This window comes from Atractosteus spatula, chromosome 8 (assembly GCF_055471065.1).
Source record: "Atractosteus spatula isolate fAtrSpa1 chromosome 8, fAtrSpa1.hap1, whole genome shotgun sequence".
Taxonomy (NCBI): Eukaryota; Metazoa; Chordata; class Actinopteri; order Semionotiformes; family Lepisosteidae; genus Atractosteus; species Atractosteus spatula.
This window is the reverse complement of record NC_142713.1, coordinates 48,992,843-49,053,790: the sequence shown is the minus strand read 5'-3', so window position 1 is coordinate 49,053,790 and position 60,948 is coordinate 48,992,843. Positions and strand designations below refer to the sequence as shown.

At 36.7% G+C, this 60,948-nt stretch overlaps 1 protein-coding gene across 1 annotated transcript; it reads right to left on the bottom strand.

Annotated features, from left to right (window-relative positions):
• Positions 1–1,953: 1,953 nt before the first annotated feature.
• On the bottom strand, positions 1,954–34,298 carry prkcq (protein kinase C, theta). The gene is made up of 19 exons (XM_088924013.1): positions 34,114–34,298; positions 26,283–26,464; positions 26,034–26,176; positions 22,332–22,531; positions 20,931–20,991; positions 19,365–19,527; positions 18,153–18,184; positions 17,971–18,056; positions 16,373–16,502; positions 16,121–16,230; positions 14,493–14,616; positions 12,972–13,126; positions 12,192–12,365; positions 11,518–11,609; positions 10,632–10,694; positions 10,084–10,222; positions 9,336–9,524; positions 4,079–4,207; positions 1,954–2,600 (listed from the first exon to the last, which is right to left on the bottom strand). The coding sequence occupies exons 3-19, from the start codon at positions 26,146–26,148 to the stop codon at positions 2,427–2,429; spliced, it is 2,136 nt and encodes a 711-aa protein (XP_088780139.1). The 5' UTR covers positions 26,149–26,176; positions 26,283–26,464; positions 34,114–34,298; the 3' UTR covers positions 1,954–2,426.
• Between the last annotated feature and the right edge of the window lie 26,650 nt (positions 34,299–60,948).

Here is a 60,948-nt window from a genome sequence, read left to right as displayed (position 1 = left end):
ATCAAGCAATAAACACCTAAATAGGATAACACATTTAACATGAATAATAAAGCTTAAATATGTTCTTTTACATTTCACAGAAAATACCTACTTAATCACAGATATGCATGGTAATATTTAACATTGCAAAACATTACAAAATACTACAACATTACAAAATAACAACAGTGAATACAATGATATTTAATGTTCATGCTTTCTTCTACCTCTTATAGTAGGACAACATTTACCACAAAAACACAATTGATTTTACTTTGAAACCTTAAAAAGATAGTAATCAATAAAACCCAGGCTGTGTCCATGTTCTTTTCTTTAGTAACTATATATCACAGTACTAAAGGGGTGTGTCAATTGACTGGCATTAGGTGTTCATTATCTGTTTGACTGTAACACTGACAATATGTGTACACAAGGAGATGATTTTGCATCATCTTGTAATATTTTCACAACTAAACTATATGTAACACTTTTATACAAAAGAGCATGATTTTATTTAGAATAATCTTTAGAATACAATAATCTAAATAAAGATGAATACATTTGAGTAAGCGTTCATATGGTATACTGACTACTTTCGGAACATGCGAGTATGGACCAATATACAGTAGCAACACAGCTATGGACAGATTGTGATAATATTTACACAGTCCATTTGGTGTTCAAAATATATTTGGATTGCTCTTTAATAATTTAGATTAATGTACATTTGTTCCTTTACAGTGTCCATGTTGCAGAACATTTCCCATGAGTGCTGCTTTGCTTTTCAGTAGGATTATTCAAACAGCATTATTCAAGGAACCTTCTATGCTACAATGAGGTATATTCCAAACATCCCCTAGAAAAAATATTTCTATCGAAATGTCCTAATTTTATAGATTGGAGCATTTCAGTAGAAACCTATAAATCACGTATACAGTAGTTATTTGTATAAGGGTTGATTTGTAAACATTCATCTCTTTGGTTGAATTTAACACCACTGTTCAAAGCTACCCTGAGCACAAGTTTGTGATTAATGGTGTTCTTGAACAGAGTTCAGGTGGAGGTCAAATTCTAGTCTTTCTCTTCCGCACAAGAATGTCTTTCACATTCAGGGCTGCTGGTATCTTACCTTCATTTTGTTTTTTCTTTCAGGTCTCCTAACGTCAGCAAGCCTTCCAGAAACTGCGAACAACTGTACCAGTTTTGTTCCCCTGCCCATTCCCTCTTCCTAATCTCGCATGCTCTTTCCTTTCCCCTTCTCTCTCAATTTCTGGCTGAGCATCCAGCCTATCATACCTACGGATCCAGTCTACATCTCGTTTCATCTCTTTACCCAGTCACTCATCCTTCTTTTCACTGTCTACCGCTCGAGCCTGTGGTCCTGACACCTACTCTTTACTGCGGGAGTAAGCACATGGCGTCAGTCTGCACCGTATACGGGCTTTGTCATTCATCATCCCCACACTATTCCTGGTGCCCAGGCCAAGGCAGCTACAGCAGTGGGATCCCCCAATTTATCCCCCCCCCCCTTTTGGCTGGCGTCAAAATGGTTAGTCAGCCCTTCCCCCTCCCAAATCCTTCAGCCACACACCATACTGTTATTCCTTCTCTTTTCGTGACTTCAGCTTCTGAAACGTTCTTATCTTCTGTATAAACTCAGCAAGATCCTGTTTTTGTGCCGAACTACTCCCCCGATTGCTGCAACATCTTCCACTGCCCACCACTGAGTTCCAAATTGAACTTGCAACGCATGCTGCTGTTACTAGCTGCCAGTGAAGCCACCTGCTGGCTGACTTGCATTTTGTCGCCTGCTGCATTTGTGCTTCTTATACACCACATATCTGAATCCTCTAGTTCAAATGAGTGCAAGCTTGGCTTATAATTGTTTTTCATTTGTTACATGCACCTTCTGCTTGGTTCAGGTGACACTGCTAAGACTTGATCTTGGCTTAGTGCTCAAAATCTGCATCTGTGTTTTTGGGAATCTTCTGGGGGGGGTCAGGACAATGTTGATCTCTGATCAGCACTGTCATTTTGTTAGGTAAGCGAGCTAAAGCCAAAGTACTAAGCACAGTCTCTTTATATTTGTCAGTTTGTTTGCCATTATAAGAATTTGACCGAACAAGTGAACAACTGAACAAGGCACAATTACACAGTACACAATAATCTTCATGCAAAATGCAACTATGTTGCCAGTTTATAAACACATATAAGCAACAATTACACAAATTACATTAAATATATCTAAAGACATAACACATCCTCGTTAATAAATTATTTTCTGTGACCATTATTCAAGAAACAAAAATCATATGAAGCATATTAGTAAGATTTCACAGACCGAGGTTAGCAATTAACAGTTGCTTCTGATTAAGGAAGTCACAAATAACACCCTAAACTCCTGTAAATGGAATATAATGAATTGCATTCATAACACATTCAATGTGTCAGTGAACAATTTCTACAGGCTTATTAAGCCTGTCCATTTTGGGGTTAACAAAGGAGAAATTGTTGAACATAGTTTGGTCCACACTGTTGATGAGGGCCCTGTCAGCACAAGAGAGTCTCGGTTTCTCATTTAAGAACTCCTTATCAAAATTGCTGCAGTCATTTGGAGATTTCTGAAAACAAAAAAAAATCCACATTCAGTTACATTTGCATACATATTCACCACAATATTCTGATGTATGTGAAGATCAAAGCACAAGAAAAGGAATATGCATAAACGGCAGAACTATTAGTTTAGACTCAGGAGTGGTGCTAAGGTTTCTAAAAAAATAGAAAATATGACTAATCATCAAGTGAATTTCAGTTACAGCTGCCGAATAGCCTAGTTCACTTAATCATTTCCATCCAAATTCAGACCATATGTAAACAGGTTACATAGCACTTTCCTCACTAGATAATATTTTATTTCCTTCAGCAAGAATTACGAACACTTCTTTCTTGAGCTTCACAAAAAGAGATCTATTGAGAACAACTCCTAGCCATTGATGGTGGTGGTACCTCAGGGTGGAAGTATAACCAAAGCCCCACATTTGTACTTATCAGACCACAATAAAGCACCATGGGGAGAAAACTTAGGGCCTTCTTTTTAATTCATTTTTTAAAAATGAACAAATCATCCTGCACTAACAAATGTTTCTTCCCAGGTGACATGGAGAGTGATTATTTAGGTGACCTTCAATTCTATAAGCAGATCCCCCTGCTGGGACATGAGCACTTCACAGAACCAACTTTAAATGGAATAAGAACAGCTTTGATTTATCCATTCTTTCAGAAGAAAGATCCCTGCCTGTGTCCTGCTGAGCAGGTTATGACCTTACCTTGCTAAATGTCGCAGACAGCTTATAAAAACCCAGAACTTTTTGTACAGAAATTTTGCTGATGTTTAAAATATTTGTATCTCATGAAAGACAAACATCAGAACAGAAAACACATTATGGAGCGTAATCTGTTGCTATTAGCCATCTGGTTTTATTTCACAAGCTGTGCTTTCTCATTATCTCATTATCAAGATTATTGGATTTTAAAAGGAGACATAATTGTGAAGTGATTTAAGATGCATCTAAAGTTTAGGAAAATTAAAAGCTTGATTCAATGCCTTTTTGATACATTTGTCCTCTTCTTGATTCATGAAACAGCAAGTAATTGAAGCGAAGAACAAGTTTATTCATGTAAATTATTAATTCACTGTTGTAAACATAGCTCCTGATCATTACTCTTTCAAATGTTTGCTGTTTTTTCTATTTTATTCTAGTGTCTTCTATGATCAAGCTGGAAAACCAGTGAAAAGCAGTAGACAAGAACACAAACAGATGCTTTAAGAGATGATTGAGAAACTGTTGCCATTCCTTTAAAATAATGATTTTAAAACTTACCAAACCATATATTTATAACTGTTTAAATTGAGGTAGTGTTATACTCTTTGCCATTAAACCTTAATCATCTAAGAAGCCTATGCACATTTAAAATGCAACAATACGGAACATGTTTAAACGTCTCATCTTCTTTCATTTCACTAACACTGACATGACGCAGAAGTTGAAGTCTCTTTCCTACTCTTTTCTTTTAATCTCCTGGAAGTGAGGACTCTTACCACAGTGGGTTTGAAGGGTGGCTCGACCTCTCTGTTCTCCAGCACGGTCCAGTTGATGTCTCTGAAGAAAACGTGCTGGCGGATATTTCCTTTCACTCCCAGTCTACGCTCCGGCTCTCTCACGAATAACTGCAATCACACCGGCACCTCAGGGTTACTGCACGATCATAGCTCTCCTTGCTTTACATATTTGCGCTTATTTTTATAAATCACACTATTCTTATTTATCCAAACCTCATAATAGACTACATGCAAGAAATCCTTTGTTAAAATCCACACAAGAATTTTTGCAGCAGTGCTTGGATGCCAAATGTAAAATCTGACAGGCTTAACACATTACATTTTCGACATGTACTACTGATAAAAATATACAGTAATGTCTGTTACACCAGGTAACTTCAGTTATGCCATTTATTACATTCTTAAGATGAGAAGAATATAATGAATGTATTATATGCAGAAGAATTAATCTTAAAGTTACAGATAGATTTTGCTCAGAAACATTTATTTGCATAGCATGAACAATGTAAAAGACATGATAAGGCTTTTATTGCATTTAGAAATGTATCTTACAACTGGCAGAGTAATAACAATGAAAGTTCATTTACACGAAACATTAAGTCATTATTCTTTTTTTACATATTTTGACTGTTGAATGGGTTCAATATACAAGAAAAACTTTCTAAAAAGTACTTCATTTCTTAGCAAGTTCAATGGGGAAAGATGCTCACTCACATTTCTGTATACTGAACTACTGAGGTTAGAAAAATGCATCCTTTGAGAGGAAAAATACTTATTCAACCATTTTCAATAACCACTTTGTCAAATTCAGGTTTTGATGAGCCTGGGTCTAACCAGACAGACAATGAGCACAAGGCAGGCAACAGTTTGCTTGAGACAGCAGTCCATTTCATACGGTAGGTACACTGTAGATGAGCTCACACACACATACAGGGGACAATTAAGAGACACCAGGTTTTAACCAAGGCAGCAGTTGTGGAGTGTGGAAAAAATAGAGCACCCAGAGAAAACACTCATGACCATACAGAAGGCATTCCAGGTTTATTGCTTCCAGGAGCCAAGAGCTGCAATAACTTCCATTATTACTGATTATTACTGATTAATTCGATATCCACATAATGTGAGAAAATCCCCAAAGTGAATAAACTCTAAATACTTCTTCTTAGTCTGATTAGACTTATGTTCAAGTCTACTGTTGATAATACATACTGAGCATCAAAACAAACATCAGTTTATGCACAACCTGTATACGGTAGTTTTATAGAAATACAGTATAGGGCTTTTTGGATTTTGAAAAGTCTTGTTGCAGTTGCTTGAAACAAATTCCTGAATTCATTATCTGGAAAATTACCAACTTTTTGTAGCATGATCACCAACATCTTATTGGACGGACATGACAAATTCATTATTGTCATCAACATTGATGATCCGCAGGTGCTTTACTATGCAGGTCAGATGCTAGTAGCGAGTGTGGGCACCACTGAAAGCAGTACGACTCATAAAACGGAGACATGCTTTGCATCAGTCCTGATTCTGCCTCAATCCTCTCCCAGGTCTCTGAGCCCCAAATACCACATCAGTCCAGGCAATCTCAGAAGTGTTTAATGTGTTGAGTAGGATTTCTGCTGACAAAAATTTCTCATCTCTTGAGAAAGCTGCCGTGACGTTTGTAGGATGAGGATATCTGTTATCCTACTGTAAAGTTTCATCAGGATGAGCCCCCACAATGGGCAGGAAATAAGGTCCCAGGATTTGGTCAATGTAGGATCATGCAGTCACACTACCATTCAATCACGACAAAAGGAGCTCTGTACTCACTAGACACTCCTGCTGACACCATCACACTTGGATCTTGCCACTGCTTGGTCTGTTCTCTAGAACAATTAGCAAATCAGTAGTTCTCAAACTTTTTGGACCAAGTACCACCCCTGATCAAACCAAAGCATCCAAGTACCACCTACAAGTCATCTTCTCATAGGAACCCCAGAAAATCTTAATGACCAACATGAGCACGCATGCTCGCACACACTCACATACACATATAATAAATATTATAATAAACGTTATTTGATATAGCGCCTTTAAAGGTGGCTTCTCAAAGCGCTTTACAGAATGATAAAAGGAACAACAACAACAATTAAAAATAAACAATAAAAAAGCACCATTTCAGCAGCTTTTTCTCCACACATAACACGTGTCAGCTCTTTTGCCAACGGTAAACAAAGTTACTTCACAAGTAGTGTGGGGCTTACCTGCTTTAGCAATCCGCAAGCTTGCATTTTTCCCCGTTTCCATTTCAGGAGTTTGTCTCAGAAGTTAAAAGAAGTTTTTATTTCATGCGCATGGGAGCGAAACACAGAATTGCTCGGTGTATTTTTCTCAAATTAACCTAGAACAGTTCTTAAATATTTTTCTGTTATCTATCACGCTTTCCTGTGCTCACAAGATTGTCAGCATTCGTAGTACGCATTTCTATGCTTTCCTGTGCTTACAACATTGGCATTGGTCCAAAATCACGCACATTCTCCTACCTCCCGATCTGCTGGAGATAACTTTTTTAAATACAATTGGTCACTTGTGTTCGTAGCATGCATTCCTATAAAATGGTATAGAATTACATTGTAGCTCTTGTGTCCACTCAAGTATAAGCGCACACTGTATCGTAGTATGTAGGCTGCGTATTCGATACAAACTAATTTTATTAAATTAGAAAATATTAAAACCTGTCCCAATTTTTAGTGCACACAACAAATTTCCGGGGTCATATGGCGTATCACCTGGCGGTGCTCCGCCAGGTGTACCAAAACTGGTACGCGTACCACAGTTTGAGAACCACTGATCTATGCAAAGCCTCAGTTCTTTAATAAAGAAGAGTTTACTCCAAAGCTCGCGAAATCTATCAGAAATCATTTAGTTCGGCCATCAACATACCAACAGAATGAAGGTGTTGACATAATAAGTGGTGAATATCAGTTGGTTTCTGTGTTTTTCTTTCTTAATTTTGACAGGGCATGATTCAACAGGTTAAATCATCTTATCACTTGTACCTAAGCACTCTGTCACTAATCAGGTGATTTAGTGCTTGATTACATTTGTTTCCTGATGTTCGTGTTTTAGTGTTGATTCTGAAGTGTGTTATTGCCTTTGGGGGATTTTAATACTTTATAGTCTTCCTTGTTTGAGATTAAAAAGATTCAGTTTTTCTAACCTTTCAGAGTTGGACTTTCATTTAACCAGAAATGAACTTGGTTTCTGTTCCTTGGACTGATTTGTGGGCATTTTTAACATGGCATCTCTATGCTTTCAACTATATCTCTGTACATTCTTTTTGCCTTATTTAATGTTTACTTATATTTTCTATAAAATGGAAAATAAATGTGTGAACAAAAACACCTAGTTTTTTTCTTAAATTGTTACTTCAAGCTCAGTGTTTTCCATTTCAGATTGGCCATTTATATTTTTGCTACTTCCATGCATTACTCTATACTCATCTACATTATAAATACCATCTTTGCAGATTATACAGTGTTTGCTAATCCTCCTAATTTGGTTTCATCTGCAAATTTGACTATTTTAATCACTATTCCAAAATCTATATCACTAATATAAATCAGGAAGATCAACTGTCCTATCCCCATGGTTTTCCACTGATTATTTTACCTTAGTTTGTGCATTCACCCCTTATCTGTGCTCTGTGTTTCTTGTCCCTTGAGCTTTTATTAATCCAAATACATGCATTTTCTTAAATGTCTGTCACCCGCCTTTTGAGAATTCATCTGTTAAAAGGAATATTATCAAAAGTTGTGACTATTATAAATTCTTAATTTGATAATGGTGCTTAATTTATAGGTTCAGTTATTAATGAGTGCTACATTTTTCACTCAAGGGTACTATATCAGTACTGTGTGAATATTGTCCTTCATTCTCTCTTGATCCCATATCTATCTTTTCCCTCTGATTTGTTTTAAATGTTAATTTCTTCACAGTTATTCAAAATCACTCTAGTGTATCACAGTGAGGAATGATTAATTGATCAAAATGAAGTCCAAAACATTTAAACAATATCCAAAATGTATATATTTAACTTATCCGAAAATATACATTTTAAATACATTTAGAGGTAAGTCAAAAATATAGTGGTACATTTTGATACTTATTCTATTATATCTTATTGTTAAATGTTTGAGAATTCTTGGTGCAAGAGAATTAACTATTATTCAAGACTGTATGGTAAACTATCTTCCATAACTATAGAGCTCATGAATGAAAATTCACCTAGGTGTTTTACAGAATGCAGAGCTTTTTAAATATACTTTATCTGTGTCTGAACAAACACTTTTTATGAGCTGTCAGTCAGTAACCTTAACTTCTTCTTTCTGAACCAAAAATAGGGAAGTAACAGAGAATGTAAATAAATGAAGCAAAAGAAATTATTAATATCTTATACAGATGTAATGCTTATTTATTTATTATTAGCTGATCTGCCTTTCTGCAACAGGTCTGCCTGTGTATATGAGAATGGTAATTCTCATGAGAAATCACACCTTCAGTGATGCTTGATCACATTGTGCAAATAAGAAACACCATTCTGACTGCAAGTAGCTAAAACATCCTGTTAGTCCCTATCCATCACAGACATTGTTTAGATACAACAATTTGATTGTCATATGGAGATTCCAAATGAGTAGATAATTGAAAAATGAATGGACAATTCCAAATATTAAGAAACATTGTATCATAAACTGTTATTGGATTAAAACCTTTCAGATTGTGTCACTGTAGAGAGGTGGCTTTTTTACATGTGATTTCTTATCATTTATAATGTAACAGTAACACCCAAAAGTTTTTTGGTGTCGGTGTTAAGAGACGACTTGATCAATTCAAGGGATAGTGATTAAAGAGCAGATTAGTGACAGGTAACAGTAATATACTGTATGGAGGTTCATATATGTTATATGTTATATTCATATATGTTAGAACAATTCACCCTAATTATTGATAATTTATATTTATATAGTCACTGATTAATAGTAGTACAAACAGTTTGAAATTAAACGAATTGAAGAACACAACTAATTCTTCATTTTAAGTGTTATAATTATAACAATGATGAACAGATGTCAAACAAGAGTATGGCTAGACATCTCTAATCCACTTCAGCTTTTCAGACAACAGACAAAAAAGTTCAAATAAAAAGGTTAAGATTTATATATCCCCAAAATTCTGTTGCCCTTACCTTGACAAGAATCTCTTTAGCGTCTTTTGGGAGCCATCTTGGATAGAAGGGGTCATCAGTGCGGATTGACTGGAAGAGCTCTTCTTCATCGTTGCCATGAAAAGGGGACTGACCGATGAGCATCTCATACAGCAGGACTCCAAAAGACCACCAATCAACTGAATTTCCATATTTCTGACCAAGCAAAATCTACAGAATAAAACACACACTGTGACATGTGCTTTCGTTCAGGCATACATATCACCCATATGTCCATTTTCCAACTGCTTTATCCAAAACAGGGTCACTGGGGATGCTGGCACCTATCCCAGCAAGCAATGGATGCAAGGCCCTGGTTGGGACATGATGGGTCACACCAAGGCCAATTTTCCACGAATCCAGTAAATCTACTTGTATGTCTTTGGACTGTGGGAAGAAATTGGAGCACCTGGAGGAAATCCACACAAACACAGGGAGAATATACAAACTCCACACAGATGGCACTCCAGGAATTGAAACCAGGACCCCAGGGCTGTATGGCAGCAATGCTAACCACTGTGCCACTTTGCTGCCTATATATATATACCATATTATTATTATCATTTGTATCAGCTGAATACAACTGTACATTATTTTAGAGGAAAGTCAGTTGGATTGTGGCTACAGTAATTTTAAAAAATATTTTTGTAGAGGTGATTTTAAATCATGTGTATTTTATCTTATCAGATGCATTATTTTACTAGATATAGATGTTTAATATTAAGCTCACCTCGGGGGCAATGTAGTCAGGAGTTCCGCAGAAAGTACAGGTCCTGGCATCCTCAAACATGTTCTCCTTACACATTCCAAAGTCTGCTATTTTTATGTGTCCATCTTTATCAAGTAGTACGTTATCCAACTTCAGGTCTCTTAAACACAAATGAGGAAAATTTGTTATTAAAATTATATCAATGAAATGAATTCATGAGGGTATACCGGCCTGTTCCCTTTACGTTAGAATCCAATCTCTGATCATTCAAGGTCCCTTAAACACTAGCGATCAGGAATATTTGGCATTACAATATATTAATGGAATAATTCATAAGCATACCCTAGTCTTTTCCATTCAAGTTACAATGCAATTTCTCATTATTTAAGGTCCCATAGCCACGAGCAGTCAGGGACATTTGTAATTCAAATATATTAATGAATTCATGATGGTACACTGGCCTTTTCTGTTCAAGTCAGAATCTCCGATCATTTAAAGCAGCTATCATTGTATGCTGTGTTCAATTTACTTTCTAATGAAAACATGCCTGGTGTAACTCTTTATTTTACCTGTATATGATGCCTTTAGAATGAAGGAACTGGAGACCACAAATAATTTCAGCAGCATAGAACCTGTAACAGATATAAATAATAGTTTTAAAGGGCAATGTCGATTAAACACAATCAACTATGACAGTTTTAATATTTATTAAACATTTATTAATTAACATTTTTTTCAGAATTTTGATTTCTCAAAGATATAAAACATCTTTACAATGTCTGAATTTTAACGTAACTTGAATATTAAGTTTGCATTTTAAAATAATGCATTATTTCTGACAGATCACCAACACAATCAGCTTAAATCTCCCACAGTTTTCCACTGTAAAATTTTTACACTCCATCCTGTTGGCTGCTATCAGCCTCATTAATCAACCTCCCAGAACATACAGTATGCTTGTACAGTACACCTGCACTCACACCTACACCTTTGTTTTTTAATATCATAGAGGTTAAAGAGTGAAACTTGTATTTGCATAGATATAAGTGTTTTTAGATAATGAAATTAAGGTTGAAGGAAGTATTGGTAACTGCAGACTGTAAATTATTCACATAGAGCTACATGTTTACATGTCATGCAACAGGACAGCAGTGTGGAGCAGTAGTTAGGGCTCTGGACTGTAACCAGCACAAGGTATTTCAGTAAAATGTATGAATGAATACAAATGTAAGTGCTCTACACAGCATCAGCTAAATACATTAATTTGTGCTAGTAATCTGAACAGGTGCTTTAATCGTTTATCCCAAGTAAATGTAACACGGAATATTAAACAACATAACAAAACTTATTACAGGACAAGAAAAATGGAAAGATTTTCTGTCCTACATTGTTAGCCACCTCAGCTTCCACTAAGATATGAGAAAAATTGATATATAAAACTGTAAAATGTCTTACACTGCTCTTGGCATTTCAAATTTATGGCAATTCTGTATGTGGAACATGAGATCGCCACCATTCAGGTATTCCATCACAAAGAAGAGGTTTTCCTATCAAAAGAAACCCACATTATCAGATCACAGCTGAGCTACCTCAGTGCAAATGATTAATAGTAAAATTCAGACACGTGAACACGATTGGAAGAACTGGTGACCTCATGTCTATCAAACCATCTATAAGACATCAGCAATAAATTATGGAATTAGTGTGCTAAGTCTGATCAATGGCAACAACGGAAAATCAGATTATTTCTTTATTAACATGTTGTAAGTACAAGCCCTTCATTTGTTTCAGTGGTATGGAGTTTGTCCCCAAAACTAATCTACAATTTAATTGCAGGAAAACACGACTATTGCTCTCTGCTGAAACTGCCCTGTAGAGAAATTCAATTAACTCATAAGGAAAAAAAACTTTGTCTTGTACTATGTTTTCGGTGCATAAACATTTCAAAAAATAAAAACAAAAGCTTGTGACTTATTTCACATTAAGCTTTTCTGAAAGTCATCCCCATTGCTGAGCACCACTAGAATCGGTGATGCCCATAACACAAATCAATATATAAAAATACTGGCTAACGATTATTTTGGCTCACTCCAGCCCTGCCAGTGGTGGTGATCCAGGGGTGAACTGACCTTGGTCTGGAAGGTGCAGTAGAGGTGTGTGAGAAAAGGATGCTCCCATGCCAGAGACAGTACCCTCCTTTCCACCATAGTGCACTCCACGTCATCATCCATCAGCACGACGTCCTTCTTCAGAGCTTTCACTGCAAAGAATTGATTTTTTGACTTAAGTTCTGCAAGAAACACCTGCAATGTCAAACAAGAGGGCTGTTAGTCTAAAATTTGAAAGCGAAAACTCCCTTTTTCTTATTTCCCTCAGATTAAAAAAACAGACCGGTTCCTTTCTAACTCTGAAAACTTCAAAGCAAAAGGACAAATGGCTTGCGTAAATATGGTAATGAAGTACGACATTGTACATACCCCGTACAAACGGGATTATACAGTACAAACAAGGTGCACAGGTCTATATAAAACTGGAGTTAGTGCTTGAACTGAAAACAAAGTCTTTGGGAACGATATACATATTTGTGGTATTTCATACATGTACTAAAGCCCTTTATAAAAATAATTAACACAATAGGAGTGTTTTTACATTATAAAATTCCATGCTCATCTATTATACATTAATGTGGAAACATTGCTCATTTTTGTCTTTAGATTATCATTGTGCACAAATATTAAACAGTCTGAATACCCTGTAAGGTTTGTAACATATCTAATATATGCCTTTAAAATGCAATTCAACAGCACTAAGAAGTCTAAAACCTGTTTTTTGGACTGCCATCTCTAATGCATATATGAATTGTCAATGGTCTTCTAAGCACAGACTGGCCATTTTTCTCCACTATTTACCTTTCCAAAGCTGCCCTTTCCCAGCATTTTATGTAGAATGAAATCATCAATGGTAAACTTGCGCATTTCTTTCCTTGCTACTGCATACGTGGGTTCAGGAATTTCTGGTTCTTGATGCTGTTCTTTGGGACATTCCCAGGCTATTCCCTGGAGATCTAAAAGAAGGGATATATTCAATACCAAGGTGTCATAGAAATCAGCATCTTTCAAATTCCCACAATAACAATCATCAGTAAAACATTAGTGGACATGATGTCCTTGATTCCAGTATAGCGTTAGGTTGGAAGACAATACATTTAAACATTAAACAACAGTCAGTGATGCATATTTGTTTGTAGCGTGAAAACAGGCAGTGATAAAAAAACAAATAAAAGAATATTGACAGTACACACAATAGCCACTTATGCTTCAACGTATTATATTCCCTTAAAATTCATAAAATCAAAATGATATACCTCTATGCATTTACAACTGAAATTCTCATTTGGAGCACATACTACTGGTTTGAATCTGGCCTGCAACCTTAGCAGAGAGTTCACAAGAGACAGCATACAACTGGCTGAGCACTATTAGGACTGGGTAGGTTTTAGCCAGCCAGGATATCCTCAGCATGACACGCATGGGTGACCTCTGTGACTTGCCAGAGTGGTAAAATTATATAACCTACTTGTGACAGCATGTTTCACAGATGAAATAGTATCGTTTGGACAAGCTGCAGTTGTTCCTTTCTCCACACTTTAACCTCTGCATCACTTTGGCCTAGATTTATCTTTAATGTCCATTAAACTATGCTCCAAAACTTCTCTGAGAATTTGAATCTGGCTTTATGTTCCTACTGATGAGATGTTTACATCTTGCAGTGCAGTCTTAGTAATTCTGCCATCTTAAAAATTTGATATCTTCACTCCCGTACTCTGGAGGTTGTTGGTGTTTTCCTTGATAGCTCTTATTATTTTTTAGGTCATCACCTACAAATGTTTTTTCTTGACCAACCTGTTCTGCAGTATATACCAAATTGCTCATTTTGGTGTGCCAAATTCTGTAAAGGGGTGCTGATGGTATTTTTCTTTTTTTCAGATTTTATATTACCTGCTTTTCTTTAACAGAAAGTTCATTGGTTTTCATTTAGACCTTTCTAAAGTCAAAGCAAGATGGTCTGATACCTAATAACAAACACCTGACCAACAATATAGGTTTGACATGGAAGACGGTCCACAAATTGAATGTTGTTCTTTTTAGTTTTGCTATAATACAACTATGTGTTCTCTGTTAAGGAAAACAATTTAGAAACACCTGACCATATCTCTGGATTAATAATCTTGAAATTTAAACCTGACTTTTCATTCTCCTTCGCAGTTACAAACATGCATCATTAATTGTGACTGTCTTCCCTTATAAGTTACAAAGAATAACAGCTACAAAAAGAACTGTGGTGTTCTTTTCTTTTTCATTCTCTTCACAGAACAATGTTGTTAATGTAGGCATCACAATTCACAATTCCACATGGCAGAGTTGTGTTACCTTTCCTTGTGGATACAGGCGCTGGTATGTGCTGAACACCAGATGGCTCTCTTATAACACCAGGCTGGCTGATGTCAACTGGCCCCTCCCTGCCAATGATCTCTGTGTCACGGCTGCATCGGGCCTTATGGATGAAAAAACTCATTTTGATAAAGTTCACCTCCTGTTGTGTGAGAGAATACCTCCTGATATTCCCCCCACTTCCAATCCCTCAGTGAAATTCGACTGTATCGCCAATGTTCAACTAAAAACACTAAGTACAGCAGGAATGGTGGCATTTTTCCAATACAGCAACTTAAAAATGTATCTATATTTTAAAAATAGTCAGATATGCTGTGTTGTTTTAAAATGAAGAAAAAACAATTATATATTATAAATTCTTCATTCAATGGTGGGCTTCCAAACCTTCAATGTCTGCTGACAAATGGCTGGCTTCCACAATATATACATTCTATACCATAAAAATGTACAAAACAGTGTCTCATCTTATGAGATGTGTTGACTCAATAAACTGCTTGAGACAAGATTCTGGGTTTTGTGGATATCTCCTTACAGTCTTTTCTGTGTAATGTTAAGCCGCAGCAGTGAAATTAAATTAAAATGACATCTATAGTAATTGCATGACACAACTGACAGCCTACTGGATGGAAAGATAACAGACAACATTTTCAGAAAAAGCGTGCCTTTTGATGCCTAAAAATCCATCACATGACAACAGTTGTTGATGATGATTTTGCCTGTAGGCTCTAAGAGATGAACAGCTGAGTGGGTGTGAAGTGGGTGTCGGTGTGGGTGAAGACTGCAGTTACTGCTTCATCTGAAAGAAGTGTCTGGAGGTGTTCGTGAAAAGTGATAGTACATATAATATATATATTGACATGTTACTTGTGTAGGCACCTCAATGAGTAATGTTTGTTATCAGGTGCTGTAGTTTGTACAATGTGGCCTGTTTCTCTTCTGCTGGTTAGAAACTAAGGCCCACGTAATTTCTCCTTATTTCTGTGTGATGAAATGCTTGAATACATGGCTTTGTCCAAACAATGGCATGTTCATCAAAAGTAGCCACACTCACTGCAACTGGAAGATTTATTTTTTTAATTCACATGAAAGGGAGAATGAAAAATAGTGAACAAAATAAAAAAACACTTCAGAAACGTGATGACAAAATATAGTACATACTCTGTGCAGAAACGATTTTTCAAAGTATCAAAGTTATTGTTTGGTATTCTTTTTGATACAGAAATATTTTAAAAGATTTATAGGATGAATTATGATTTATAAAAAGTCATGGCAGTTTTTTTTTCATTTTGAAAATGTGATTTCATTTCAAAAGCGCTTTTAACTTTGTTTTGTTTTTCTTTGAACTTTAAAGACTTTTTGAATGTGTAAAAAATCAAAATTTATACATTCATACTAATGACATACTGTAATTTTTACTGTAGTCAATTATAAGGACATACCCCTGGAAATGTTCTATAGAAATTTCAAACTGATTCAAAATTAAAACCACCCTTGAAAATAAAGTTTGTTCAGGTTAATGCATGCAGACTAGCATGTTTTTGTATCCTCAGAAAGAGACAGAAAAGGTAGAAAGTAGAAGAAATACTTAGTAAAATCTTAGCACTAACCTGCTGTGCACTTTCAATCATGGCCAGTGCTTCAGCCATTAACTTCTGATTTACTCCACAGAGGTTTGCAACTTTCTTCTGACATTTGTGATGAACGTTCATTCCACATTCTGTAGGGAGAAGACAAATGTTAACAGCCCACCACGGAATCTGAGGTACAAGGCTGATAAATGCTTGGCTGCTACATCCTAACAACAGAATTGTGAATGAGAAACCCTGCAGACAGCCTAGAAGGAAAAGTGAATGGCTCACCTTCACATTTCAGACCTTGCCTTGCAAGCCCCCATAGGAGTGTTCCACAGTGTTCACAAAATGTCGGGCTCTTGTAGTTATAGACTTTAAATCTGTGAGGCATGTCTATTTTAAACCTCTCCTTGTGGATCTAAAAAGGAGCAACAGTACAAGCGTTTAAACTGCAAGCCCAGGTGAAAGAACTCAGCATCTGCTATGCTTTCTCTCTTCATCCATCCATCTTCTAACAGCTTCTTCCAATTCAAAGTTGCAGGGGAGCCAAAGCCTATCCCAGCAAGCATTGGGAGCAAGGCAGGGTACACCCTGGACTGGACGCCAGTCCATCACAAGGTAGACACACAGACATGGAGACACTGATTTCCCAGAATCCAATTAATTTACGAGCATGTTTTTGGACTGTGAGAGAAAACTCCTGCAAACACGAGGAGAACATACACATTCCACACAGACACCACTGCAGGTCCGTGATTAAACCTACTGTAGGGCCTACCCCAGCACTGCAAGGCAGCGATATTAATCACTGCACCATTGAGCCACCCTGCTAAGCTTTCTTTGCTCTCCGTCTCAAACCTTATAAAATATTTCAAGTCATTGGCCAAGCTTAACCTCCAGAGCTTTTACAAAGTCACACTTCATATTTACATATAAAAAACAGTTAACTCTAGATCTGTTAAAAACTCTATTTTACACACACAGAGTGGCAGGTTCTCACAACCCAATTGTTGTTTAGCTTATACCCTACTAATAGTGTTACTTTTAAAATATCTGTGAGCTTCAGTGTAAGCCGCTTAATGAAAAAAAGCACAGAAAGAACTGATTAATTAATTTAATCAAACAGATTAATGAGCAGAAACGGTCAATGCAGCTTTTCTTATAAACTTTGTAACATTTACTATTTTGAACCAGGCCATACACAAGACATAAAACAGTGACCTGCTGTACAAGGCCTTTTAAAGAAACACATACTTAATGAAAACACTAATTGTTTCGTTTGCTAGTTTTGCATACCACTAATGTTCTTAGGGTGTGGTGTGGTACTTTATATATATTTTTAGTATTTGGTTTACGTGACTGTTAATGGTGAGATAGGAAGTTTCCCAGTTCCTAAGAAGAACTTCTATTTCATAATCACAAGAATAAGTCAGTTTCCTTGGCCATGCATCAGAAGTCATTTCCTGGATCTTTAATTATACACATATAAATTGAATTCTGGCAAACACAAATCCAGTCTAGGATTAAAAAGGTGGCTGGGGGTACTTTTTCACAAAACAAAGATATTTTTTTCTAGTGCAAACTTAGTTCTATTGCTTCTCCAAAAATAATCTGTCTTAAAGTTGAAATTTATATTTATTAGAAAAATATATACACACGACACGGTTTATTTATTCTGTAAACTGCTCTTAAGTAAAATACTTTTAAGTGTTGTATCTTTTCACAAACTTCATATAACAGTAAAATATTTGCAGAAAGTATGGTTAAAAAGATTAATTGCAACATCCTTAACCATTTAATTATATCCATTTATTTTTTGTAAAGTACCTTTTGTACCAAATTTTTTCACTGAAAAGTACAACAGTACACATCCTCACAGTCCATACCATTGTCTCTTTGCTGTTGACTGCAGATCCGGTACATTTGGCTATCACTTTGTCAATGCATTTTTTATGAATTGCAGCATTGCACTCTAAAAACAAATAGAAAAAAAAATGTTAAGTACACAGATGTTCTTTATCTCACAAAACGTGTGATATCTTAATTTATCTCTTTAGAATGTACTCACGTCTGCATTGGTAGCCCTGTTTATTCAAACCCCTGAAAAAAATCCAATTGAAAACAGTCCTTCAGAAATACATTTTTAAATACATCAACAACAAACAAAACAAAATGTACAACAGATATTTTATAAAATTCTACTGCAAATTTCCACAACCACAAGAATTCTCTGATTTTACATATAACGCACCCAAAAAAAGAAAGTGTACTGTACATGGAATGGCAAAGCAGTATATTTGTGAATACAGAAGTGCAACAATATAACGAAATTAATAGTGCACGAAGTTCTAAAACAATCCATACACTATACCCATCCAAGTTTTCCAGCCTACATAGCGTCATGTATTGGTGTAAAATCAAATCACCAAGTCAGTGTCTTTGATGGCCACCACTGGCACTGATACCTGCAAGGCCACTGCACCTCATAGGGGCCATCACCTTGGTGCCGAACACCTGTGCAGCTTTATTCCAGATGTTGACCAGGTCCCTGCACAGGTCAGCAGTCTCATTCCAGATGTGCTCAACCAAAGGCATTTCATATCATGGACATATATGAAATCTGTTGCTGTTGTGAAGCCTGTTGGACAAAGTGTGCTTTGCAGAGCCAGACATCACAAGACCTGGACCATGGACATGAAGGGAACCATGATGCAGTCTGACTCAGACACTGTCATTCTTCACTGCGCACTGAGGTGAATCTAGTGTTGTGAGTGGAGATGATGTTACTCCACCTATAATGAGACTGACTGCAGTGCTGCCTGCCCCACTGGAGCTGTAACTCATGGTGACAAATTGCAGCTGAAGTAATGGACGTATTGCTGGTCGACAGTGACAAATTTACGTAACTTGTTGGTGACTTTTTGCGGACGGATCCTTCGGTTGCTGGGCAGTGTTCTGCCTGTTGCAGCTGCTCCTTGAAGGCGACTACACAAGTGTGTGACCCAGACCCCACTGTCTTGTGTCAGGGTTATTACACTCGGTCGTCCTGTCATTGACGTTATGATTGGCATTGTAAAGTATCTGTAATCTGTAAGTGCTGTAATGGTATTTCTGTGCACAGAAACAGTTGTCGGCACCTTTTTGGGGGGCATTTTTCATGTGAAAGACATTTTCTGGACAGTATGTTTATACATGAGCCATATTTGTCACGCACAGTTTACAATTTGGGGAAGTACATGCAGATTTATTTTGCAAGATATTCCTAAAAATAAAAACATACCAGACAAACTCATGGCAGACGGAGCAGAAAGTGGGCTGAGGGAAGAATGTCGCAGTGAACTCATGGCACTTTACATTGTGAACCTTGGCCTGCTTGATAGCCCCCCTACGCTGATGCAGGGCAAAGAATCCCTCACTCTCACTCTCACTGTGTCCTGCAGCATCTAAGAACAACCAGAAAAGGAAAAGCAATGCACAATAAATCTAATAGAACCAAAGTATTTCAGACCAAATGACCCTTTTCTTGAAAAAATCCTCTCAAGAAGAGTTATAAATACCAGAAGACACTATTATACTCCTTATGCACATTAATATTGATACTTATTATATTGATATTGGCTTGATCTACTTGTTACTTTTTAATACCTTTATTTACTAACAACCTGAAATGTTACTGAGAAATAGGGGTATTTAAAAGCAAAGGTCATTAAATAGAGGAACAATGCACTAAAAGACCTTAGTTTCTTTTAGACGGACACTTTTAAAATATTCATTATTGTTTTTCTAATCCATTGCTTAAAACCTTGAAAGTGTTTGGGTTTGGAGCTTCAGATTCATTAACGTTTTAAGCAATAAAAGAATTTCAGAAGAAATATGATGAATGGGAAGATAAAACTTTGAATGGAAAAAAAGCTCAGACATGCAAAATAAATTAATATACAGTATTGTTGAAATGTGTGAAATTATACAATTGTTAACAACTTAATACAGTGAATGATTTCATCTGTGAAGCAATACCCCATAATGAAGAACACTTATTAACTTCAAATGTGTAGCATATTGTAAGAAAAATGGGAACTTGGACAGATATTCTTTTAAAAAACATACACAGATGCTGCAACGTGTTTTTGTACAAATGTTTATTATACACGCTGAAAATCCCGAAAATGATTTGCAAAACCATGCCTTGGTTTTCAACTGTCTCCCGAGCCACATTATAATTCTACTGTATTGCTAGTTTCTCTCCAAAAGTGACATTTGTGTGGTTTAAGTGGAACAGCAAGGGGAAACATTTGGCAAACTGCCCTCAAGCTAGACTGGAAATTACTTACTGAAGGCATTTCTTAAACCAAAGGCTGACAGCTGCAATGACTGCATTTGTCATTGAAGTCATGCTATGAATAATGTTACTGCATGTCTTCTATATTTTTACCAAGCAGAACATAAAAACCACACCATGTAAAATTAATAGGCTTACTGCAGTATGTCCCCTTCTCTAAGTTTATGAACAATTTTCACACCATCTCACAATCACATCAAGACAAACAATCTTCTGAAGAAAAGATTTTTTGTGTTTGTATATTACGTAATCTAAAGGGTGTTTTCACGGAACAAAGATAAAAGTGAATATCAGAATCTATGAAACTTTGCAGAATTCTAATTTGTTGAAGCAAATGTTATTTCAGATGGAGGTGAAGGTAATGTCAACATTCAAATTCAACTTAAACATTGTAAGCACTTTCTGGTCAATGTTATCTGATTGTCTCAACATTAAAAACACTGGAAAGCAGCTTAAAGACTCAAGCTTTCTTGAGACTCAAAAAGAGATTATGTTCATGCAACTTACCACTCTTCTCTAGAAAGTACCTGGCCTCCATCAGTAAGCGACCATGTGGTGTTAACTCAACCTGGAATTAAGAACATATCAAAGAAAAGCTTTTTGCTAATGTGTGTGTTTTATTTACTCATTTTCATCCATCCAGTTCTTAACTGCTTTATCCAATACAGGGTCGCGGAGGAGGCAGTGGCAAGCAACAGACGTGAGATGGTGCATAACAGTGCATCACAGGGTAGACTGACTCAAACGCAGACACACTCACACCAGGGCCAATTTCTACTAGAAGAGAATTAACCTATCAATTTGCCTTTGGACTATGGGGGGAAACTGGAGTACCGAAAGGAAACCCATACAAATATGAGGAGAATATACAATTCATAAACTTAATACTTTGAAAGCTACTGTTGAGATTATTAATGCCTTCATTTTGAACCCTAGCTAGAGTAGTACTTTTTTCATCTTAAAGTAAAGCGATTTCCAAGCTACTTTATCCTCATGTGCCATTTTTAGTTTGTTTTATGAAGTTTGGACAATTATGTCTTCTGCAACAAGACTAGCCTCTTGCAATCTTTATTTTGTTGTTAATAATTCAAATTCTACAGAGTGATTAGCAATACTAAAGCTAACAAATATAGCAATAATGGCAACCTGAACAGAACTGAATACTATGTCTAAATAGCTAAATCTCTTTTTATATATTTTATCTCACTTTTTGTACTTCACATGACATCACATTTTCAATGCTAGAAAAAGGAGATGCACCCAATACAAACAACTAAAGTCTTTTTACTTATCTTTACTGTAATCTGTTCTGAGTAATTTGTTTTCTCTGAAACAAACTTCTCTTTAAAATACTTTGGTTTCTGAAGCGGAACCGAGATTCTTCTAGCACCCTGAACCAAAACTTAAATTTTCTTCACTCACCTTGATCACTGTGAAAGAAATCACCTGTGTTTGTGTCCCTGACTCTAACCTTTAGAACTTGGTGATTACTCTGCACACTTAACACTCACCCAGTGCAGAACTGGTAGAGGTTCCTGCTGATGCCTAAAATCCAACTTAAATCATTTAGTTCCACATTATTTTTTGGTATTTCTGCAAAGTCTGAAAAACTCTTATACCTCTGTTTCATAATTCAACCATTATGAGCTACTTGTTCTTGTTTGGGATTGCATCTGCTCACACACTGTACATGAATGATAGGCATTTATGTAAGACTGATTGATAAGTTTTTGATCCACCTTGACTGCTACCGCTTGACCCTTTTCTGTTTCAGACAAGGACACTGCTTTGGCCAGAACCACTTTCTGTTTAATCTTTAATCTCAAGCACTTGTCTTCAGTTAAACTTTGTTTTAATAGCACACAACTCTCATTTTTAATGGCTGAATATTAACTTCCCTAGACTCACCCAGATCTCCAACTTTCCATTTTCCTTTTTACACCTGGTAGCCAGGGAGTCCAGCTGCACCGTTGCTTCTGACTTCAGCTCCAGTGTCTTATCCTTCACGATGATGTGCATCACTCTCCCTCTGTTAATGTGGGCGTCAAAGGTCGTGTTCCAGGGAGGGTACATGGTTGGCTTCTTTTGCTTATAGACCTGCCCTTTCTCTGTTCAAACAATAAGAAATCAAACATCTTGAAGGGACTGATTGGCTGAAGAGAATAATATAACTATACCTGAGCTTGGATATGCACACATCCTTGCACTACTACAATTTGCCAGCAGAAACAAGATGTTTATTTTTATATAGTGCACAGCATGAAACATCTAGAATGTTTTAGGAAGATTCTGATGTTGTCAGATTAAGGTGGCTATGAGTAATCTGACCAACTGTGGGCATTACACAAGGAACAAAAAACAGAACAACCCTAATTTCTGGTGAGTTGTGAAACATGTAGTTTGACATAGTGGAGACTTCATTTTTTCAAAATCATCAAGGATAACCACAAGGTTTGTCACTAAAAGATTCAAATCTGCTCCCTTTTTTACAAACAAAACATCAAATGTCTCTCAATTATTAAGAGGTTTAAATATATATTACATTTTCTGGCAGCAGATGTTACATATCCTAAACAGTTGGGTTAAAGTTTTGAAATACAAAACAAAGACACACTGTAACAAGTAATAGGTTTATTCCATGCTGAAAAGAGAAGAAAGAAAACACAACGTTTTTGTTCGTGGAGCCTTCTTCAGGTGTCACCCGAAAAAAGCTCCACGGCTGAAACGTTGTGTTTTCTTTCTTCTCTTTTCAGCATGGAATAAACCTATTCCTTGTTCCTTTGCAGCCTATGCATGCTGACACAGCTGCCCACCTGAACTACCAAAGACACACTGTGCTGCTTTACATGTGCTTCAAAGCTGTATGGCATTTACAGTACTACTTGGAGAACAACAAACCAATGTGCAGGTAGTCAGCTTATAAGCACTATATACTGCATGCTGTGCATATTTTACATTAAGTACTGAATATACTACAGTATATTAACAAAAGTCACTAAGGTTATGCATGTCTCATCTTCGAGAGCTTAAAGATGTAGGCTACACTGGAAAACACATTAATGGAGAAAATGGAACATTAAATGAACCTGCGACATAGGCCATGCTGGTATTTCCTGACAGACTGACTCAAAGCATTTCTTGTGGTTTACTACAGCACAACAGCAAAGCCTGCACATCAGTAAAGAGATGATCCCGCATTGATCTTAGACCAGCTCTGGCTCTTCAGCTTCAATCACAGTAATGCAAATGTGACAGTATATATACTGAGAGGAATAATCCTCATTTCTTTGAGCTGAGGTCCCTGCACCTAGGACACTGCGGGGAGACACAGAACGCCAGTGCAACAGCCATATAAAAGAGTGCCATTTCTAAAGACGAGTTACTCTTTCAGCTTGGTACAATATGAGGAGACACACACAAGAGTACCACCCTGATTTTGAGCCTACAAGAGATCTGCTTTACCATTGAAAACAGATCCATTTCTAGCCTCCAGTGTGAAACTCTATCTCTGGTGCTTCTTATGGGGCAACATCGTAACATCCAATTAATTGCAAACAGAAGAAAATGGAACATCTCCACGGTATCAGAATTTTCTTTTTTTTTCAGTGTAATTTAACTATACTGACAAAGCAAGATGCTGCAAGTTGTTGCTTGTGTTTTGTAAAGAACGTCACACAGCCCACATCCACTAGAGGTCACAACTGTGGGTTTTCCAATCACACACAAGTGGGTGTGAAGCTGACTGTTCTTTAGCACTGTGTACTAAAGAAGACGTGGACATCATTTCAGTTTCTGCTTAGTCTAATCACATTTCAAAATTGAGATAAATAAGCGTGCACTTTAGACAGCGAGTACGCATAGAGCACACATTGTGACTTCTTCTAATACTATCTTAGTGTACAGATCCCAAAAAAGTCATCAATGTACCAACTCTATAATATATTTTCAGTAATGTCTGACTGTGTTATGATTTTTATTCAGAATAGTATTCTAGTACTAGAATATTATTACTAGAGTAATAATTAGTTTGCCTCTCAAAGTGTACATATATCTTATTACTACTAATCCATTTTGACCTATTTGAAATACCAGGCACAACTCTATCTCAAGCAAGTGGCTAGAGTACCAATTATAGCTGACTCACAGTGCTTGGATTTAAAATTGGATTGGTCTTAAAATTCCTATATTAACCGATGTCCCTAATCTTAGAAAATAACTTCTCCCACCCCAGGCACCAGTATGACTGAAATTAGAGATGTTTGCAAAGCAGCAGGTTTACTGTAAGAGGATAACAGCTCAATCTGAGTTGACACTACAGCAGGTGGCTGGACAACCTTTGAGGCTGGAAATGTTTAAAAAGATGACCAGGTGCTAACTCGCCCCAGTGTTATATGTGAAAAAAAATATTTTGCACTCAATGAATTTAAGATTACGTTTAGGCAAAGAAATGCATTTTCATATTGGTGGAACTGTTTACATTTTCATAGGTGATCTCCCAGGCACAATTTATCAGTTATCTGGATGCATTTTTAGGGACCAAAGTCTTCTTCTTATCGTCAGCTAAAAGAAATGTCAGTTCTCATTTCACCTGTGAAATGCACCTGTGGAAGATTGGGACTGTTAAGACTGTTATATGAAAGCAGTCTCACCTACCCTTGATTTAGGTTCACTTCTGAGTACTTTGGAGTGGTCAACATTAATGATGTTGAATATAAGCTGCTGAGCACTAAGAACTCTCTCCAAATGTAAATTTTGGCTTCTATGTTTTTCGACTTGTGTTCTGTAGTCTGTTTATTAATTATCGTGTTAAGGGAAAATTAAAAATGAGGGGAACCTTGTTATCTTGGTATCCCCTTATTAGCGTGGCGTCTTTTTACTTAACATTTATAAATTGCTGGTTCACAAGCCGGTGTTACAACAGAGTTAAATATTTAAAACATGAATCCCCAACCCTGGTCCTTCAGAGCTGGTGTATCGACCAGGTTTCAGTCCAGCTGCACTTGTTCTGAATGTGATCTGACTCAGCTCATTGTTGGCTTACGTAGACCAGCGATTATGTTGACACATCATTTATATCTTTGAAACAATCTGGGGAAACAATTAAAATGGCAAACAGAATGCTGGGACGTATATAGTTAAAATCGTAGATTTTAAATCAAGGGATGTTATGCTAAAATCGTATAATGTAATACTGAAGCTGCACTGAAAAACATTTTGTATACGTGGGCTGCTTTACAGCCCTTCCGAAGCTGCCACTTTAACATTTTGTCAATAAATAGTTAATCTGACTTCTCGTAAAAAGCAACAATTCTAAGAATTATTGTATATTAAAAAACAAATATTGCAAATGGACAGCCAGGATTACACTCATAGTAGTTTCAATATGACAGCTGCAGTCATTTATGTTTATCCAGACTGACTAGCAGGTCATACAAGCTTTATTGAGGCTGTACCTGAATGTATGCACCGTACTGAGAAGTTGGGAAAGTGAAAGTTAATTGACTGGGAATTGTTAGCCATTGAGGAAAAAAAAACCAAGATCTACAAAATTGATGAAAGAAAACAATGTATTAAAAAACACAATAAACAAAGGCTATCCCAATGCTTTACCTGTGTCCACTGCTTCTTTCATGTACACTGCACAATAGGGGTTAAGCACCTCCTCTTGGTATGGCACAGAGTCCAGCTCAAAGTTGGAGAATCCAATACGAAGAAAGGGAGACATTTTCTTCACTGCTGAAGGCCCAAACAACCTGCCCAAATGTCAAGGAAACAGTGAGGGTTGGGTTGGGAAGGCCTCATTTTATTATTAGCATTTTATCTTTAACTGACAGTGGCCATTTGGAAAAATGTACTCACCAGACCAAATGGTGACAGGCGGTTTCCTTTCAGAAGGAGTAGATCTGTGTGAAAAGCCCTGCCTGTGACGCTGCTTCTCTTCTAGATAAACTCCATGGGCTTGCCCCGGTTGGGGGGCACTGCAGCCTGCAGTCACGTCAGCCGGAGACTCTGTTTGAGGGAACTCGCTGATGGCCACAGCTCTAAAACATTAGGGTTTAAAAATAAAATAAAGCCACAAAACGAAACCACCATTTTTTTTCACACTTGAAGGTTCTCATGAGTAAAGTTCTAAGATTCGATTTGAAGTCTGCATGGCAGAAGCTGAGTATGACATAAGAAAAGAATTCAGGCCTATTTATAGAAAAGAAATACAACACCTTTACAGGAATGCATCCAGCATAGCCTCCGTGTTACTGGTAGAGTTTTTCAGAGGCCAACGGAAATCTCAAACCTATCTGACTCTCTAGCACTGCTGTGCCTCCTTCCTAGTAACACGCCTTCACTGAAGTCTACCCCTCCGGGTGTAATCTTGTGTGATTCCAATATCTGCTGCTCTCTACCTAAACTCAAAACTGAGGAAACCTCCTGGTAGCATTTGACTCCAGGTTATGCCAGTTCAAATCACAGACGTCACTGCAGCAAAACAATCACCAAATGCACAACAATCATTTCAATGCACAACAACAGCCTTAATCTGAAATAGGGAAGTAGGATACAGGAGCATGGGAGACAGTACTAAACCACAGTATAATGCACTTCTCTTTATGTCCTTGATTTTACTTCGTTTTTTTTTTCAATTTTAAATATGCATATATTTCTGAATAAGACGAATAAAGTTCGTATAAAAATGAATAAGTACCGCAAAAAAGAAACTAAGGAATAAAGTTTATACAGTATCTTAATTATTTCATCTCTTACCTATGAGATTTTATCACTTTCTTTATCACACTTTTCTCAGACACAAGCTGCATTGTGCTTCCAATCATTTCTCCTGCTCTGTGTATCATAGCACTGTCCGCTGCTGTTAATACATGTACTTATACGTCAATGCCTGTATCCACTTAAAACAGTTTTGAAATTTGGAATCTGTATTTAAAAGTGAAGTTAAACATTTTAATTTGAATTAGATGATCATTAAACCTCTATTAACGCAAACAGTAGATGTAGTCCCATTAGACATTCTCTAAAACGTGAAAAAAACCCTGCAGCAATGATGTAGTTGCTAAACATGTAGGACCTCAATTGCTAGCATTTACTTTGACTGCATCTTCAGAAATATCACAGCAGCAATAAAAAGTGTAAATGTCTCTGAGCAGCAGAAATCCTCTCATTGCTAACCTTTGATAACATGCAGAACAAACCCTTTGGACATTCTTAAACAGTGCCAAAGAAAAGCTTCTGAATGCCTTGGTACATATTTTATTAGGTCTCAATACAAGAAGAAGATAGCCTGATTAAATACAAGAACATAAAATATTTTGGGATGATTTAATTAACACAAAACTCCAACAGTACATATCCTTGTCGCACCTCATTAGGCAGCAATGACTACATCAACTAGACAGTTCCTGTAACTGTTTATCAGTCCCTCACTTCTGCTTTCAAGAACTTCGATCCGTTCATCCCTAGAGAACCTCTTCATGTCAAGAACGTTTGAGGGTTTTTCTTCCATGAACAGTCTGCTTCAGATCCAATCAACATTTCAGTAGGATTTAGGTCTGCAATCTGACTTGACCAAACCAAAATCTGATTTTTTTTCTCCATCAGCCATTTTGTTGTAGATCTTCTTGTGTATCATTGTCCTGCTGCATGACCCACCTACAATATAGCTGAATGGAGGGCCTGACATTCTCCTCCACAATTCGCTGATAAAATACTGGATTCATGGTTCCACCAGTGATTGAAAGCCATGCCATCCAGGTTCTGAGGCAGCAAAGCAGCTCCAAACCACGAGATTCCCACCACAATGCTTGACTGTCAGGACAAGGTTCTTCTTTTAGAAAGTGGTGTTTGGTTTACACTGTAGAAAACATTTCTAACTGCAGTCAAATATTCAACTTTTGACTTGTCAGTCCACAGAATAATCCAGTAGTCTTGTGGATCATCCAGGTACTCTCTGGTGAACTTGAAACAAGCGGACCTTTTAGAGGGTACTGGTTTCTTCTGGGTTTCCAGGCCTCCGATGAAAGCCATTCTAATTCAGTCTTTTCATGATGGTTGAGGCATGGGCATTAACTTTAGCTCCAGTCAGAGGAAAGGGGAGCAGATCTGTAAATGTTACTCTGGGGGACTTTGTGCCTTACTGGATGATTTACTGGGGAAAATCCCCCTTTTCCATGGGTCTTAAACTGCTGGCAATTTAAAGAGACCTTTAAAATGAGTGAGACCATGACTCTGAAATGGGAACTACAGCAGTACATCCAACAGACAGACTCCAGCCATTATAAAGGCCTGTCGTCTCCAGTAGAAGCCATATAAGCAAGTTTGCCAGTGGTGCACTAACTTACTAGCTTCACATTAGGGCTTCAGATGATTTTAACATTTCCGTGAAAGGAAAGAATACAATAAAAGGAAAAAAGACCAGGTCTTGAAAGTACTTTTTTCACAAGCACTTTCCACTTGAGGGCAGAGCTTAAGCAAAACATCCTGTCAGCTATCGTTTTTTTTTAACTAAAAAACCACGGGATTAAAAGGCCCACCTCTCTCACACAGATACTTCTGATGTTTACACTTAGACAAGCTAAGAATTACCACCAGAATCTTTTCTACAATCTGACACATAACTATCAAAAAACCACTGTGGACACATTTTTTGAAAGGCATAAGACCAAGATGATACTTGAGTCATTTAAGTTATTAGGGGAAAAGGTACAGCCTTTTGTATTCTCTTTAATTATGATTTTTTTCAGGAGACAATGAGACCATGAAATACGTCTTTTAAGAAAGTTAAATGACATTTTTCAAAAACACAATGGAAAATGAAGAAAAAAATATATGTCCAATTGCTTGTGGCAGCATATTAAAAGTATAAAGAGTTAACCTGAAATAAAAGCTATCTTTAAATTATTATTTTGAACTATACCTAATCTCTTGAGACTAGTACTGGATATGCTTAGTGCAGTGATACAGATAAAAGCATTTTACACATACTGTACTGCTGACTCACAAATATCAAATTTTCTCCAATAATATCTCTGGTAAACACTTTGGTTTTCTTCATTGCTCTAAACTGCTAACAAGACCATCCTTTCTAAAGTTAAAACACAATAGAAAAGTTAAACATGCTATTACTGTCATTTTGAGGATTACATATTTGCACATACTTGCTGGTTTCCAAAACAAGTTTTAATAAACAAAATAAAACTGTGTAGAATGTAAACACGAAGAACACACAGGAATGTTTGCTTTCAGATGGAGCTCAGGTTTTATGTCACTTCAAGGCAGATGGAAACACTTTTACATCACCAAGCATTTACCATCACACATTACACTTCAGAGTACAAACCTTGCTGTTAAAACACACAATCTTCTTAAAAATCAAAAATATGTCCTAAAGCTTAGAACTGAGGAAGTCATACTAACTCAAGAGATAATTGTATGTGTCTATTACGGGAACTTGAAAGAATAACTGCCGCTTAAAGAACGCTCAATAATTTCACTGTGATATGTTGTTCGTTAACCCAGCACTTCCTGTAGCTTTTAAATTACACCATGTAAACCACATTTCCGGCACATTTGTTTACTTTTGAAAAATTACACAGGTGGGTTCTCCTCATAGAAGACATTCTACAAGCTTGATATACATGGGTACCATTGACAACCGAAAGACAGCTCTGGGTGCTGTCAACAGAGGATATATCTAGCACCAATCTGCTTAATTCCACCAAAAAAGTAAATTTTTGATCATCACAGGGGAATAAACTGCAAAGCACAGCACAGTCATTGCAAGAACATCCAGACAGAATCCAACAAAACTTTAAAAATATCTTTGTTCATAATTGTTACAAATGCATAACTCATATTTAAATTGCATCCACCAAATGCAATGAGTGATTCATACTAATTAAAAAACAACTGTGATCAATGTGGGTTAAAAACCCTAAAAGACAGTACACAGTTCCAAAGCACTCAGTAGAAAATTATTGCTTGATTACCAACGAAAACAACTAAAAAATGTATTGTAAGATTATTTTTTTTATATCGCAATGCGTCTTACATATTACACACAAGCAAAGAAGAGCAAGCTATCAATATTACAGTTTTAATGTTATTGTCAGGATGGGATTTCACACTTAGCCATTGATGTTACACTTACTATGTTTATTCTGCTTTGTCATGACTTCAAAGAGAATTACAGAAGCTGCAGTACCTGCAGGTGTCTAGCTCAAAAAGCACACTTTTATTTGATCCTATAAAGATATTGCGAAGGGGCCGGCAGAAGGTCAGAAATTTTCAAAATCAATACACTGACCTTTACATTTAGAAACTTCAGAGGTGTAGCAACAATTGAAATCTACTGCCTTCAGACACTCGAATACAAGGCCAACAAGAACCGTAATGTACAACTTCCACTGCATTTGTATGCTTGTCGAGCTGCTGTAACAGCACATCCACTCCTTGGGCCACTTCTTAGCTTCTCACCACTGCTATATTGATCTTAAATCAGTCAAGCTCAAGGTTTTGAGCTTTTATTTTCAAAACGGAGGTGTGCTACTTGCAAATTGTTAGCTTAAGGCGCTTTTCTTTTAAGTCATGTGAACAAAAAACAACACTTCAACATTATTTAGAAAGGTCTGCTGAAATCTAATGGATGTCTTTGCTGCAGTGTAAAATGATAAAAATATTTCATATATGATTCTACATTGGAAATGACCAGACTACCGAATAATAGTTTAGTGTTATTATAAAGATACATTCTTAAAAACCTGTAATGGATTAACAGAAAAAGAATACAGCATTGTAGTAATTAATCCCTACTAATGATGATTAATAACCTATTTAAAAACAACAATTATTGTTTTCATATATAAATATTTCATCAACTGACAATGTAATGTCAATAGCTTGTTTGTGATGCATTTATAAAGTGTTATGTACACTCCCTATATTGTTACCAGTTTATCTCCAGTCTGAGCAATCACACTGTAAATCCACCCATCCATTTTCGAACCACTTTATCCAAGTGGAGGAGCCAGAACCAGTCCTGGCAAGCAACAGGCACAACTTGGGATATGCACTTGACGGGATGCCAGTCCATCACTGGGCAGACACAGACACAATTAATCCAGGGCCAGAAAACTGGAACACCTGGATGAAACCCACGCAAACATCAAAACTGCACACAGATGGCACCCCAGATCCAGAACTGAACCCAGGGCCCCAGCACTGTAAAGTCAGTCATAGACATTGCTGAATTCACTTAAAAAACATCAAATTGGCTAAAGTTTAAATGACAGGACCCTGACCTGTATCAATGTTGGTGCTCAACATTAAACTAACTACACAATTAATTAATATTTGCCAGAAAAATAATATACTGTAGCTTTAATATGCAGAACTGTTTTAATACCAGGAGAAAATTAGTCTTGTTCAGGATGGTATTACATTATCTGCATTCTTCTTAGAAAGGTTTATCTAATTCAAACAAGCTACTGTAAATAATATAACCACTTCTAATTTTGCCAGGTGTTGTCTTTGTAGTCCTTTTTAAATGTGTAACCGAGTCATCTTTAATGCAATTAAATGCTATTTTTATGCAATTTTTTGTAACTGGGGAACCACATTTCAAGAGACAGGTAACACCATTCAATTTTAATCCTAAACCAAACTAATACCAAAAGCACAATGTTGCAAAACAAGTTGTGCTGTCAGGGGATGTAGAGACTTCTCATTAAATGATGATGTCATGCATCGGTAGCTTTCTTGCTGTGATGAATGAAGAACTTTATGTTGCAGTATTTACTTTTGCAGCAGTTGTGAGAAATAGCAGGGCTGATCAGCGATAGAAGAGCTGACCTCTCTGCATCCCTGCAGATGTGTTCAAGCGTTGATATTAATGAGAGACCCCCTTGTACAGAGCACAGCTGCTAGTCACATTGGCAGTCCTGCGATCAAAGGTGTGAGTCCTGAGAGATACCATCCATTATCAGAAAGCCACTTGTCCTGATAGAGGGCATGACATGGCAACACAGACCTTCTCCTGGAAGCATGAGGCACAAAGCAGGATGGAAATGATGTGATCTGGAGAGAACACCAGTCCATTGCAGGGCTAGAAAAGGGGTAATTTAGGAATAGCCAATCAATCACAGACAGCATGATTTTGGCAGGGGGAGGAAGCTGGATCACTGTGAGAAAATCCACATGAAAACATGGAAAAATCACACAGAATCCACCCCACGACTTGGCAGCAGTGATAACAGCAACATCACTGTGCTGCTCACAGATAGCCTCTTTTTTTAAAAAAAGTACAAAATGATCCAACAGGATGCAGGCTAATCTTACATAATCCTTCTTAGCAGTCATCAGAAAATGATTATTTTTAACACCAGTCTTTCAACACTTTTCCTGTAAATACCCTATGATCCAGCATGTTCACTTTCATTCATTCGCTGCACCTATTGTACAACTTACAAATCCAAATTCCAGTGATGACTTGACTGGTGTTATGCACATTTTGATTAGCATGAATTTTAAAGCTGTTTTAAAGAAGGTGGCTAGGAACCAGTTCATTGCACTAGACGTCACAGATATGTTTACATCTTTGACAAAAATCACAACAGTTCTGTCCGTGGGGACTTCTGCAAGTAAATATATACTAGCAACAACAACAACAAAAACACTAACACTTCCCTTTCTTGCACATAGCTAAATCCTTGTTTGCCTCTGTACCATTAGCCACAGCATACCGTACATTTCATCTAGTGATGTACTAGAGAACTCGAACTAGTTTCTGTAAGACGACACTGAATAGTTCCCTGGTCAGATGTCAAAAGTCGTCCGTTTCAAATGTGCATGCATACACCTGCATCTACAAAACGCAAAACTTTTTGTGGGGTGGTAAAATACCTGAAAATATCCACAATAAAACACGTTGTGTCAGCATACTTTGACACTATTATAAATACTTCTAATTGCACGAGAGACATACATACAGGCAGAACTCTATATGACTAATTTCTCCACTGCACATACGTAGTCTTTGGTTAATGGTTAAATATATTCCACATGAATTGCTTCACATTACATAGACCTGCATCACATTTCTCATTTAGTAAGCAGTTAATCGTACCACGTAAAACCTAACGCTCTTTTTCACCATGCGTTTTCAATACATCGACCGAACTCGTTAAGTCTGAAGAAGGAACTTCATTCCACATTTGACGTAAAAACAGTAAAATAGCGCTATTTAAATGGAAAAAGACGGCTAGCAAACAGGAATCCAGTTAATTCCTCGACGTGTCGCAACCTGTGAAATCCAGACTTCAGCATCTTGACTTAATATTGTTTTTAGTCGGTAAAGTATACTAATGGAAAAGTAAAACAACCCACTAGTACTTTATAATAAATATGTGTTGTTGCACAGACATCAATTCTAATCATAGCTACTTCTATACAATATTTAACTTTATCTGCTTCACCTTCTAGGGGGCTCAGGGGCGCAAAGTTAAAAAAAAAGCAAATATCAAAATATCTTTCTCCCACCAAACCTAGGTTAAGAATATAAGTTATGTGAAGTTATTTTCATACGAATCTGTGGTTTCCCTATTGCTACACTATTGATAACGATATTAACAGTAAAGTTTCAGTAAGAAACAAATCAGTCATTATCCAAAAAGGCGAAATGGCTTACCTTCAAAATTACCTCCGCTTTAATTTACAAATAAGCGAGCCACATTATTTACACAAAATACAAAATGTCCTCAGAAATATCGATGTGACTTGTCAAAACCATGGTGAAATCATTGTGCTGTACACTTAACTGCTCATTGCTCATCACGATTGTTACAACCCTCACTAACTCCGACTTGTAGTTGACAGGCTGTGATACTATTGGGTACGACTCCGCCTCTGTCGGATTTTCATTGGAGCTCATAATACTCGAGCTAAAATTGGCGTTTGTCAGAAGAGTTTTAAAATGTGTTATATGTATAAGTTATTTTAACTGTAAAGCTCTTAAGAACGATAATGTCGCAGAGCGGAATAGCTTGTTTTTTCTTTTTAACGTTTTGAGCATCTTTACGTTACAGTAACAATTAAGAATGAAATATTTCCACACAGTATAATTTTGATGTGGCAATATATAATTATCTGAGGTTAAACAAATTTCTGAAGTATGACTATTTTAGAATGCATTTTTTTTTGCATTTTATGGGTATTTAAAATGCAGGAAAGATACAACTCTAAAAACAGTGTAAATTGCGCGTTTTGAATAATCAGCTGGGGATAACCTCGTACAAAATTAAGTGTACATGTTCGCAATGATACAGGACATACTAAAAACAGGTTGTATCTTGTACGTCTCATTCTTTATGACTTTTAGGGCATGATGGCAATATAATTAGGTAAACCCAATAAAAGACCCTAATATATTACATACATAATATCAACAAGTAAAAACTAAAAGTAGTTATTTTTTCATTCAGATCAATGATCCAGAAATCCATGATCAATCGGTATTTTTCTGTATGTACAGAGTTCGTTACTAACTGTGCAGCAAAAGAAGAAATATCCCACTTTCCTTCTTATTTACAGACCTTTAGAAACTTTCTCAAAAAGGAAGGGTTTGGTTTGAAAAAAAAAGGAAGATATCCTAATCATTTGTGTCATCTTGATTCTGCAGGCCTGTTGTCTTTTAGTTTTAAGCAGCTTCAACTCTCGTAGTTGCACACAAATAAATTAGGCCTGAGGAATTTTAATATAATTTTTAATGTTTTGTTGATTAGAAAATCAGTCTACAGCCAACAATGATCAGAAATTGTACCACTGAGAGATGAAAATTTTGACCTTTAAGTGTGTTTACGAACTACCATCAAAATGTACAGATATGCTCATTTGCAAGTGAAAAGGTACATGGTGGGTGCTGGGTTGTGGAAATTTATAAAAATATCTAGCAGTATGTGTTTCTCATTTGGAAAATACTGCCTCAGTTGATCATTTTTTCTTTCCTGTGTGTGATCTGTGATGAACACCCACACTCGACTGAAAACAGAAAAGGAACATAAAAATACTTCTTCAAAGCACTTATGGAGAAACATTCAAGAGATAGTTCCATGAGCTCTTTTCATTGCTTTCCAAGCTTTGGTGCGAAGGTTTATGTAATAATTTCTTCATGGGTTCTGTTGAAAAGCAGTTTCTACCACCTGAATTTTGTAATTCATTCTTCATTGCATCTTGAGGTAATGCTGTTTCTGTTGACTTACTGTATTTTGGAGATATTTTCTTTTATACTCAAGCTTTTAATTCGCTAAACCTAACCAATCCATTTCATTTTAAACACTGCAACACACTATATTTAGTGCGGGGCAAAATATATATGGTACATTACTGCTAATCAGAATTGAACATTAGTTTTATTAAATTAGTTTTTATCATTTGAGGGATGTAGACATGATTTATTTTATTTTATTTTATTTTAAACGTGCAGTCCCTTGTTGAAGACACACTAGTTATTTTGATCACAACATTCTGAATATTCAGATGTTCCTGTTTACATAATTATAGACACACGTACTTTCTTAGTGTGTTTCTTATATTGCTTTTTTTAGCTTATATTATCTCTTGTGTAGTATTTTAAAAGGTGTGAATACAGATAGTAATATTATCAAGATTCTCATGTAAATGTTTTTGATTGTGAGCTTAAAATATGGATTAATTGGATTTAAAATCATTCATGGATTTGTGTCAGGAGTATTTTACTTTCCACTTTGATTTAAAAACTTTAGAAAGTAACTCTCATGAGCAGAATAAAAACTGACAGAACTCTAAAAATATATTTGTAAAAAATTTAGTATTAATTTGAAATGTGTTTTTGCAGCATGAGCTCAACTATAGTTATATGAATTGGGCATTGGGCATTGTGCTAGCCCGTTCCTTACCTCCACAACCCTGTGGGTAAAGAAATGCTTACTGTTTTCAGTTTTTATTGCACTTCTGTTTAGATTCCACTTGTGTCCTGTGTCTTGTGTTTCACTGTTTATTCTGAAGAAATTCAGTTGTTCCTAGTTGAGGTGTCAAGACAGTTGATCAAAAATGTTGAAAAGGAAAATGTCAAGGGGATACCTCACAGAAAATACAAACCAGACTGCACTGTGAGTATTAACAGTCCTAGAGGTGATACAGCTATAATAACAGATTCGTAACACACTTTAAAACTCTTTTGACAAACGTTAATTTTTGATTGGGTGTTTTTGCAACAGAAGCACACCTACCTAGTAAGTATAGTATAATACCTAGTATAATTACCTAGTAAGTATATTATACAAATTCACTGGGCATTTTAATTTTCAATACCCTAATATGCTTCAGTTAAGATATACAGTAGAGCACATATGAGTGTATTCACGGGGCATGCTAGCACAGTGGTTAGCAATGCTGCCTCACAGCACTGGGGCCCTGGCTTTAATTCCAGACCTGGGGTTCTGTCTGTGTGGAGTTTGTACGTCTTCTCCATACTTCATGTAAGTTTTCTCCAGGTGCTCCGGTTTCCTAGCACAGACCGACAACATAATGGCAGGTTAACCTGCTTCTGGGAAAACTGGCCCTGGTGTGTGTGCACACGTCTGTGTCTGTGTGTCCGCCCTGTGATGGACTGGTGTCTTGTCCAAACTGTACCCCGCCTTGTGCCCATTGCTTACCGGGATAGGCTCCAGCTCCCCCTGAGCCTGAATTGGAAGACGTGGTTAGGAAATAGATGGATGGATGCTTATGTTATTTACCAGAATTCTTGATAATGTTAACCTCCTCAACCCTCTTCAGGAGGTAGACTGCTGGATATTGAAATGTGACTTGCTTTTAAACATTGCTATACTACCCTCAGTCTTTTAGAGATTCTTAGTAATAATAACATACTGTACATATTACAATAATTATTGTCTTGCATTTGTACTACCTATCACTTGGTTTATATATAGAAGGGGACTCCATCACTTAAGTGCAGCACCTGGGTGAGGTGAAAAAGTCGTTGTGCTCCTGCAGACCTGCTACATAGCATTACCAGCAGAGAAGTGAGAAACTGTTTCACCACTTGAATATTAGCAGTTCTGTATTAAGATGTAGAGTACCAGCAAGAGAACGCAAAGTGTTGCAAATGCAATGACAAAGCATTGTAATAAGGTTTCAGTTAGTGCTTTATTGTGTATTACTTTTACTTATAATCCTGCTATTTTGACACCACTAGTCCCTCTCTCCTTAGAAAAATATTGGATGTTGATACAGTGCTTACTCATTACTCATAAGTCAACAAATAAAGCAAATCTTGTGAGTTAACCACAAAATAAACTTCACGGATTAGAAATAACATACATAACATAAATAAGAGAAGGGCATTTAGCCCACTGTTCTCCATTTTACATCTATACTACGCTGTGTAGTTTTCACTTGTGTCCTTTGATTCTTGTTTCACTGTTTATTCTGAAGAAATCCACTGGATTGACTTAATCAATACCTTTGAATACATATTCACAGCCATTCACATACAGCACGTCTTCCTGACACCACATGGTAAGGTTTTGGAGTGCAGTGTATTGACTGGAATTCTCCACTATCCCAGTACACGTCTGAGTTTCTGCATCCATTTATAAATGCAGGAATTAAAACTTGGTAAACTCCCATTATATCCATTATGTGGCATATACTCAGACGTTGCCAACATTCGCAAATAGCAAATTGCTCCAAACATGTGATAAATTGACTTTTTTTTCCATTAACTGTTTATAGCAGAGCTCTTTAGTATTCTGCCCCCTGCTGGTAATGAAAAGGTTTTATCAGATTCTTCAGTGTCTGTACAGCTGGTACAATGCAAAAAGCAAAACTATGTGGCCACTATGCCATTGCAGTAACCAAATCTCTTTATTTAATTCATGTATAACACGTAGAAGATTTAGATTTATTACAATAATAATCATTACAGCAGTATACATTGCAATTCATAAAGAACTACTGGAAAGTGTTTGGAATCAGGGTGCCATGGTGGTGCAGTGGTTAGTATTGCTGCCTTGCAGCTCTGGGGCATGGGGTGCTATCTGTGTGGCATTTGTATTTCTCCCTATGTTTGTGTGGGTTTTCTCTGGGTGCTGTGGTAATTTCCCACAGTCCTGGTTAACTGGTTTCTGGGAAAACTAGCCCTGGTGTGAGTATGTAATTGTCTCTGTGTGCCCTGTGATGGACTGGCATCCAGTCCAGGGTGTATCCTGTCTTGCTCCTGCTGCTTGCCAGGTTAGGCTCCAGCTCCTTGGGATAAAGTGGTTATAAAATGGATGGATGTTTGGAAGCATACTTGTCTGTCAAAATATATGTCATAAATGTAAAATGCAGATATGGATTTTTAACAGATAGTATTGTAAAGGCAAAGTTTTACTAATAAATCCAGAATACTAATAGGATAGTGTCATTCTTAAAGTAGATTTGCTTATAATATGTGATCATTACTACTTTGGGAGCTTTGAGACATGGTCGAATTATTTTAACATTATGTATAATGTAAGGGGTTTCTGAGTTTATTAATATTTCTATACTTTGCATAAATAATAAAACCATTGCATAATACAAACGCATTTGGCAGTAACTGACTCAAAGCCACATAATCACACGTTTACTAACTCATTGTAATCTCTTCAATATGATTTAAAACACAATAAAGTAGTCACAAATACATTTGGATAATGAAAAAATATAGCAGCAGAAATGCAATGGTAACCAACACAGATGCTGATAAAAGCCATTGCTTAGGGGCAGTCAAATATTAACACAGATGGTTCCACAATGCCCACGTAATGCATGCACCAATAAATCCAGGTTTCATTGTGTTCTTTTCAAATATATATATATAATATATATAATGCTTTTTTTCAGATAAATAAAATCACAGCCATTCAGTGGAATCAGAATCAGCCTTAAAATGGAAAAAAAAAGTTTCCACAAGCGAAGAAATAAAATCATAATTGTATTTGTGACAGCTGGCGACAGGCTTTGAGAAATCACCCATTTAAAGAAATCCATTCAGTACTGTAGTGCATTGCTTACATGTGGCCAGGGGAGAACACTACTTTGTTGTGCGGATTAGAGTACTGTACTAGAGTCCAGAATGGGGTCGTATTTGCAGTTCAAGTAGATTAGTGCGTATTGGGTCCCTAGGCAACTCTTGGTGGCTTTACATTTCAATGCTTCTCTTGTGTTTCAGGGTGTCATGACCTAACAGCAGCTGCATGGGACTGGAATTAGGGGCAGGCCGGATCCCTTCACCAGTGGCTCATACCTTTCTCATTCTGATAGCCCAAGCTTCACCAAACCACATAGCCCTTTCTGAACTAGTGCACTTTGTTTTTTTGTTAAGGTTAAATAGGTAAGGACTTGATTAAGTATTAGAAAGGATTGCCGAAGATACCTTTGAATTTATATAAAGCCTTTTAAAATGCATTGTCTTTTCCTGAAAATAATCCAAACTTCTCTCTGCTTGCTACAAAATTCAGTTTTACATTTGTAATCTAGATAGTTTGTCAACAGAAGGAAGAAGTTGTTAATTGGGTATTGGAAATATATATGTTTGTTAAACTAGTGTTTTCAGATTTACTGAAAATGAGAAAACAAGATCAATCTCATTCTTATTGGAATGTAAAACAAAGAAGAGATGGTGATCCACAAAGCTGTACTTTAAAATACCTTTATAAACATAACAATTCCATTTCTTCAAATCTGAAACTCTTATCGGTCTTTTACTTCAAGAACCATTACTGTTTTGAAACAATCATACATTTTCATTTTGCCTGCCAAAAAAACTTGTATTGCATTGATTAATTTAACATCTCAGAGAAGTTCTACTAAGGAACTGTTCTTGGGACACATTCGAGTTTATGTGCTGCCACACAAAGAAAGCAATACTAATTCAATTGAATTTCAACAACATTGTTAAATGTTTGTTCAAAACTGTGGGTTTTGAGGAGGAGCCGTGGCAAACACTAGTAACAGTCAACCCCCCGTTTGAGGGGGCGAAGGTACTGGTGTGTGGCTAGCAAGAAAAAAAAGAGAACAATAAAAAGGAGAAAAGGAAAAAAAAAGTCTCCTCTTGGAACAGCAGCGTTCAGACTGGACCCTGTTAAATAAGGACAGTCCAGCCTGGACACCGCTGTTCCAACAGGAGAGGAAAATAAAGGAGAGTGAGGCCTAAATACCCCAGCCTGCCCCTCACGTGGAGGCGGAGAGGGAAAAATAAAATATTGGGTTGCTAACCTCTTCAAACGTGGCCCCACATTTGGGCACCTTGTGTAACAATTCGGGTTTTGGGCACGAGCCACAGCGAACACCGGAAAAGGTCAATGCCCCGTTTGAGGGCATGGAGGCACCGATGTGAGGCTAACCAAAAAAAAAGAGAGAAAAACAAAAAGAAGAAAAGGAAAAGGAAAAATACACTGCTTGAAACAGTGGGATCCAGCCTGGACTATTCCTGTTTTGCGAGGTCCAGACTGGAGAAAAAAAAAGAGTGAAGCCTAAAGACTCAGCCTGCCCCAGTGAGAACACACGACAGGATGAGAGGAAAAAAAAAAAGATGGCCTTAGGCTCTTTCTTCACAATCCCCTCTGGGACTGTCTCTGTAATATTCTCCCCTTGTGGGGGTTCAGGACTAAAGTCCTGCAAGCTGGTCCTTCCGGAGAAGTGTTCATTGTGCTCTTAAATGGTCCCCACAGTTGTCCCCCAAATTACCTGCCCCAGGTAATGTGTCACTCTTAGAAAAGGGCTCTGCAACACACTGAATACACCCTGCATAATACCACACTACCTAAACCTATTGTTTTTTAATAGAGTACCAAAGAAACTCTGTTGTAATACAGAGTAATTAGAAAAAAAAGGGGGAAGGGTTTGTATTTCTTTATTACTGTAAGAGGGGAAAATTTCCATGAAAGCTGAAAATGTTTTATTGTTTAATTTGTTCTTTTTTCATCACTTGAATATGCATTTTATAAAAATGGTTCGACAGCCAATACAGTGTAACTATAAGGAACAAGTAATAGGTTTATTCCATGATGAAAAGAGAAGAAAGAAAACACAACTTAATCTGAAGAAGGCTCCACGGCCGAAACGTTGTGTTTTCTTTCCTCTCTTTTCAGCATGGAATAAACCTATTACTTGTGCCTTTGCAGCCTACGCATGCTGATGCAGCTACCCACCTGAACTATATATTTGTTGTATGTATATATATGATGGGTGTCCAGTCCTGCTGTCACCATTCACCGACTCAAGTTTTGTCACCCAGAGCATATACTGTTTGCTTCTCATGTACTGCACATCCGAATCCACTAGTTCAAGTAAGCACAAGCCTGCCTCACACATGTTTTGATTCATAATGAACACAGTCTTGTGGGTTCTGTCAAAACTGCAGCTGAATCGAATTAAGCTCTTAGCTCAGTGTTTGAAATCTGCATCGGTGTTCCTCCGACCAGCACTGTCATTTCCTCAGACAGGTGAGTTAAAGCCAAAGTACTAAGCACACTATCTCTATAGGTGGGTAGCTGCATCAGCATGCATAGGCTGCAAAGGAACAAATAATAGGTTTATTCCATGCTGAAAAGAGAAGAAAGAAAACACAATGTTTCGGCCATGGAGCCTTCTTCAGATGTAAGTTGTGTTTTCTTTCTTCTCTTTTCAGCATGGAATAGCCCCGTCTTTCTCACACCTAAAGAAGGCTCCATGGCCGAAACATTGTGTTTTCTTTCTTCTCTTTTCAGCATGGAATAAACCTATTACTTGTATCTCTATATTTGTCTGCTCGATTTATCATTTGACCAAACAACCGAAATGGGGCTATTGAAAAGAATTCTGGGTGGGGCTCAAATTCTGATCTTGCACTTCTGCTTCCCTGTGCATAAAAGCTCTTTGGCTGAACATGGCACTGTGTGCATCTTTCTAGCACCCCTCCCTCCAACTCAACATCACTGTTGCAGCAGTTCTTTTCACTGGATCACGTGTCAGAAGTGAGGGGGAGGTGACAGTGTTGATCGCTGACCAAGATCCCTAGTATGTTTAGATTCCTGAAGTTCAGAATCCCCCATGTGATTGGTATAATGTATGTTCCTACCACCAGCAGCCATATCACTGTGCAGCTCACAACTGGCAATCCACTACAGCTAAGCAGGTGTGAGCCTGGTCTATACCCAGATGGGAGACCTCCTTGGGAAAACTAAGGTTGCTGTGGTCACCCTGTGGTCTGTGTAGGTCCTAATGTCCCAGCATAGTGGTGGGACACTATACTGTTGCAACACTCTGTGGAAAGTGAAGGGCATGACAAGGCACAAAAAGGCATCATGGTCATCCACTGCAACCAAGGACATCATCAGTCATGATGACTACTTGTACCACAGGACCCAGGCTTCTGAGGTTGAGAGAGTGGGACTGCCCCAGTACAATGGCTTTCCCACTTCAAAAACCTCTCCCGCACAGGTGTCTTCATGCAGCTCATCTTCCAAACTGGGCCCGGGGGTGTTTTTTCTTTTGGAGACTATTTAACACTTTTCTACAAGTCATTTACTAAAAGTGTCTTGTGATACTCTCTCTCGTGTTGGTTTGGCAATGTCAGTACCATTAATTGCAATAGGTTGGGAAAATTAGTGAAGATGAGGAGCAAAGTCACTGGGGCAAATCAGATCTACCTACTGTAAATGCCCTCTAGTAAGGAAGGCCAAGAGCATCATAGGATGTGTGTCTCTCCCCAGCTCTTACTCTCTAGGAGACACCTCTGTGTGAGAGTTAGAGAGTGTTAGAGTATTAGACTCAGGAAATCTTTCATTCCCACTGCAATATCTTTCCCAAACAATATAACAATATTATATTGCTTTATCTTATAAACAATATAAGATAAAAGAAACTCTCTTATCTCCTGTAACTCTATTGTACTCTATTCTCTATTGGTAACGTTTGTCTTCCTTGTTTTTAGTGTTGTATTTCACTGTGCCATTAAACACATTTCCCCCAGAGGACAATAAAGCTTGCACTGAAAATACTACTACATCTTATTAGTTTAATCTTTAAAAGCCATGATATACTTATAGGATACAGTATATAAGGCTAAACATGTGTACTCTACAAAAGACCGTTAAAGCTTTGTAGGAGGTTGGAAGGTCAAGACAAGCTTCTTGTCTGAACCATATTATCAAGAGAGCAATCAGACTTACCTGCCCTCCTGTCACCTGACCGATTGAAGGAAGACAGTTGGTTGGGTGACATTTTAAAAGCTGACAGCAGAGGCTGTTTTGTGTTGGTCAGTTTTTGCACGCTGAAGAAGACAGCAGATCTTCTCCTGTGCTGTGGTATGTGCCTCTGCCACAGGGAGAGAAGGAAGGAGAGCTGACAGACCATGGAACTTGGGATTTTGTGAGTTTTTTGGAACAGACGTTTTGGTATTGATGCCAGTAGGCAGTTTAGCTGCCCAATTATGTATGGACAGAAGAGCAGCTGGAGCTCAAATAATAGTTAAACTGTTTTTTGGCCTGGAGTTGTACACACTGAAATAAAGAGCATTTTTATTTTTACTGTACAGATGCATTCAAGCCTGGTCAAATGATTCATGCAAATTCAACATTTATACTTCAGTATTGCAAAGTGTAACACTAAAAATGTAAACTTATTGTTGTGACACATACAGTATATTTTAAAAAGCCTGGGAAAATAATGGAATGGCCTTCATAGGTCATATTTTTGCTTTTAATTCCAAGGTTGTTTTTTAATTGCAGCAGATGACTGGGTGCATTTGTGGATCTGTTTTACTGAGGGTTGCTAAAAAAAGATCACTGCTATTGCACCTTGCACAAGCAGCTTGTAAATGACCCAGCATATATTATTAGAGTCAACAACGATACTGTATGAATACTAAATGCCACAACCATTATTATACTTTTTGAAGGTCTGTAAGTATTAGTTTTAAATAGTTGGTTACACAACGCTTGTAAAAACAGTTTTTACAAGAAGCAATATCAGACCAGCAAAATCATTCACTGTGCTGCAAAAACTCTCCCCTCTATACAAAGACTCTACCACTGTCGTCAGATTTCTTTTAAAATACTTTAGAGCAATTGTATCTAAGCATGGACTTATAGGACATGTCTTGTGTTTTTTCATACGATTGAATTCCTAATCCCAAGCAAAGTGATTTCAATTTTCTATTTGGACATTTATAAATTGGCTTTCACCTCTTAAGAGTGCAGAAAAAAGTTAACCATAAGTAAAAAGTCACTGAAATCATCAATTAACACTGGAGATTCAGAACTCTGCTGAAAGGGCAATGAGCAGACAATGATACCCCAGGACTATGGTTAGGAATTACTGCCTTAAAAGACTCATCACAACACCTTCAATAACCACTTATCCAATCTGGGGTCACAAATTAGATCAGTGGTGAATATGCCAGGGCCAAATCAATGTGCAAAAATGGATGGATGGTTACATTGTGGTTAGAAATGCGGCCCTGTATTCTGTTTTTTTTTGCACATTTTTATCTGATTTATAACCTTGATAAGATAAAAAGACCATTTCAAAAGCTGTATAATAACGAGAGAAAAGTGTGAAAGCAAAATAGCGTTTTCCCTCTAAGCTGAAAGTGAGTGGATACCTGCTGCCTGTGACCTGTAGGGTAGTGGCCTATGGAATCAGGTTAGACTTTAATGATCTTTCATTAAAAAAACGATTTTACTGGTAGCTTTTTTTTACAATTCTTATATAAAATCTCTCAAAGAAGTGGGAGTTAAAAAGCTAGTGTTCCTCTGTTAGTTCAATGTTTGATTACAGCCCTTCAGGAGTTCAGTTGAAGCAGTATGGTATTCACCCACTCAGAACTAGATTGTTCCTTTATGCCCTCTAGTGCTCAAAATTCTGTTTGCAACAATTGCATTAACCACTCTCTGGTTTATCTATGTGGTACTACTGGCATAGGTCCACATCCTCTCTGCTTTCAGATATTGACGCAAAACTTAAAACCATATATTTGACTTGCATAAATAGTGAAACTCTTGACACCAGACCCAAGAATAATCAGGCACATACAGTAGTAGTAACAGGAATGGTCCGAACCTTTGAGAAACGAGGCTTGTTTCATGCAGCACCACTTTGTTCATTTACTAAATTATTTTATATTGTATCTACGACTGCTAGAGATTTTTTTCATCTAAAATTACACATACACAATATTGTCACTCAATCCAGGCTTTCCATTCAGTTTTTAGCAGAAAGTAAGTTCTCATGAGGGTCTTGGAACTTAGGAAGTATGTTCCAGAAGCATTGAGCACAAAGCCGGACAGAAAGCTGCATGTTTAGATTCTTCTTCATCATGGCCAATCTTCAGAAAACTTTCTGTTGAAGTGGGACACAAGATATGTGTAATATATATGTTGTAACGGGAGCAGGTCCTGACTCCCGAATATGTTGTTTAGGACCCTATGTAGACGGTATAATCCGGAAGTGACTGGAGTAGGACATCAGGGAAAACACGGCTGGAACAGGACGGGATGACAGACAGGAAGGCGTGATGGCTGTGATCCCGTGCTCTGGGGTCGTGGCGCAGGCAAACAAGCCCAACAAAGTCCAAAAAGGGAAACCAGGTCACAGTCCATAATCCAAAACTGGGAGGTCCATCCAAGACAAGGACGATTAAAATCCCCGGGAAGGGGGAACACAATCAGGAACACAAATCACGAATCAGGAGGTTAAAAGCATAACAAGGCCAGGCATTCCGAGCCCCGGACCCAGATGGTCAGGATGCTGTTCTGGACTCACTCCTGGACCAGCTGGTAGGCGGGCTTCCGGGCATCCGTCTTCCAGATGCTGAGCTGAGAGCTACGGAAATGCCACACTTTAATAGTAATCAGCAAAAGGGGGGCAGGTGCACGTAATAATGAAACTAAAATACAGAAGGGTAGGATCGCCCTCTAGAGGAGGGATGACAATCGTGGCATATGTCCTACGATGTTACTATGTAACCACATTGTGGAAGGTAAATACAGCATTGCTGGGATCTGTTAATTTAGCTTTCACCTTAAGGTATATCAAGAGAGTAAACCTGTCTTGCTTTAACTACTGCAGTAACCGATTTCCTGTCATGGCTGGCTGCATTGTGCCACGTCATTTCACTTCTGAATCAATGTCACAAAAATGTTTCAGTGGCCCCTCAACAATGTATCTGGCACAAACGGGCTGGCAGTGCTTCCCTTGCTCTAAACTCAGTGTAGAGGGAGAGAGAAAGCTGAGCTCTAACGATATGCAATGATTAAAAGGCAAACTCGACGAGACTCCTACTCTTACAGCCCGTACAGGGGCGCTTCAAAGTTGACGTGAGGGGATATAAAGAAGCATGCTTTTGCACCAGCCTGTACAGATCCAGACCAATACGATTTTTCCAGACTCTGAGTTTCTGTGTGCCGTGATATTTTGCTTGGGAATGTAACTCTCAGCATAATTTTAGAGGGAACGGGCCCAATATTTAGTTCAAATTACTTTGTGATGGTAGAAAAGGTGACACAAGGGAATAGCTATTGGTGCACTAATAAAAACAGATACTGCAAATCAATAAAAATATTTTTAAATAGTATTCTCTGCTACTGCATAATAGGCTAAAGACTGAAGATCAGAAATTTATCACAATGCAGTAAAAAATTAAGTTAGACATTCAATTTGTCTAAATGCATTCTTGTTCATTCAGTCCAGAAACTGTTAACGAGACAAATTAGATTTCACAACTACAATGTTCAATTAACTTATTCCTTGTGGGCAATGTTAATTGTTTTTTACATTCCTGTTCTAACCAAGGAATTGTATTGTGCCCAGTAGGTCAGTAGGGTTTATGATTCACAGTTGGAAAAATGTTATCGTGTATCTTCCTTTAGAGCACTTCAAAGTATTGTAATTAATTATTGAAAGGCATTGAAGTGTTCAGTTCTAATACATTCTTATTTTATCTATGTATTGCTATGAATACACAACAACTTGCTATACTTTACACTGTATTTATGTGAGTGAGAAAAATAATAAAAGGCAAATTAGTGTATCTCCTCCTATAATCGCAGAATTTTTGGATGACTAGTTTGATTTAATTCAGCTGAAAATTCATGTTCAGATGTGGGCCCAAGTCAAGAAGACACTCCCAAACTAGTTTTCAGAATTTAGTTTCATTTAACAATATAAAAATAGGATTTTCAAATACTTCTATTGTTTCCCCTTGTTTTAATCTTAGAAAAGTACCGAACATTACAGGAGATTAATTTAAATACATACATTTTATAAAATGATAAATTGGACTTCATGCAAAGTCCTACTTTCACCAAAAAAGACAAAACAAGCAAAGTGCACACCTTTTTCTAACTCAGGTATTGAGATGTTTAGAGCCCTTATCACCCATTTTGAAAAGTGGTAGCATAATAATTTAATGCCCTAAGAAATGACAAGATTTTGGGTTATGTCGATTATCATTAAAAACAACATTTACATTTTCTTTTCTGTTAGTTCCAGTTACCATTCAATGGTACTCTTATTACCTGCATTTGCAAGGGCACATTGGTGTGAAAAATCTCTGTACACTGATGTTAAGTTTCTGTTTGCAATTGTAATTATTCCTATAATTCATTTGTACATTTATCAAACCAATCACAGCAAGGTTAATCATAAGGAATAGTTCTGAGTTTTGATCTCCATGGAAACATTTCAGAACAGAAATGGAACAAGATGACGACAGAGTCGAGTCAGAAAGAACCGGTTGTTTCCTTGGATTGACTCTTTATTTGAGCATTTATGCGTGTGTCTGTCTGCAATATTCTTGCCCTTTTCATTTCACTCATCCGTTTTTTAAAGTTGTTTCTTGCTTTGAGTTTTGTTTCTGTTTTTGGGTGGCAATTAGTAAAGCCCCCCATGAAAAGAAGAAATATCTGTTTTCTTGTGTCATTTCAGGGAATTTCCAATGGAGATGAATAATCTTCTTCATTCTTTGTTATTGAAACAGATAACACGCGCTCACATGCTCTGTGATTATCATTTTTATGAAGAGTGACCCCATAGCTCATACAGTAGACTGCCATGTAGATTCATTGTGATGAGAAAATAACCCCTCTGTATTGAACAAACATCACATAAAGCTCACCATTATTATTAGGGCTTACTGTGTTATAGGTTATCTTTATGGCTATAATGGAATGGCAGATATTGACAAAATGTAACAAGGATGATATGAATCAGAACACACAGAATTTATCACGATCAATCTAGCTGTTCATGGGGTCCTCTCCTCTGTAAATCTGGTAGACACTTGAGAGATTTATTTATAGAGTACATTCTGTGGAAAAAGAATAGTTTTTGCGATCACAGGAAGTGTTCACATAAATAGTTATTGATTTTTATTTTTAAGAATCTGTTCTCCAGTTTGCACATAAATACCCCTGCACCAGCAATTAGAATTGAGAATTGAATTCATTTCAGCATAGAAGCATGTGCTACATTGTGTACTCTACAGCAGTGAAACTCACCTGATGTTTTTAATTCATTGTTTCCAAAAATAGCTATTTGCACAGAGCACCATTGCGCTATTTAAAAAAAAAATTAAATTGGTGTTTGGTGAACCTGGGATCTTTCTACTATCATTATCTAACAAATAGAGATTAATGTGTTTCTACATTTTATATATAAGATAGGTTTATTTATTTGTGAGAATTTGTCATCTTGATTGTGATATTTATGTTCATCTTGGAGCTTATTGATTCTCCATTTCTGATGCTAACAAACTGTTATATTCTTATTTGAGTAGATGTCTTATTTGATGGATTTCTGACATGATTACAAATAGGTTTGAAAAACAGTTCTGAAAAATCTGAACAAAGAATATATGAAATCCTTGCACCCATTGTTTGCTACATTTGTGTCTGTGTTCTCTTCACAAAGCATTTGGAATGTATTGGTAAAACCTGTAAATGAATCATTATGAAAGCACATCTCTGCCTGTCAGAAAAAAGACTGGAGCAGAGACAGGTCCCTCTAGATTTTCACAGGTCTGGAAACAAATTTCCATAAAGATGATAAAGGAAAAATACTTTGTCATATTTGTTAGCATACATTTAATTAATCTGTCATTCTATATATCAAAATGTGAAATTCAGTATTTCCTTTAGCCCCAAATAAGCCTCAAGAATATAATCAATATTCATTTTGTTCACATTTCTCCATTGTTATACTGTACATAAGCTACAGGTCTGGAATAATTTAGGAAAGGGACTGCCATGACAACAGAACAGTAAGTGGAAAACATGTTTTCTGCAGTGCATTTCTTCCTCTTGTGCCTAAGAATTTGTCAGAAGAAGGAAAGAAAGCTAGTCAATCTTCAGTCAATACGCTTCTTCAGTTTTCATGTAGACTTTGCAAAAAAAAAATTCTTTGAAAGGATCCATTACCTAACCTTCTCTGAATACGAGTTAAAGCAGGTAATAGATTTGACAACAGGTCAATTGAACTGTTAGGGATTTGTTTTTCCCAACACTGGATGCTCAAATACAGAATAGTATATAATCCTTGGAGATAACCAAAAGAATTACATAATATTTCCACCATATAGTATCCAAAAATAAGTAGCTGGTGTGCTCTTCCATTTATAATTTAAAAATAGCTGAAAATTTGGTGTTTACTGGCATTGACTTGGGCCTGGATTAAGTTTGACACACTTGACAGCTGAAGACCCCAAACCTGATACTAGCTGGCAGCTTTGCATAGGGTAGATGCAAGACGATTTGACTAGCAGAAAGATTAAATCAGGCAGCACGGCGGAAATTTATCAGATGTATTTTGTGTCTTGAATGTCTGAAATCCTAAATAAAAACTAATTAGAGTTTGAATGCGGAGATGGATTCAGAGAACGGGTCCCTGATAACCACATTGTTGCGTTTTAATAAAAAACTCATAACTTGCAAAAAAAAAACCCTGTGATTTTGTTTTTATATGGGAATGACTAACTGAACCATATTAGCTTGAAAATGATTTGGCCATTAACATGGCCACTTTGTGACTTTCCACATCATCAAAAACGTCTTGAGGGGTTCTGTCATTTCTCTCATACACTCATTCCTATGTAATAGCCGGATCTAAGTGAAATGAAAAAATCAGTCATTTCAGTAACCCCATAGGACGCTAATAACAAAGGAGCTATAGCTCCGTGCTCTAAATGCTTTTCATTAGATTGCATTCTTAATGGAGCTTAATTAGAATTTCTGATATGTAAAGTTAGGTTTATAAGATTATTTCATCTGAATTATGCATTTTCCTCATTTGGGAAATGTAACTTCTAGAAATTTATTACAACAGAATTAGGATGCACTGTTGGCATGTGCAATTCTATAACATTTGAGCCTCATGAACAAGCATTTTTATGCAGATATGCATAATTCATTAAAGCTTCAATATAAGCTACTTAATTCCCTACAGTTTATCATAAGGGTGTTCCTTTGACTGAATCAAGCCCTTCATCTTACTTCAAAGAGATTAACATTAGGTTCTACAAAACCTAATATTCTCACACCTGTAACAGAGAAACATCTTTTTAATGTCAAAATAATGTAGATAATGTGAAGACCTGTATGTAAATTGTTAAAGAATTTGGTTTTTTTTAATGTAACAAAATGCAATAAAATAATTTACATAATTTGGAATACACATACTGTATGAGTAATGCAAATATCTGCTATTTTCTTTTTTAGTGCTCTTCCTGGATTACAGCTTTGCACTTTTCAAACATTGACATGATAAAGAAAAAACCTTTCCGATTTAGTTATCAGTTTTAATCAGTTAAATAAAAAGTTCTGTTCATATTACACAAAATGTCAGTGACGACGGGAACTCGTTGGAATCAAAACAATTGCGATGCATTCTAGAGCTACAATATCACAAACCAAAGGCTCTGTTATAAACACTTTGTAGTGTAAAATAACTATTTGAGGGAATACAAAATGGATTGACTATGTATGCTCTGAAATAAAGATTTGTAAAAGCAATGTATCTGTTTCTAGTGAATAGTCCAGACAAGCTGAAGGTGTACTATGGATTGCACTTATTAGTATCCTTATTAGTTTCTATTTATGTTCCTTGTAATTGACTTCTAAAATAGGCCAAATCAGAAAACAGAAAAAAAATTTGGAACTCAAAAGTAAGCTTGTTAGATGGGAGTGTAAGTGAAAACCTTAAAAGTAGACAACCTTACGACAATAAATAGTTTATTAAAGACATATGGCAAATATTCCAGCCTGCTGAGGTGCTGATGAAAATAATTCAATCAACTAAACTCTAATAATACATACTGGTCTCAGTTTTCTTATTCCAATTTATAATGATCAGATTGAATGCTGTTATGTGTGAAGAAGATTGAAGGCAGCAAAACATGCAAAGAAGATCATTCCATCCATTTCTAACCTCTTTATCCAACACAGAGCTGTGGGCCTGCAAAGATACACTTGTGAAATATATTGCAAATAAATATTCAGCACCTACAGTACATCAGTACTTTGTGAATGAACCTTTGGTAGCAGTTACTGCTGTCTGTATTTTTGGATAGGTCTTTACCCCTTTTGCATAGTGGGACGGTGTAATATAGACCATTCTGGCAAACTATCTTCTCTTTTGACAAGTTGATGGAGGATATTTTAATGAACCGCAATCATAAGGCTTTGCCATAAACTTGACTCAAACAGAATTTCCTCCAAGATTTGCTTGTACTTTGCATCATCCATTTTTCCCTCAGACCTGACAATCCCCCCCAAGTCTTTGTTGATCAGAAATATCTCCCTAATATGATCATTACCAGTCATGATGGTACTGACTGAGTAATGTGCTGTTTGCTTTGGAAATTTTTCTTCTCTTGAATATTTGGCTGTCATACTTAATGGTCAACCACCAGTACTGCTGCTAACTATTTATAGACAACCCCAGTACACATCTTCTTTCCTGTCTGACTTTTCTGATTTACTGTCAATTTGTATCACCAATTATGATACGATTTTATAAACTTTAATCTTCATGTTCATAACACATCAGACTGCAAGGCAATGGATTTTATGCAAGTTCTGCAGTCTCTGGATTTTACTTAACATGTTACTTGGCCAACCCACAGCCATGGACATACTTTAGATTTAATAATATCACAATGATTGAACATTGCTGTAGATCATATTACAGAGGCTGCTGTCTCAGATCACTGCTGTTTGTTCTTTGGCACAATTGTCTGTCCTATTAAAATTGATGAGGAGCAAATTATTAAGAAGCGCTACTTTAATACATCATCAGCTGAAGCCTTTTCAAACGTCATACAGAATCAGGTCATTTCAAATGAATTTCATGGGAAAGTTGACAAATTTAATTCTAAATCAAAATCTGCTTTAGACATTGTTACCCCTGACAAAAATTAAAAAGCAATCTGGGATTAACAAACCCTGGAAAAAGGAGCATATATGTGAGCTCAGGAGGGATTGCTGAAAAGCTGAACAAGTATGGAGGAAAACCGAATTAACTGTCCACAAAGAAATATTTAAAAGGTGCATAGGCATACACTATATAACAAGGAAGTAATGTACTGAAAGGCAGCTGTACTTCTCAAAGATCATTAATGAAACCCAAGAGTATTATTCTCTACCATTGATCACTTATTAAACCCATCACCCCTAACTGATTGGCATATCCAGGCGTCTCCATCAAAATGCAAGAATATTGTGTTGTTTTTCGATAAGGAAATCGCCGACATTTAATCTGGCACAAACCACTCCATTGGAACTAACATAGATCCCACAGTTTTTTACCTTCAGTATGCTACTGTATGACTGCATTCTGTAAAATTAATTAAACAAAGCTTATGCAGAGTTATGCAGATGATACACAGCTATACATATCTGTAGAGCCAGATAACACCGATGCTCTAAATGCAAGTTTATAATTTGGATGAATAATAATTTCCTAAAACTTAATGAAGACAAAACGGAAATTCTTATTGGTGGGACAAATATTAACAGAGAAAACATATTAAGTAAATTAGGAAATCTGAGTTGTTTTAAACCTCACATTTACAATGTCACTCAGACTACATTCTTTCACCTGAGAAATATACCACAAGTTAGACCTTAACGTCTTCAAGATGCTAAAAATTGGACAAAAATCTGCTTTTGTGTGGTTTAATGTCTTGAAATTAAAATGGAAGGTTCAATGCTAGACTCATATAACCACACAATCTTTTTTCTCAAGTTTTCAGAATATTTAACATGAGACTTAACCAGTCTCTTCTCTTTCTAAGTCTAATCTAGCCTTTAGTTAAGGCTCCTTTCGTGACTTTTACCTGCACAAACCAGCTTTGTGTAGGGGCCAGGAGATTGTTAATGTGTGAACCGGGACTCCCATCTCAGACATTAATCTTTGCAAATCTTTCAAAGTCATTGCTGAGCTTATATTGGCTTTCATAACCAGTTTCCCGCTTGTCTGGTTGTTCAGTTTGAAAGAGTAGCCTGATCGTGGTAGTGTCTCAGTGGTATAATGCAGATGTCATTCCTTTAATTATGGACTTGACTCAGTTGGATAAATAACCTTCTCCTGATCTGTGCCTCTCTATCCCTTTTCCTTATTTGTTTCAAAAGCTCCTTGGCATGACATTCAATATCTATCTGAGGGAACATATTTTTACAGAGAGACAGATAAACCACGTTTAATACACACAGACAGAGACCATTAGATTGATTTTGTAACCTTTTAAACTAGTCTTTTGCACCTGAATGGATTTAGCATTTCCATAGCTAAGGGGCTGAGTACTTATACTACTGAGAATATTCTTTAAAAATCTAATTTATTTATATATAATCAATATTATCTAGCTTTATCAGTTTGAAGCACAAAGAAAGACCCTTTGTTGGAGGATGAAGGCATTGTATGGAGTATTTCAGTCATAATCAGTTTCATGCAGATATACTGTATTATGCACAATTTTAGATTTTAAATAAAAACTTCACCTACCAAGCTTTTAAAATTATACATCAAAAGTATCGAACCACTGTTGTGAATAGATACTTTAATTAGTTATTTTTTCAGATGGGTTGTTTTCTTTTGTAATTATTTTGAAACTATCTGTATCTTAAAAGTACTGTTTATATATCAAAAACATTTAGTGTATTGTTTGTACAAAGGTTTCTACAATGTTTTAGATGGAAATTAATTCAGTAGAAGCACAGTGACTATCATATTTCTTCAGAAGATTATCTTTACATGACTCATGGAAAAAAAGAAATTCGGTTTCAAAGAGATATAATCAAACCATATAAAGAAATGACAATAAGACAGCTGTATCCGTTTGACATTTTCTAAAAAAAAAACCTATTTTTTCTAGAATGTTGATTAAAATTAAATAGCTTTCTCCTCAGCACATTTCAATTACACTTAAATACTTTGTGGTGGATGTGGGTTTATGTACAGCATTTAACCTTTATTTCGACTTTTTCCTTCTTCTTTAATGAGTTTGTAGTATTTACTTCATGCTACCTCTATAGGTCATGCTTATTTAATATTTTGACAAAAATATTTGCTAGATTACAGGCTTGGCTACAGTTCTATACAAATTGTTTATCCCATCTTTCTCACGGCTTCACGAGAAGAGCACTTGAAACTCTTAGAATTGATATTACACTGGTTGATAAATGAATTCACACTGCGTCGACAGTTTAACAGAATAGGATTGCTCGATTTTAAGGGACGAAAAAAATATTATTTAAAAAAACAACCGTACAATATCAATATCAATCACTACACGGTGGTTTCTAATATTCACCGAAGTACTCAATTTATTCGTTTTGTTTATTAATGTTACATTTTATCAAAGGTCCTGCAATGCAAGCACTGAAATTATTGCATATTGCGAAGCCGTGTTTAAATATCCTTAGATAACATATTCCGCCCTATTTTACGGTGTTGCACTGTGCTGGAGTATTCTGTAGCAACGTTCAAAAAAAGACTTGAATAAAAACGAATATATAAAATTAGTGACAACAACGATAAAACATTTACACCTGCACCTAAAACAGGCGGCTAATTGCTTTGTCTTGTACTAATCTTATTTCCCACCAGTCGGCGTCAGTGTATAAGGAATGTCTCAATGGTTTTTTCGCTCCTCTAAGACTCCAGGTTAAACGTACACGAGTGACGCAAGACTTCATTTGCTTAATGAAAACTTTAAATTAAAAACGTTTAGAAAAAAAAGAAGACGCAATTGGCGTGTTTCTGGTTGAGGCTGACTTTCAACAGAAATCAAAGGCGACATTTTTTTAAAATCTGACAAATATATTTACCGCTGAATTGACCAAATTATTTAAATGATTTCAATGCTGTGGATCTGTTGCTCTGCTGTAGTTCTTCTACCGTGTATCATCCTTCCTCCCCGTTTTCTTTCAAATGAGCGATCACAGTAGTTGAGGGAACAGCACAGCCTAAGGTGCTCACATATTAAGCTCAGTCATTAATAACATGCTGCAGGGAACCCCACAGCAGCAACCTGGGTGATCATATGTGACTGCCAGGTGAAGAAATTAATGCAGTTTAAATTATAGCTTTGTTACACTGCAACTGAAATTAAAAGGTTACTGCAAGGTTACCCTACAAATATGGTTCACACAACTGAGTTGTTATTGCAACACACAACCAAGTGCTGTTAATTTACAGACGTGTAAATTCTTCTGAGTGCGGTAATTAACGTCTCTTATTTCTACGTGAAGAATCCAGTTGGTGGAATCGGTGAAAACTAAAAAATTAAATGCAAAAATCAAGTAAAAACACAGTCAGAAAATGTATTCTACATGCTTTACAGAAAAATAATCTAAGAGCAACAAAAAAGTTGAATTAGTTTCCATCTTAATATGATGAGACACTAATATTGCATTAAATTACTGTAGATTATACTTAGTTTTTGTCAAAATATTTAATGCGATAGATTTTCAGTCTTAAAGAGAACAAAAGTGGAAAATCAATATGGCTTCATGCGTCACTTGGTTTAGGAAATCAAGAAAGCTGTCCAAACGCGTCCAGAAAACATCAGTTTCACATTTTAATGCACATCGCCAGTGTTTATAGCCAGTACACAAATCCTGATAAGCACAGTATATGAGTCACTTTCTGTAAAATGTAAAACCTTCCTCTTATAATTTAATAATGTCCTCACGCTTCAATGTGTAATGCTATAGTGAGATCTATTGTCTGGCTTGGTTGCTTTCCTGGTTGGTCGTAATAGTAAACTTATGTGTTTACAAACTTATGAAGGCGTAACGTTGTGATTACTGTAATTTGCGTCATTTGATGACCGTACTATTTATGTCGCTTCAAACGTTGTTGTAGCATTGATTTTTTTTTGTTACACTTAAGAATAATAGACATTTCACTCAGTATTCATTATGAATTTATGGTAGGTAGTGATGATCTATTTTTAAGCAGCATCTCCCCAGTTAATAGAATTTCTTTATAACTCAGAGGACCGAGATATTCAGTCAGAATTCTTAATTGTTTTGATGTGTGTTTTTAAGACCAACGGCTTGATACAGTGTACCTCATTGAACACAGTTGTTCATAGTTTTTTGCTTAGCAATATTTAGATATATAAACTGAAAGAGAGGTCAGTGGTTTTCTGAAGCCCACCATTGTCTGACTGTATCAGCTTCATACTGTAGTTATTAGTCTGTGATGTATTATCCTTAACTTACTGTATTTGTTCAAATATCGACCAGAAATACTGAAATTTACCTCATACAGTAGTAATGAGTTTTAAGGAATAGTACAACAAAACCTCCATTAAATGAACCATGTTTTAGAGAGCTCTAGAATATATTCAAACTTCACAGATTTCTTTACTTTAGGAAATAACATTGACAGAACATGGTTTCAAAATAATACTGTCTGAGATTTCTCAACATCTACAGAATGCATCAGCATTTTTTGCTATTGAGAGAGGTTACATAGGGATACACAAGAATCATGAAATGTAACATTAATGGGAAAGCAGGAAGAAAGACAAGATTCAATGTACATGTACAGTAGTTATCATTGTTAAACACAAAAAGTAACAATAGCACAAGATCAAGTAATTCTGTTGTTTTTTTTATCTGTCCCAACAGGCACCTTAGCATTTACTCAGATACCTCCAAAATTTTTATTTTATACATTTTTTAATTTTATGTTATTTTTGTGAATTCCATATCACCATAAGCAAACATTATAATAAAAATAATTGCTTACACTTATATAGCACTTTTCTGGACACTCCACTCAAAGCACTTTACAGGTAATGGGGACTCGATCCCCTCCACCACCACCAATGTACAGCCCAGTACTCTCACCGCACATCAGCTCACCGTGGGGAGGAGAACAGAGTGAATTTATAGATTATTAGGAGGCCATGATTGGTAAGGGCCAATGGGAAATTTGGACGCCAGGGTTACACCTCTACTCTTATTGAGAAACACCCTGGGATTTTTAATGACCACAGAGAGTCATGACCTGTTTTACTGACGGCACCATTTTTACAGTATAGTGTCCCGTTACTATACTGGGGCATTAGGACTCACATAGACTAACTCTTCACTAACACCTCACTAACACCTCTTCCAGCAGCAACCTTAGTTTTCCCCAGGAGGTCTCTCATCCAGGTACTGATCAGGCTCATACCTGCTTAGCTTCAGTGGGTTGCCAGTTGTGAGTTGCAGGGTGATATGGCTGCTGTAAAATGATATCACTCAGTTTTTAACATTATTTCCTCCTATAGTTCTTTTTGTAAACAAGTTATAAAGTCAGAAAGAGAAAGTGTTTCAGATTTTGTTTTGCTTTAGTACACTGATATTCACTCCTTGTCCTGGAGGTCCACTGTGTCTTTTTAAAGTTTTTTTTTTATCCCATTCTGAACTCTTAATGACTGTTGCTACAATCTGCTCCTTTGTTTTTATCAAGTGATACATAGCGTGTTGACAATTAGTCCCTGTCAGCTCTCTGCATTTTGTTTTGATCAAATGTCACATAAAACATGTTCTTATTGCAATTTGCTATAAAAATTGCAATAAAAGGCATTTTTTTGTAGGCTACAGGTTAACAGTGCTCTGGTTACAATTATATCCTTCACTCAAAACCACGCTTCACAAATCCAATCCTTCACTATTTTAGACATTTGTTTACTTAATTGCCCTAGATTTCTTCTATTTCCGTAGAATCATGAGTCACCTATATGAGAGTGAATATCACTGGCTTAGTAGAAGAATAAGGTGTCAAAGTTCAATCCAAACCATTGGAATAGGAATGAAAGAAAAGCAATTAAGCAGTTGGACTGGTAGAATAAAGGCTTGGCAGGGTTGAAATAAGGCAAACCTTTTGATATAATACATGCATTTTCTAAAAGCATTAATGGTTAATTGATTACATTTTTTGTGTTTGGTTAATATGAAAGAAACACTATCAAAAGAAAGCCATGAGAAGAATTTAAAAAGGTATATCTGCAGTTCTCCTTGAAGATAGCAGAGGACCCTTGTGTACAGTATGTGGCTTTGCCCACATTTTCTCTTCATAATTCAGATTATTTTTATTAATATACTGTAACAATATCTCAACGATATCTATGGCCTGTTTTGTTTAATTTAAGAGAGTCTAAAGTGAGGCAATTGGGAAATCAAGGAAGTATGTGAAAGAAGAAATGTATATATCTTTTTTTAACTTGAATGTACAAAGTGTGGGTCAGTGAGTGTGAAAATGATTTATTTCTGACTTTGCTGAGGTCTGCAGTAGCTCTGTTCCTTTCTAATTTGATTTTGTCCTTCTCTATCAAACTGGGGTTCAAAAACATACAGTCCACACATCCCTTGCATTGAATATGTTTTATAGAAGTATTTCCAAACAGATGATAACCTTGCAAAGAGTTTTTATTTTGCTTTTGTTTTAGAGTAACAGTAATGATGATCTTTCTTATTTTTGGTGGGGGAAACTAGAACTCTATTAAGTATGCATAAAGTATAACATTAAAATGTCACAATGGTCTGTCATCATCTGCCACCTGTATTCTCCAGCAGTCAATGGATAGATGGGAGATGAGTCAGTGAGTGCATGAGTTCAGGCGTCTTGTGTTAGAGAAATGTAATGAGCAAATGTTGGAAAACCGACTGTTCTCACTGAAAAATATCACTGAGCAAGATTATGGATCCAGTTCTTACACCCTACAAGTACTGTTTTTTGTAAGATGAAGAAGTTAAATATTTGTAAATAGCTCAAGGGTCAGAGACACATTTTGTTTACAGGTGTCTTTTTGCATTTTCAGACAGACATTTACAGAGAACAGACAGAAAGAATAATGGCATTATTTTTTTTATTTTTTTATTTCTTTAAATGGAAAAACACTTTTCTTTCTTTTGGTCTACTTCTTAGACCAGAAAAACATCAGGAGAGCAACAGAATATAATTTAAAATCAAACTAAATCTATTTGGAGCATAAAGCCCCACAAGAGTCACTAAAATGCTTTAAAATATGTCAACATATTTAGCTGTATTATCAATATTATCAGGTGTATTAACAATATTATACTGCTTTGTTACAAAATAAACAGATGCATGATAACATAAATTATGAGCACAATCATAAAAGTCTGGAAAATATGGGTTTGATTAAAGAAATAATGATATTGTTTTGTAATTTGATGTACCAGAGCAACTGTGCAGTAGTCAGGTGAAGAGCTCAAGATATAAAGACAAATATATCCCAATTTTCAGCTTATACTAAATGGAAGCAGGCTAGGTTGTATGCATTTAAAAAGCCATGGTTTAATGTTTAACCAGTTTCTGGCAAAACAGATTGATTTACATTCTGTTTTTTCCTTAATTCATTGTTCTGTCTTGCAAATCTAAAACAACTTTACACAAACATGGCTGAATTTGATGAGATTGCCTTGAGTTTTCATTTTGCTTTCCAAAGAACACATTTGTTGTCACGATTATAGTCCCCCCTCCTTAAGGGTGCTCCAGCCCTTTCACTCTAGACTTTATTCTCTGCACCTGTTTCCCATTCCCAGCCCACCTTAAAAGCCAGGCGCTGATGCTCTTCCGGGCTCTGCATCTGATTTCCATATCGTGCGAGTCCGGGACCTGGAAGCGCCTGGTCCCGTTAAGGTTTTAACCTCTGTTCCCGTTCCTGTTCCCCGTCCGCCGGTTCCGACCCGGCCTTCGTGGTTTTTAATTCCTTCCTCTGATGGATCTCCTGGTTTTGGACTTACCTTCATGTTTTGGATACTCTATGGATTACTCTTTGGGATTGTTCGCCTCGGCCACGCCACGCCTCCCCCGTGCACCAGCGCACCTTGGACACGCCCCCTTGTCTTCAGCCCCGTTTTCCTGCATGACTTTTCCCTAGTGTTCCCCAACTCCGTCGGACTGTGTCGTCCGCATAGGGTCCGGAAAGAACTGTTCGTTACATTTGTTATGTTAA

Bases quoted from the DNA above. Each gene is read 5' to 3' on its own strand.
- prkcq (XM_088924013.1), bottom strand. From the start codon at position 26,148: ATGTCTCCCTTTCTTCGTATTGGATTCTCCAACTTTGAGCTGGACTCT. The intron at 22,532-26,033 runs GTAAAGCATTGG...TTGTTTGAACAG, and splicing joins GAAAGAAGCAGTGGACACAG to AGAAAGGGCAGGTCTATAAG. The intron at 18,057-18,152 runs GTGAGTACATTC...ATTTGTTTTTAG, and splicing joins ACAGGGCTACCAATGCAGAC to AGTGCAATGCTGCAATTCAT.